This window comes from Peromyscus californicus, unplaced genomic scaffold (assembly GCF_007827085.1).
Source record: "Peromyscus californicus insignis strain IS unplaced genomic scaffold, ASM782708v3 Scaffold_9__1_contigs__length_137607984, whole genome shotgun sequence".
Classification (NCBI taxonomy): domain Eukaryota; kingdom Metazoa; phylum Chordata; class Mammalia; order Rodentia; family Cricetidae; genus Peromyscus; species Peromyscus californicus.
The window spans coordinates 74,326,226-74,387,173 of record NW_026294617.1 but is presented as its reverse complement, the minus strand read 5'-3'; the positions used below and the strand labels follow the sequence as shown (position 1 = coordinate 74,387,173).

Genomic DNA, 60,948 nt, shown 5'->3' with positions numbered 1-60,948 from the left:
GTCTGATTAAAGCAAGCTGTTTTTAGAAGTGGGAAAGGGACTGGCCTGGTGACTGCCTCCCCCTAAGTCGTCGTTTCAGAGAGCAGCCCCTCACTGGCTTGAGGTCCCTTTCATGGGGAAGGGTTAAGGTTGATAGAAAACAGCTGTTGAGATAATTTGACTGTTAGCACCTGGACAGAAGAATAGGGGGACTCAGGGCTCCAGGCTGCCTGTGGCGTGGATATATGTAGTAGATAACAACTGTCGGGATAATTGGCAGTTAGGAGGTGTCTGGGAACACACATTTTTGTAAGGCAAAAGGGCAATCATATATCACAGGTTCAGGAGTTTAGCAAGGCAAAGGGGTAGGTGTATATCATGGGGTCACAGATTCGATGTAGGTTGAAAAATGTGGTTTGCAGGACACATTAGGCTTAGGAAACAGAAACTTATCCTTGTAAGATATGGAGACTTAATAACAATGTATAACCATGTGGCTTCTTAACAACAATGTGGCTTCTGTTTTGGTTTCACAATGACCTATTTAGAAGCGGTGGGACCTGGGAGAATAGAGCCTACGAATGAGGCAGACTAAAGTTTCATGCAATAGTCAACCTTATTTAGAGCATCAGACAATTTATATTCTGAGGGTTAAGCAAGGTCATGTGAGTTCAAGCTGTATACCGTCACAAGGGCATGCTGTGCATGGCTGAGTAACAGTGGTAAATGGCAATGTGTAACCCGAAGCAAGCCCACTCCTATTTACTACACGTGGGTGGGGCACAAAAGCACATTCCAAGAACAACCTGTGCTTTGGAGGACTGAGGTCACAGGACTCTTGTCCTGTTTTCTTGGAATTTTCTCACAAGCACTCAGAATCCTCACAGTTTCATTCACGGACTATGTTCTGACACAGGTTGTTGTTGTTGTTTTTCAGTTTTTTGAGACAGGGTTTCTCTGTGTAGTTTTGTTGCCTATCCTGGATCTCGCTCTGTAGACCAGGCTGGCCTTGAACTCACAGAGATCTGCCTGGCTCTGCCTCCCTAGTGCTGGGATCAAAGGCATGCATCACCACTGCCTGGTTGTTGTTTGTTTTTTTAAGAAAGATTAATTTTAATTAATTAGGCATGCATCACCACTGCCTGGTTGTTGTTTGTTTTTTTAAGAAAGATTAATTTTAATTAATTATATATAATTATATATATGGTGGAATGTATTAAAATGGCTTACAGGCTGTGGCCCAGTTAATCCAACAATGGCTACCTATGAAGGGAAGGTCCAAGAATCCAGTAGTTGGTCACTTCACAAGGCTGGATGCCATAGCTGGTCTTCAATATTCAGTGGAATATTGAAGAAGTAAGCTCTAATGCCAGGAAAGGAGTAGACTTGCCAGTGAGATTGAGGGCAAGCAGGCAAAGAGCAAGAGCTTCCTTCTTTCATGTCTGTAGAGAACTGCGTGCAGCCGGACCTCCTAGATGGCGCTGGCTTCCGCCTTCCACCCTCCCGACGGTGAGTGCTCTCTGAAAAACAACTCCTTATTTGGCTAAGGCTGGGATCTGGCTTGCTCCCGGCGTACCTGGACCTATCCGTGGTACCCACGTGGCAGACTGGGGTAGGCTACCCAGAGGCTATTTAAGTTGTGGGTTGGCTCTCCCCGGGGTCAGAAGATTGTTTCAAGGTACCTGAATAAACTACTTGGAGAAGAGCCTGGTGTTGCGTCTTCCTTGCTGGTCGAGGCGGACGCGACACATGTGCTTATATAAGAGTCCACCAGAAGGTGTGGTCCAGATTAAAGATGGATCTTCCCAATCTGGATTAAAGGTTTATCTTCCCATCTCAAAGATCTAGATTAGAAGTAGGTCTTTCCACTTCAAATGTTTAGTTGAGAAAAAATCCCTCACAGGTGTGCCCAGTCATTTGGGTTTTAGATGTAGTCAAGTTGACAACCAAGAATAGCTGTCACGGGGGTATATGTGAATGCAGTTGTCCATAGAGGTCAGAAGAAGTTATCAGATCCTTGGGAGTTGGAGTTAACAAGCAGCTGTGGCCACCCAATGTGGGTGCTGGGAACCCACCTCAGGTCCTCTGGAAGAACAGCAGGGCCCTTACCCTCTCAGCCATCTCTCCAGCCCCAGGGTTTGTTTCTTCTTCATCTTTCTTGTCTACTGAGACAAAGCAGTGGAGCCATCACAGACTCCTCACGACACGCCATCTTAGGCAGATATGGATCCATAATGATGTGGAGTATCTTTCCTGCTGAGCCTCTAGGGTAACCTGATTTTATTGGCTTTGACACAATCAAACCCTGTCTCCAACACATCATCCCTGCTGTATGTAGAAATAAAGCATTTACGTGTATTCAAGAAAGAGAAAAGACCTCTCAGTGAGGAGAGCATGTAGTTGCAATTTATGCATTGGATAGAGAACTTGTATCCTCCAAATCACAAAGAATGGTTACAGCTCAACAACTAAAAGACAAGCCGATGTATAAGAGACAAAACATTCTGCAGATATACAGCAAGTATACAACTGGCCAACAAGTCCATGTTTGGAAAGATAGTCAACATCATTAGCCACTTGACATCGAAAATGAACACCAGACACTATTTGGTAACTAGTAGGATTACTGATTTTTTAAAAATCAAGGTATATGATACAAGGCTAGAGACGAGGCTTGGATGATAGAGTACCTACCTACCTAGAAGGTAGGAGACATGGTTCAGTTTTCCACAGAGCTGCCAGTGGGGTGCTATCCACTTGCTATGCTAGCACTTGGGAGATGGAGGCAGGAAGATCAGAAGTTCAAAGCTATCCTCTGCGCTATGGTGAGTTTAGGTCTCCTGGATGAGAAGACCCTATATAGAAGGAGGAGAGGAGGAGGGGGAGGAGGAGGAGAAGGAAGAAGAAGAACAAGAAGTAGTCCTGAGAAGAAGGAGGAGCAGGAAGGAGAAAAAGAACAAGGACAAGAAAGAACAAGAAGGAGAAGGAGAAGAAGAAGAAGAAGAAGGAGGAGGAGGAGGAGGAGGAGAAGAAGAACAAGAAGTAGTCCTGAGAAGAAGGAGGAGCAGGAAGGAGAAAAAGAACAAGGACAAGAAAGAACAAGAAGGAGAAGGAGAAGAAGAAGGAGAAGAAGAAGAAGAAGAAGAAGAAGAAGAAGAAGAAGAAGAAGAAGAAGCAGCAGAAGAAGAAGTAGTGGTGGTGTAAGATAGAACTGGACCCCGTACCTTGCTGTGGAGATATATATATATCTATCTCACTGTGGAATGCAAGGGTGTAGGAAGAGGAATGCCAGAGATAAAGTCTCACCTCCACAGTGTCCTAGTTAGGAAAAGCTGTTCTGCACCAAGAACTAGAATTGTCCCTAAGGTCTCATAGCTCAGCCCTGTGAGAGGCTTTACAGTCGGCCCTTTCTAGCGATTGACCTAATAATAGCTCCAACAAACCCAAATAATGGTAACACATAATAATTCAGGACAGGTACAGAAAGCTTTATCAAAATATGGTAATGGGGGCTGAAGAGGTGAGTCAGAGGACCCAGGTTAGAGTACAGCCCCAGGGGATCCGATGCCCCCTTGTGGCCTCACTGGACACCAGCTATGTACAGGGTACACAGACATACATGCAGGTAAAACACATAAATTTTTTTTTTAAATTGAATATGTAATATCAATGGCCTCCCAGATCCTGGTAATAAAATATGAGCCACAAGTACAGTCTGAAGACTAACCATTAAAGACTTGTAAGAAAGGATCCCATTGGATCAGCCAGATGGAGAGGCCTTTCCTTACCTGGCCCTCTTGAGCAACCTCTTTCAATCAAACTGCAAAACATTCTTTGTGGATTAAAGCTGTCCCTTCTCAGTCTCCATAGCCTCGAGCACATCCTGAAGAGAAGGCTGTCATCATACCTGTGTAATGACACCTTAACTTTTCTTGTTTTGACCCTTGCTCTGTGTGTGGGCAGGGCCGGGTGGAGGAGAGTGGGTGTGTGGGGAGGGCCGGGTGGAGGAGAGTGGGTGTGTGGGGAGGGCCGGGTGGAGGAGAGTGGGTGTGTGGGCAGGGCCGGGTGGAGGAGAGTGGGTGTGTGGGGAGGGCTGGGTGGAGGGAGAGAGTGGGTGTGTGGGGAGGACTGGGTGGAGGAGAGTGGGTGTGTGGGGAGGGCTGGGTGGAGGGGGAGAGTGGGTGTGTGGGGAGGGCCGGGTGGAGGGGGAGTGGCTGTGTGGGGAGGGCCGGGTGGAGGAGAGTGGGTGTGTGGGGAGGGCTGGGTGGAGGAGAGTGGGTGTGTGGGGAGGGCTGGGTGGAGGGAGAGAGTGGGTATGTGGGGAGGGCCGGGTGGAGGGGGAGAGTGGGTGTGTGGGGAGGGCCGGGTGGAGGGAGAGAGTGGGTGTGTGGGGAGGGCCGGGTGGAGGAGAGTGGGTGTGTGGGCAGGGCCGGGTGGAGGAGAGTGGGTGTGTGGGGAGGGCCGGGTGGAGGAGAGTGGGTGTGTGGGGAGGGCTGGGTGGAGGAGAGTGAGTGTGTGGGGAGGGCTGGGTGGAGGGGGAGAGTGGGTGTGTGGGGAGGGCCGGGTGGAGGAGAGTGGGTGTGTGGGGAGGGCCGGGTGGAGGAGAGTGGGTGTGTGGGGAGGGCCGGGTGGAGGAGAGTGGGTGTGTGGGGAGGGCCGGGTGGAGGAGAGTGGGTGTGTGGGGAGGGCCGGGTGGAGGAGAGTGGGTGTGTGGGGAGGGCCGGGTGGAGGAGAGTGGGTGTGTGGGGAGGGCCGGGTGGAGGAGAGTGGGTGTGTGGGGAGGGCTGGGTGGAGGGGGAGTGGCTGTGTGTATGAATTTCTGCCTCTTTTTTGCTTTTGTCCATCTTCTGGGCAGTTTTATGAATGATATGGGGAAATGGATGGGATCGGGATGCACGATGTGAAATCCACGAAGAATCAATAAAAGCTTTTAAAAAAAGGATGGTATGCATTTTCACACAAACGGAACTCAGTTAGGTTACTACTCATGGTCACCTCCATAGGCCCAGCCAATAAAACATCACATAAGCCTGAGAAACAGTGGCTGGTTTTGTTCACGTCTCTTCCCCTTCCTGTCCAATCCAGTGGGAGGAGAATGAGCACAGTCAGAGAATGTTTTCATCAGTCCGTTTCACACAGATAGGGTTTGTTACGGAATTGTCCCCAGGACCTGCGTCACGTGTGTTTTTGACTGCTTCTGAAGTGAGCACAGTTTGGGCACTAAAAAACTTCAAGGGAGACTTTTCAGAGCCGCGAGTTTGAGCTGGAATTGGCATTTCCCTTCTAATGAGCTGAAAGCCAGGCAGAAGTAGAAGGAATTCTGTAGGTCGTGCCCGGAACTCCTTGAGTGGCTAATCCGACCCAGATTTATCACAGCCTGGCATGTAGGAGGACCTGTGTTTCCTCCTCAACCCTAGAAAATTGAAAAGTCACGAGGAAAGCATGGTTTCCATTACCTTTTCTCGATGTGCTGACTGAGAGCATCCTTAAGGGTGCATTGGTGGTTCAGTGGTAGAATTCTCGCCTCCCACGCGGGAGACCCGGGTTCGATTCCCGGCCAATGCAGCTTGTCATTAATATTATTTTTCTCTTCTGCCTCTTTTTTTGTCTCCTCTTCTGTGGGTGGCTTTTTTATGCAAACAGAGAACGGACCAGCACCCAAGTCTATCCTTTCAGACTGTTTTTGGCTAGAAACGTTAACAGAGAACTTTACTAGCAGTGGCTCAAGCAGGTAAGTACTCTCATTTATCAATGAGTTCCGGCACAAATTTGTGAATATCGAATACGGCTACCACAGCTGTTGGATGATTTCCAAGCTCCTCCTGTTTCCATTCAGACACCCTTAGCCTGAAGTTTTTATTCTCATGGCAGAACATGGCTTCACACCGGTGTTCTAGGCAGGAAAAAGAGGAGAGGGCGGGCGGGCAGAAGGTATTCAAACGTTTTTGTTCAGGGAAGAGCGCCGTCTCCAGAGGCTTCACCTATCTGCTTTGGACTGTAACTGAGTTAGTTACCTGGTAACCCCTGGCTGGAAGATACAGGGAAGGCAGTGGCTATCAGGCGTGTGGGGGTTAAAACCGGCACAGGCCTTTAATTCCAGCATTCCGGAGTCAGAGGCAGGAGGATCTCTGAGAGTTGGATATCAGCCTAATTTACATAGCGCGCTCCAGGCCAGCCAGAGCTAAATAGTGAGACCCTGTCTCAAAAAAAAAAAAAAAAAAAAAAAAAAAAAAAAAAAAAAAAAAAAACCAAACAAACAAAAAGTTTTTCATCTCTAGGGACCCTGTCTCTAAAAGAGAAAAACAAAGCAACAAAAAACAATACAACAACAAAAACCAATTCCACCACCACCACCTAAAAACCTAAAAACAACAAAAGCCGAAGCAGCGGAAGAGGTTTGGAAGGCCTTTCATCTCTATGGATCCTGTCCTGGTACTCCTCAGCAACCGAACCGCACTTAATGACGGCTCAAGCAGAAGTCTGGGCTTAAAATGTCCCTCAACCGCAACCACCCTTTTTGACAACAATATTGCATGAGAACGGCAACTAAATAAAACCCTAAACGTAGAACTAGAGAAACATTACGTTAGAAGACCCAGGACCCAAAGCCCTAGGGACTTTAAACCTGCAGTTCTCACCGGGGTTAGATCCCATAGAACTCAGGGCAAGTGTCTCCCGACAGCCCGGCTTGGACTCCAACCACACGAGGACTCTTCTGACCTCCGCGGTGCCAGCGTCGCAATTAAGACACGTATTTAGGCCGGGCGGTGATGGCGCACGCCTTTAATCCCAGCACTCGGGAGGCAGAGCCAGGAGGATCTCTGTGAGTTCGAGGCCAGCCTGGGCTACCAAGTGAGTTCCAGGAAAGGCGCAAAGCTACACAGAGAAACCCTGTCTCGAAAAACGGAAAAAAAACAAAAACAAGATACGTATTTAATGTACAAAGTAGGCAAAATATTCACACACACAAGCTTCCAAAACAAAAACCCCGTTGTCATACTACATTCCCATTTCAATCGTTATAGACCCCAAAAGGAAGAAAAAACACCTCAACATTCTTCAAACACGTTTTTATTACCTTCTTTTTACACATACCCGACGAAGCGCGTTAGATGAAACCCGGAGTAAGACAAAAACTACAGAAATTAGGCAGAAAAATTATATCCATGCAAAAAAGGCAACCAAAGTAAGGAACACCACCTCCACTGGTACTAATAAATTACTTAGTCTGTTTTTATTTACAACAAATACCAGGGAGAGCGCGGACGCAGTCTCCACTACCACAAATTCCGCAGTCGAGTTTCCCGCATTTGGGGAAATCGCAGGGGTCAACACACCCCGAGTGCAATGGCTGAGCCTCGCCCTGGGAAAACCACCTGCTTGATCATGGTGTCTCCCCTGCCAGGTAAGTATGCTCGCCTCCCCACCACACACCGCTCAGACACCCCGGACCTGCGCTCTCAACACACGGTCACTTCGCCACGAGCGCTTGCTAGCTTTCTCAGACGCACACTTATGTTCTGAGTACATCTGCCACCCACGGCCGGTCATTGCTTCCCACGCCATGAGAAATCTCTACCGTTTATGAAGAAATGTGGAGCCGGCAGCCCCTGCGCGCCCCTCATCTGCATAGACCACGCCCCTTCGCGACAGGTCCCGCCTTTGGTCGCGTCTCCTTCCTCCCTGTGTGGGTGTACCATCATGGCATTTTCGCTGTCTGATTGGCTCATTGGCTGTAGCAAAGGTTTACAGCATCACCTTTACTTTCCCACAGCCTGCGCTCAAGGACTATTCTTCCCTTCCTGGCGCTTACGCTGTTCTTATCATGAATTTTGCTTCCTCCAAGTTTGTAGACTTCATAATTTACTGTTATTATTTTTGTCTAAACAGTCATTTGTTGGGGAATATCATCTTAAGGCGTGTTACTTTTGTTTATGCTGCATTTGTTTAACTCTGTGAAGCTGTGTCACTTTGCCTGTCTAAAACACCTGATGGTCTAATAAAAAGCTGAACAGCCAATAGCAAAGCAGGAGAAAGGATAGGCGGGGCTGGAAGGCAGAGAGAATATATAGAATAAAGAGACTATATATAAAATGAGAAATCTGGGGGAGAGAGATCAAGTAGCCAGAGAGGAGGAGGGCTCCAGGGGCCAGCCACCCAGCTAAACAGCCAGACATGGAGTAAGAAGGAAAGAAAAGATATACAGGAATAGAGAAAGATAAAAGCCCCGAGGCCAAAGATAAACGGGATAATTTTAAGTTAAGAAAAGCTGGCTAGAAACAAGCCAAGCGAAGGCTGGGCATTTCTAATTAAGAATAAGCCTCTGTGTGTGATTTATTTGGGAGATGGGTGGCGGGCCCCCAAAAGAGTAAAAACAACCAACAGCAATTTTTGTTTTGTCTTATTTTTTAGGACAAGGTTTCTCTGTATAGCCCTGGCTGTCCTGGAACTCTGTAGACCAGGCCAGGCTGGCCTCGAACTCAGAGATCCTCCTGCTTCTGCCTCCTGAGTGCTGGGACTAAAGGCGTGTGCCACCACTGCCTGGCATCAATCAATCTTTTTCCCCCAAACAAAAAATCTCCTCATTTGTTTCTGATGTTCGTCATAACTTTTGTAAAACCAAAGGCAACAGAACCATCGATGTTCCAATGTAATATTCAAATTCACAACACAGCCTTTTTTTAATCACACTCGTCAGTATAACAAACGTTCTATAATACTTCCTGACTGAAGTAAGCAGGAGGTACAAGAGGAGAGCGTGGTCAACACCTAGACATACTCTTACATTTGCGAGCTGCCCAAGAAGCCTTCCAAGACCAGCAGTTCCCTTGTGTTTTCACCTAAGTGGATCTGGAAAAGACGGCCCTGTAGGCACACAGCTGCTTGTCAAGCAGCTCATCTAATAGAATGGAAACAAGGTAGTTAACAAGGCTGGATGGGCTCCTTGGGCTTTATTCTTCACAGGAATTTCAAGTCTCCTGCATTGCATCCATCCAGGTCCCTGCCATCTTTAAAATGACCCAACCAGCTAAATGCATCCTGCACAGTCCAATTCAAGAAAGAGAAATGGAGCCAAGTTTTGCTAAACCCTCTATGAAAAAGCATATAAACCACCTAGCAGTGAGTGTCGATGCCTTTAATCCCAGCACTTGGGAGAAAGAGAGGCAGGTGGATCTCTGTAAATTCAAGGCCAGTCTGGTCTACAAAGTGAGTTACGGCCAGGATTGTTACACAGAGAAACCCTGTCTCAAAACAAACAAACAAACAGCATATAAACCCAGATCCCCAGGGGCCAGACAATGCTCCCTCTCTGGACACCCTGTCCCGTGTGATGCAGGGGACTCTGGTTTAGTGTAGTGTGTAATATCTTTGCTGCAATAAATAGTGTGTGCTGTGGACCACACACTTCTCATCCTGTAATTCTTGATAGAGAAACAGACTTGTGGAAGGGGAGCTAAAGATAGCGACACCAGGTCTCCGAGACCCACATACTTTCCACTCTCGATCCCCTCTGCTCCAGCCGCCTCTGCCCATCTCCGTCCCTCACGGTCCAGGCTGTTCTCAGGCTTCCCTACCACCTTACAGATGTCAGCTTTCTGAGGTCACTCTTGATGGTACCCTAGCCTGTGGGTAGGAGGCACATATCAGTCCAGATCTGGCCATGACAGGTTGTTTTGTGGGGTGCTCAAGTGGGGCACAGTCATTCCCTCCCACCCAAAACACGTGGTGACTCATTTCCCTGCTCCCCGCCTGCATTCACCCATCCAGTACTTTCAAGTGTTTGGCACTACTCTGCTTAAATCCAAAAAGAAAATCCTGTCTGAGGATAAAGATCTGTTCAGAACACAAACACCCTAAGATAGCACTTTTTCCATGAACATAATCTCTGGACTTTCAGAATGTGCCTAGACATATCTCCGTCTACTCTCATCTCCCCAGAGCGGGTGGTAAGGCTGCACACCTCTGAGATGCCACTGATACCCAGAGAAGGGAGTGAGAGGCTTGCAGTGCTCCACAGGAAGCATCAGACCTCAGTGAACAGGCGAGCCTTAGAAAAACTCACTGAGGCTTTCTGCACCTACATTCTAGAACAGGCTGGTAGGAGAGCTCTCTTCACACGTTGTTCCAAATACTAAGTGACACTTTTGGTTGAAACATGGAGTCTGAGGACTTCAGTGGAATACACGTTTTGTTAGCACTCGTCATTATTACTGATGGGGGTGCTGCCGCTCCTGTTCTGACAGTTGGCATCAACTTTTCAAATAAATATGTTCTCTTTTGTAGTATGAGTGAAGCAGTATTTATCTAGATATTTCCTAATCCACAGACATTGAATTTGGTCCCTTATTGTCATCAATATTACTGTTGGAAGCCAGGCATGGTGGTACACATCTAATACCAGCATTTGATAGGCTGAAATCGAAGGATTTGGATTTGATTCCCAGCATCCACATGGTAGCTCACTGCCATCTATAACTCCGGTTCCAGAGCTTCTCTTCTGAACTCTGTGGGTACCAAGCACACACGTAGTGCACATACATACACACATGAAGGAAAACACTCATACACATAAAATAAAACAAATAAGTCTAGAAAAAAGATTTTTGTCAGAGATTTTTGCCGGGCAGTTAGGCAAGTAGACATAATGACAACCATATTGGAAAGAAGCAAAATTTTAATTTGCAGATTTGTTAACCATAGAGGAAACAAAATAAAGGTAAATCAAACTTGTCAAGCTAACAGATGATCTCGGGATGGTTACCAGGTTGCAGATCAATACACAAAGATCACCTCTGTTTCCAAGCACTAACAACAAACTCCACTGGGGACCATTCTCTTTTAGTGCTGTGGTTTGGAAACCACAGCTGTGCAAGTGTCGGGCCATAGAATCCTCTTTTGTCCGGGGTTTCCTTGAGGGTTCAGGTAGGTCCTTATGTGTCTGGGGATGTGCTATTCCCCAGGGCTCAGGCCATTGTCTGGGCTGAGCCCTGGGCCTGAAATCATTTTCCCTAGCCCTGTTTCACCTCTGTTGTTGAAAACCCAGGCAGCTATATGTAAAGCATGGAAACCATGGGCAAGACATCTTAAGCATCCCACAGTCATGAATGTATACATAGGGAAGATGCTGATGAACGAACAGATGTTTTATTTTGCCTTACCAACAAAACTATTTTAATTTCTTCATTAGAGATTTAGGTCCCATGAACTAAAAAGAATTTGAGCTCATTTTCGATGAGCACTCATGTTTAAATTTATTTGTTTCGAAGCCCTCTCACTTTTGGCCCTGGGTGGCCTAGAACTCACTGTGTGGACTAGGTTGGCTTTGAATTCACAGAGATCTGCCAGCTTTTGCCTCCTGAGTGATGGGATTAAAGGTGTACAATAAGCCAATACAAATAGAAGTCACTTGGGAGGCAGAAGCAGGTAGATCTCCATGAGTTTGAGTCCAGCCAGAAGTACTTGCAGGTCAGTCAGGGCTAAATAGTGAGACCCTGGGGGGGGGGGGGGGAGATCGAGATCATGTATAGGTCAGTAGTCACTAATCTGGTCTTGCTGTGGGAAAGTAATTCATAGTAACCTAATCTGGGTGTAAATAACGTTTGTCAAAATCAAAGCAGTGGTATATTTGACTCTAACCAAAATGTGGTTCAGTCCTTTTCTGTGAGCATAAAAACCGGGGGAGTAGAACACAGAACAGCTGCTGAAAGATTAAGTTTCGTCCTGTTTAACTGGGAGAATCCCTGGGCGATGCTGGAAACAGGCTGTTGTGAGCTGCTCAAATGCAGGGATCCCGGAGTCTGGGCGGGAGAGCACTGCCGGGTGTTTTCAGCTCCCCAGGCCCACTGGTTGCGGCGGCCCGCGCAGCTGGAGCACGAAATCTGGCGAGGGACGCCGAGGTTAAACAGCACTCAGGACACCCAGTTTCAGTTCATCAGGGAAGCAGCTCTCTTTACTCGTACCGACATGGGCTTATATACCCCAACAGCAGGAGTCAAGGAATGGTTACTCTGTATCCGTAGGCAAGTCGGACACTGTTTTCCAAACAGGAAAAACCCCAGGGGAACTGATCCCCAGCACCCTCCGGAACCCAACTGCACATTTTTCACACAAACAACTTAACTGGGACAGGACAGAAAAGGGCATTTAAAATTAAGGCAGCAAACTTACTGCTGCCGACCACTGAGCTTGACGCAAAAGATCGCCGGGTAGAACGGCGATAGTGCCGTGACTCGGATTCGAACCGAGGTTGCTGCGGCCACAACGCAGAGTACTAACCACTATACGATCACGGCGAGCCACGAACCGGACGGTCAGCATACCTCTGGCGCTGACGCTGTTGACTGAGCCTCAGTCCCGATCCGCCCAGTCGTGCCCTGCTCTCTGTCAGTTCCCGCCGGAGCCCCAGGGGGGCGCAGCCCAGCGCATGGGGCGGACCGGTCTCTGCTGCTTTTCGGAACCGCCTGTCCCGCAGAAGTGATTTCCCCCTGGTGCGTTGGGAGCGGCGCCGAGTGCACGCGTCTGCGCCTCGGTCGGGTGGAGAGGGCCGCTGCTAACTGTGAAATCAATGTAGAGTTCAGGTTGACCCGATATTCCGGCGCAGAGCCGTAATCCCAGCGCTTGGAAGGTAAAAGGCAATAGGATCAGGAGTTGAAGGTCATCCTCGGGTACAAAGTGAGTGCCAGGAAGGAGTCTGGGATACTGTCAAGAAAGAGAAAGAGGAGCGAGGAGGAGGAGGAAGAGGAGGCGGAAGCAGCAGCCCCTGAATCAAAAGGCCGCCACAAGGACCGGGGTGAGTGTGAGGGCGGCTGATGCCCTTAGGATGGCAAACTATTTATAATCATCACCAGAGCCTGTGCTAGGAAGTGTTCCGTCAGCGACACAAGCTGTAGTCATCGGAGAGGAGGGAGCCTCGATTAGGAAAAAGCTTCCGTAAGTTTGGGCTGTAGGCGGACCTGTAGGGCATTTTCTTAATTAGTGATTGATGGGGGAGAGCACGGCCCAGTGTGGTCCCAGGTTCTATAAGAAAGCAGGCTGAGCAAGTCAGTACGCAGCACCCGTCCGTCCGCGGCCTCTGCATCAGCTCCTGCCTCCAGGTTCCTGCCCTGTGTGAGCTCCTGTCCTGACCTCCGTCAAGAATGGACAATATGGAAGTGTAAGCCCAATAATCCCTTCCCTTCTCAAGTTGCTTTGGTCACGGTGTTTCATCAGAGCAATAGAAACCGTGACTAAAACAGCCCCACTGGAAAAGCAGGGCCTGTCCTGTCCGGGAAAACCCAAACGGCCTCCACCTGAAGCTTCTCTAAGAGTCTGGACCACATGGGTGTTGGGTTCTGAGGGACAAGAGGGCCTTCCCTAGGAGGATCCAGCCTTCCCCTGGTCTTCCAGGCACTGACCCTGACAAGGGAGAGGAGCCACTGTAGCCCAGCCCAGAGGTCTTGGTGTGTGGGAATTGCTCTCCAAGGATGGGGCACATAAAAACGGGAAGGACTCCGAAGTGGGAAGATGCTAAGTCGGGAGTTTAGGGAAAAAACAGTCACTGTTGTCCCGACTTTTGAGTGTTTCAGAGGTTTTGTTTTTCTTCTCTGAGAAAGAACAGATGGAACTAATGTCCCCCACTTCCCCCTTCACAGCCCCTTTATCTCGAACTCATCAAAGACATCTCTGGATGAGCCCACGAGACTGTGCTTATTGGAAGGCTTCTGGGGTCTTCTGAGTCCAAGGCAGGGCTCTTGTGCCTCAGAGCCGGAGAGAGGCTGCTAAAAGGAGGTTCCCTGACCGGGAATCGAACCCGGGCTGCGGCGGTGAAAGCGCCGAATCCTAGCCACTAGACCACCAGGGACATAGACAACGCTCCCCATTGACCGCTTTAAGGAAACTCCCAGGAGGAAACCTTACTCGCTTTCCAAGGCTGGCGAGCCAAGCTTTGAGCCCGCTCCCCGGGTCCAGGCCATCACCATCTCTCCCCTTTACAGCCTGGGGAACCGCCTGCCTCTGAAACCAGCAGACGGGAGAGCGCATGGGGAACCCACTCCACTGCAACCTTCGCACCAAGTGCGCCAGCACGGCGCATCCCTCTCTTCCCCTGAGCTCCGGGTTCCCGGTGGGTCAACTGTGGGTTTGACTCAGCGCGCGGCGGGCCAGCGAGTCCTCCTGGTCCCTGTCATGGGGACCGGCTCCCGGGACGCTCCCGCGGGGAGGGGCTCCTGTTCCTCCCCTCCCTCCTCCACCACCGCAGCGGACAGCATCCGAAGACCTCCAGGGACAGGCCGGGGTCGTTTCTCCCACTGTGCTGGTTTCTCTGCGGCTCCAGTCAGCCCGCCCCGCAGCTGTGCTCCAGCTGTGCTCCAGCTGTGCTCAGGGTGAGATCAAGGCGAATGGACTTCAGGAGAAAGACTTGATTTTCAGATCCTGTTCAGCCTGGAGGGATTTCGGCGGAGGGGAAGGGCTCGGGCTGCAGCGTCCAGGTCTCCATCTCTAAGCCACGTGGATTCCCCGGATTGTGGGAAGCTGAGGGTGGAAAACGCCTGTGTGTTTGTGACCGCAGGTCCTGTTGCCCTCCTCCACCTTCGCCTCTGCATACTCCTCTCCCTCCCTGACTCGTTTCCCCGTCTCTTCCTTTCAGACGTGTGTGTGTGTGTGTGTGTGTGTGTGTGTGTGTGTGTGTGTGTGTGTTAAAGACAAGGTCTTGAGACCGCACCTCCGTCGCTTTTCGTTCCATTTCCTTTCCTTTTGCCTCCTCTGTCTTCCTTCCATGTCTCTTTAATAGAATTGTTTCAAGAGAAGGTGAAGAGACGGTGCCTCACGCCTTTAACTCCTGCAGAGAAGCCCCAGAGGCGGCTGTCTGGTCCTCACTTAGCCTGGTCAGCACGGTGAGTTCTAGGCCAGCCAGGGTTACACGCTGACAAAAACACTGCTCCGCGATTCAACACAAACTCGAGCTGTCAGCCAGGAGTAACATGTCGGCAGCAGTAAGTTTGCTGCCTTAATCTTAAATGCCCTTTTTTGTCCTGTCCCAGTTATGCTGTGTTTGCATAAGTTGTTTGTGTGAAAATGTGCGGTTGGGTTCTTGAAAGTGCTGGGGATCAGTTCCCCTGGGGTGTTTCCTGTTTGGTAAACAGTGTCCGGCTTGCCTCCGGATACAGAGTAACCCTTCCTTGACCCCTGCGGTTAGAGGGGCATATAAGCCCATGTTTGTGTGAATAAAGAGAGCTGCTTCCCTGATAAACGGAGACTGGGTGTCCTGAGTGCTGTTTAATCTCGGCGTCCCTCGCCAGATTTCGTGCTCCAGTTGCGCGCGTCGCGGCAAGTAACTATTTCGGAAGAGACTGTAAATAAGGATCCAGTGATGACTAGTTAGTCTCCCAAAGTGGATGAGCCTCGAGCTCCCCTCGGCTCCTCCTAGGCGCTGGGATCCGACACCACCCCGGCGTCACCGAGCTGCCAGGAGCCCCAAGCCGACGGGGCCTCCACCCGGGTCCCCAACAGGACTGGGCAAGGAAACCGCGTGCGCTTTGGGGTCTAGTCCTTCGCAGATGCAGAGCACTCGAGCGCGAGGGCCGAGTCTGGGGTGGGGTGGGCCGGGGGGCCTTGGCGCGGCCTGGGCAGCGATCGAGGAAAAGGCTGAGGGTCGGGTGCTGGCTCTCAGAGAGGAGGGGCGGGTGGGTGGGAGGGGAGGAAGAGGAGGAGGAAGAGGGGGAGAACGCGACGCGAGGATAGAACTCGGCTGGAGCTGGTGGAGCCCGAACCCCAGACGTGAGGAGATCTGTGGCTGGCGAGCCTTCGCCAATGGGTTTCTGTGGGTGCCGAAGGCTAGCGAGAGGAGGGCAGAAGGGCCAGCAGGGGAGCGACGGAGCCCCTTACCTGTCTGAATTTTCAAACTCACAGGAACTGCATGCGGTTCATGCTTGCCCAGGTGCCCGGATCCGCAAGCTCTGGCGGAGCTCTTAGTAATGTGCGTGTTGACGCTGCAGCTGCTGTTGGAATCCGAGACGTGGGAATGGGCTTCCACCGAGCGACTGCGCTTTTCTGTCACTTTCCAACCCCCAGTCCACTTACCGGCCACCACAGCGCAAGCCTTGGCCTAGGACTACTGAGGCAGAAGAACGAAAAAGTAAACTGCCTCGTGCACACCCTGGGCCCCGGAAACAGGAGGATTTGGTTTTGGCGCAAGGGAGGAAGGGCTGCCTCTCTGTCTCGCTGCCAAGTGCTTTAATGCCATGGTGTGGCCAGATCCGGTTTTTGGGTTTTGTTTTCGTTTTGTTATCTCAGATATTTCTAGAGGTATTCAATTTCTACGCCAAGTTAAAAATGAGACCGGAGTTCTCACTCAGTAGGGTATTTTAAATACTCTTGATCAAGACACTAAAATAAAACGTCAAGACGTTTCCCAACTGTTTTTCCCTCACAGTGAGCGAGTGAGTGAAGTATAATTCATACAGATTGAAAGGCACAGAATTCTAATTTAGCCTGGTGAATTTTGACAAAGCGACCCATCATCTCCTAGTTCAGATCCTTGATTTTCAACAGCCCAGAAAGTCCCAATCCTTTCTGGTCACCCCGACCCCAAGCCCCATTATACAATCACCATTCTGATATCTCTGCCCAGAATGAACTTTTCTCACTCTTAAAATCCACATACGTGAGCATCATAGCTTTTTGTCAGGGGGGTTGCGTTTTCAAGGCAACACCCTTCTTATTATGCCCATGTATTTGCTGCAGGGGTGACTGGTTGCGGGGGTGAGCACTTTTCCAATATGTGAGTGTTCCAGGAGTCCTGCCCCAGCCTGTGTTCAGGTCCTGAGACGGAGAAGGGGCGACCTCGGGAAGAAATGAATTTTCCGACCACCACATGAGTTTCACCCGAGCGACCGGCCCGAATAGCTCTCACCGTCTTTATTTACACTTCAAAAACAAGCACGTTTTTCCATACTAACCAACAAGATTTTCCCATCCTCCAACATTAACCTTTGGTAAAAACGAATATGTCAAATATGTTTTCCCCCCAACTTTTACATTAAAACATCTTTAAACCCCAAACAACACTCACCATTTTGCTAGCTTGACCAGTTATCAAGCCAGGAACAGCCTGTCTTTACAAAACTAAAAGATGACAAACGTGGACACACATTTTTAAGAACAACAGTATCGTTCAAAACTTAAAGCATTTTTACAGAAATAGGGGTGATCTGCCTCGGATCCTATCACCACTAAATAAGGACAGCTCCGGGGGTCTGGAGTGACAGCTGGCTTCCCCACGGAGAAACCCGAGAAGCATCAGCTCCCAGTGAATTTTAGGGGAAAATGTTCGAGAAAAAAAATGGGGTTTCCAGGAATGATCACATCTGTCCCATGTGTGATTGACAAAATGACGCTAAAAGCCGCCAAGAGAATCATCAATATTGAGAGAGAAGAGTGTGCAGGCCGCAGGGTCCCAGCAGTATTGTGTGCTGTTCTCAAGTCCCCTGGTCCTTGCCGATGAGACTGTCCCTTTAGGCCTTTCCTCATCTGGAGACCAGCTGACAATATGGACAAGCACTCATACACTGGTCTGAAACTAGGCTGCATGGCTCCCGACATGAATGTACCGATATCAACAGACAGCTAGCTCTGTCTTGTGGCCACCGAGAACATGGCAGGTCTGTCCTGGTTAGTATTTTTGTCAGCTTGACACAAGCTAGAGTTACCTGAGAAGAGGAACCTCAGTCAGGAAAATGCCTCAGAGGGATGTGGTGGGTGCCAACTCGCCTTTCATTCCAGCACTCGGAAGGCAGAGGAAGGTGAATCTCTGTAAGTTGTGAGTTCCAGGACAGCTGGGGTTACCTAGTGAGACCCTGTCTCAGATAGGTAGATAGATCTATTCATGAGAAGGGGCAGTAGATAGATAGATAGACAGATAGACAGAGATATAAATAAATATAAAAACAAAAGGTAGAATGAAAGTAAGCCAGCTGAGCAAGTCCTGTTTTTCCATAGTCCTGCTTTGGCTTCCTTCAGTGAGATCCAGCCTTGAAAAAAATATTGCCACGCCCACGACGGTGTCGCCCGAGTGACAAATGCCTTGGATGAGGTGGTTACGTGGGAAAGGGGGGCTCGAGGCCCTCGGGTCTATGCCCCCGGCGACCCCTTATCAATCTGCCCGAATCATGGTGCCAGGCTACACGGAACCACGCAAAATCTGCTTGCAGAGGCTGGCTGGCATTCTGCCTTTTTTCTCTTTGCAGCTGTGACTATTGCTGTTTCCTTGTGTATTGATTTCAGGGAGTTAGCTCTCAATGTTCCTGATGTGCCCCATAAAGAGAATAATGATTCATCAAAAGTGGCCTCAATACCCCCACTTATAATTCAAGCTTTTAGGCAAACAGTTAAAGAGGGTCCTAGAAGTTTGGGGGAATTTATGAATGATTTAGAGCAAAAAGAACTCATGACTCAGAGGAACAAAGATTCTAGCGAGGAGAGAATGAAAGTAAAAGTCCAGGAACTCATAAGCAATCCACACGCGCAGCCAACAGCAGCTGCAAGGAAGCAGTTACAGGAACTAGCCAGTCCTACAGGAATTATCAAGGGACAAATAGAGTTTCTCATCAAGGGTCGGTGGTGGCAACCCCCTAACTTTAATCCTAGATATAATAATTATTTAGAGCCATTGCCCTTTACGGGAGCTTATGATAAACATGGGAACCAATGGGTGAATCATAATAGTACGAAAACAGAATGGCATAAGTTACAGTTCATGGAAAGAATAGCTAGGTCCCAACCCCCCTGGTGCCTTCTCACCTGCAAGCAAAGGTTAAATATTTTCACACAAATGAAACCATTATTAGAACGATGGTGGGAAGGGTTTAATTTTGATACAAAACAAAGGTCTAATAATTACGTAGAAGGAAAAACTTCAGCTAGTGCCGTAATGTTCTCTGGATGAGAAATCACAATAGAGGAAATAACACCTGTACTCATGAGATCTATTAATCATTCTGAGAAAATTGTGTGACCACATTGTTGATTCTATGTCTATTGCCCCACTGGCCGATTGCCTTGTTTTCTTCAAACGATTGTATAAAAAACACTGCTTGATCTGAGTAAAATTGCAGCAGTTCACAGCATACTCTGGTGTCTGTGTCTGTCTGTCATTCGCCGAATCCCACTTATCCTGAGTACCTTCAACCTGTTCTCCCTCGGCCTGGTGTTCCTACTGAGACCCAGTCCGCGGCAAAATATGACACATGAATATATGCATAGGCTTGAGTCTGGAAGACTTAAGGAGGCCTGGGTCAGAGCTTTCCCGTCTCAAGGAACACTTTATTCTCCCAGGGAGCAAGCTTACAGTGTCTTCCGATCTCTCTCAGGGAGGCAGACACCTGATTGAACAGATCCTCTCTACACTACGCATGGGAATTTCTGAAGCTGGATCTCTCAGATCCCCTTAAAGCGTCCAACAGGGACCAGTTAGACACTACTGCCCTGGGTTTGCCTCAAAAGCTGCTGGTTTAGTCCGAAGACCTGCTTCAGTGGAGGGAGGGGGGAGTTCAGGTCCCAAAGAGGATGTGTGGAGTCAGAGAGGGGGAGGGGCAGGAGGAGGAGACAGACATCATCTGAGGGTGATTCAGGATGGCTGCCAGCAGCATTTAATGGAAACAAGACTACACCCTTTATGCTCTATAGCTGCGCACAGGATTAAACCGGTGACGAGGGGCGTGAGGGTTGGGGGTCTGGTTTGAAATCTGGGATTGAGGAAGCTAGCCTTGACCTTGACAACAGGCACCAGTTATATTTTAAGGAAAGGGCCACAAGTTCCTCTGGCCAGATAAGGAGAAGGACTGCTTTAGCAAACAGGAACTTTCCTGGTCTTAGTATACGGGCCTGTTCCCCTCATAACGCTCCCCAAAGGGAAGATCCTGATGTCGTGCTCTTTTCCCATTATACCGTATCATTCTGATTTCTCTGTTTATTAACTGAACTCTTGCCGTTAAGGGCCTCAGGTTCTGGGTCTCAATTGTAAGCAGTTCATCCTTGGGATCAGGTGTATCTAGTAAAAATCTCTAACTTAACTGTTCTTGGTGTAATTGGGGGAAGGGTCACAATGGTTCCATGGTGGCAGGGATTTTTTTTCCAAAGAATTATTTTGTTTAGAGAGGCTACCATTGTACACATTTTTTATCCTTTGCCAAAGTCCACACAAAATTTCCCAAAGGGAAAGGCATTAATATTGAGAATCACTGAAAATGAAAGTTAAAAAGGTGCTGGAGAAGTGTGGTCTGCAATGTCGAAATGCTGGAACTTTGTCAAGCAGCAATGGTCGCCATGTGGTCCATGTCATTTTAGGAAACTGAAACCAGATGGAACTAGACCTGATCATCTGTTTTCTAGAAGCACGCGGTGGCAACACTGAGGATTAAATCATTCCTCAGCAGAAGATAGAGTCTGTCCCCCCGCCCCATGTGCCAGCTGTCCAAGTCCTGCTCTGAAACTTCTCAGGGTCACAAGATGTTAATAAAAATGTGTATGTCATAGGATGCAGCTGCATGGCTGGTAGAAGTCTAATAACTCAGTTGATAAACATCCCAAGCATTAACTTGCATCTTCTATATGTACCGAAGGTGGTCACGATTCTTTGTAGGAGTACATCTTTATGAGAAGAAGAGGAGCAAAATCTTTAAGAGATAACGGAGTTTATTAGAACAGATAATAGATGCCACTCAGGCAACACACTTTCAGGCAAGCTCCGGTGTGCTCCTGTGTCTTAGATTTTGAGTGGAGAAGACTACATCAGTGGTTTGTTAAAATTTTAGATTGGAGCTGAGCTCACGCCTCTTATCCCAGCACTCAGAAACCAGGAAGGTGGATCTCTATGAATTCGAGATCAGCCTGGTCTACTTAGGAATTCCAGATTAGCCAGGGCTACATAGTGAAATCCTGTCTCAAAAACCAAAATGGACAAACAAAAAGAATTTAGATTGGTAGAGACAGGAAAGCAAGCTGTCTTTGACAACAAAGGGACCAATCCCATATGAAGAATAGACATAAGGCAGTTCTTGGCAGGATGATTCTGGGAATGCTTTAGGACTGGGTCCTCCCTCTCCATGAAACTACAGCTGCTAGCATGAAAGTGATAGGGTTTGTCAAGGTGCCTCAGAGTCAGTGTACTGGCCAGGTGTGCGTTCTGGAATCCCGGGTCAGGGTTTCAGATGGCCGGATCTCCAGTTGGAATCAGTCTGAGCTATGTTACAAGACCCCGTTGCAATAATAATAATGAATCAAATCAAGTTTATTTACAAGCAGACAAGACAGTCTTGTGTCCTCTCGGCCTGATATTTCCTGGTACCTGGTCTGCCTTATCTTTTGTTATTTCAACTTTTCCAAGTACGTTCCATAACTTCATTTGTACTAGGAATCCATATTACTTCCCAGAGTTGAACCAAAGTTAGCAACTTTTGCTCCTTCACAAGCACAGAAAAACCTAAATGGCATGTTCAAAAGCAAGGAATTGGTCTTTTAAATAAGTAAGCACACTGGGAGACCAGGAAGCCTTGGGAACTCTTCTTCAGTTCCTGGGACAGACATTGCTCAAGCTTCCCAACTTCTGAGGGTGACCGATAACATGTATTACATTTGTTAGGTGTCAAAGACACGCATCAATCAGTGTGACTTAGTGTCTGTGAAAGATAATACAGATATGAAATGTGCCAGGTGAGCTGCCATGTAATTAAGAAATGCATATGGGAATCATGTATTAGATGATTACTAGAAACATTTATATAGAAATTGCTGGTAAGTTGATGGAATCACTATACTTTCTAGAATAATAAGATAAACTTTTTTTTTTTCGAGACAGGGTTTCTCTGTGTAGCTTCGGTGCTTTTTCCTGGAACTTGCTCTGTAGCCCAGGCTGGCCTCAAACTTATGGAGATCCGCCTGCCTCTGCCTCCCGAGTGCTGGGATTAAAGGCGTGCGCCACCACTGCCTGACGAAACATAATCTTGGTTTAAGTGATTTTGATTTTTTTTTTTATTTTACTGGTGAAAATTTATTATCTGTTAGTAGCACACAGACCAAGTATTAATCACTCAGAATTACGTCTCTACAGAAGTGGGAATAATACAGGCCATTCTGTGGGGGCCATATGCATTTAATGATGGTGTTCCAGGTTTTTTATCTTCTTCTTGTGCCGGTCAATCTGTTTCTGCAGACGCTCAGTCTCCTCCAGGTGGTGCTTAATCTCGTCTTCATGGTGTTTCCTGAGGGCTGACAGTTGTTCTTTAGTCTTCTCTCGGAGGTACCGGTCCTCTTCGGCCTTCTCTCTCCTTCCGAAGGCCCCACCGGCTTCCCGAATGGAGCCAGCGCCGGAGTCCATGCTCTCCGATGAGTCCGAGGCGTAGCCTCTGGTTTGCAGGACCCTCATAGCCCAGACGCCTGCTCGACCCCGAATCGCCAACGCCGAGCTCGCCATCGCCTCTCCTGCAGCTCAGCTCGCTTCCGATTTTGATTTTAAATGCAAAGTATATTTAACTTACTTGATTCATAATTTTAATATTATATAAATTTAAATCTTCATTGAAAGTATGAATTGAAGTCCCCCCCAAAAAAAAAGTTGTGCCTGTGTTAAAGGTCCTATGACTGACTGATGAGAATGTCCCAGATTGTACAGACCCAAAACATTGCAGGTCCAAACCAAGTTACTCTGGGCTATCTCTTTAGCCTCTCCCTTAAAAATCATTTATTGCCCGGCACTGTGTATGATCTGATATCCTTGTGACTGGCAGGTAAAATCGTTTTGGGAATGTATAAGCAGATTCCCGTCTTTCGCCGATCCTGGTGCTGAGCATATCATCAGACAGAATCTGGGGCCTAGAGCAGACACTTTCTGCTTCGCTGTAACCCACCTACCTGAAGTTCGGGAGGAACCCTGATTTATGACTTTCTTCATTCGGTCATTATAAATCCTTCATGAAACTGTTACTACACTGGGACACGGGGCCTGAAGTGACTGAAATCTGTGACCCTGCCCCATGCCACAATCAGATTAAACTTCTTACTGCCTAAGAGCTGTGTTTTGGCATCAACAAAACTACAATATTCACCGATTTGTTTTGTTTCTTCAGGGGAGCGGGATGTTGAGGGTTCAACCCAGGACCTCACACATACCAAACGTGTTCCACCACTGACAGACACACCCAGCTTACCTTTCACAGGTAAAATTGATACCGTAAATTTAGCAAGTTCAGCATAATTAGGAATTTGAATTGGAAATAAGGCCAGGGCTTCTGTAAGCTAAGATACAATGTCACCAACAAGTTCTACAAAATTAGGAAATCTAGAAATCACAACAGGATAGAGCTTAGGCCAGCATCATGACAATGGTATGATGCAGCCAAGGAGTCACTTAATCGAAAGTAGAACACAGATTCACACCATCAAGTATTAAAATTTTTAAAGTGTTTAGAGAAGCTAAAAATATATCTTTACTATCAACTTGCTTTATTGTTTTCTTTTTTTGTTTTTTTAGTTTTGGTGCCTGTCCTGCCTGGATCTTGCTCTGTAGACCAGGCTGACCTCGAACTCAGCCTGCTGAGTGCTGGGATTAAAGGTGTGTGCCACCACCGACCGGCTATTGTTTCCTTAGTGTGAGTGCTAAGAGGCATCTCAGATGCATCTTGCCTGGAGTTACAGCAGTTGTGAGCTGCCTATACAGATGCTGAGAGCTGACCTTGGGACCTCTGCAAGAGCAGCTCCTGCTCTTAACTGCCCAGCCCTCTCTCCAGCTCGCCTTTCTTTTCTTACAGATGACACTGAGATCCCCAAAGTTAGAGACTGGGCGAGGCCGGTCACACAAAGGGGAAAGGCTCACCAGTGACAGCCTTGGGCTCCACTCGGATCCTGGAAACAGAAGCAGGTTAAGTGTACATCCAGGAGAGGAGCTTGAAAAGACCTGCCACACATCTGCCTGCCTGGACATAAACAGGAGGTGAGACCAGTTCAAGGCCAGGCCAGGACAAGTCAAAAGGGCAGCCGCTAACCAGACAATTCTAGAAACCTTAGTCCTCTTCTTTTATCATTTTCCACTTTCTGTTACTCTGCCAACAATGGAAGATGGCTCTTGGGTTTGGTTTGGTTTGGTTTGTTTTTGAGACAGGGACTCTCTACATAGCCCTGGGTGTCCTGAAACTCACTCTGTAAACCAGTCTGGCCTCAAACTCCCATATGTCTGCCTGTGTCTGACTCCCAAGTGCTGGGATCAAAGGTGTGCACCACCATGCTGGCTCTGTCCACTCCTCTTAGCCCTGTCAGACCTCCACAGCACACACAGAGACAGGAGGGAGCAGAGGGCAAACGTTGATTCCCTGAGGTCTCCCTTTACTTGGGATGTGGTAGAGCTCACGATGATCCAAGACCCCACTGGAGGGCAAGGTCTGATGGCACACATCGGTCTTGGCACTTGGAAGGTGGAGAAGGAGTTGAGGGCCATCCTCAGCTACATAGTGTGCTCCAGGGCAGCCCAGGATACACAAGACACATTCAGAGCAACCAGGGAGAGTAGGGAGGGCTAATGCTATCAGGATGGCAAAGTGAGAACATTCAGGGCTACAAGCCTGAGTTGGACAAGCTTGGCCTGGACTGTCCAGGAAAACCCAAACGGCCTCTACCTGAAGCTTCTCTAAGAGTCTGGACCACGTGGGTGTTGGGTTCTGAGGGACAAGAGGGGCTTCCCTAGGAGGATCCAGCCTTCCCCTGGTCTTCCAGGCACTGACCCTGGCAAGGGAGAGGAGCCACTGTAGCCCAGCCCAGAGGTCTTGGTGTGTGGGAATTGCTCTCCAAGGATGGGGCACATAAAATCGGGAAGGACTCCGAAGTGGGAAGATGCTAAGTCGGGAGTTTAGGGAAGAAACAGTCACTGTTGTCCCGACTTTTGAGTGTTTCAGAGGTTTTGTTTTCCTTCTCTGTTTGGAACTAATGCCCCCACTTCCCTCCCTCAACCCCTTTATCTTAGCAAAGACCTCTCTGAGAGTGCCCACTAGACTGTGCTTATTGGAAGGCTTCTGGGGTCTTCTGAGTCCAAGGCAGCGCTCTAGTGCCTCAGAGCCCACTAAAAGGAAGTTCCCTGACCGGGAATCGAACCCGGGCTGCGGCGGTGAAAGCGCCGAATCCTAGCCACTAGACCACCAGGGACATAGACAACGCTCCCCATTGACCTCTTTAAGGAAACTCCCAGGAGGAAACCTTACTCGCTTTCCAAGGCTGGCGAGCCAAGCTTTGAGCCCGCTCCCCGGGTCCCGGCCATCACCATCTCTCCCCTTTACAGCCTGGGGAACCTCTGAGCTCCTGGTGGGTCAACTGTGGGTTTGACTCAGCGCGCGGCGGGCCAGCGAGTCCTCCTGGTCCCTGTCATGGGGACCGGCTCCCGGGACGCTCCCGCGGGGAGGGGCTGCTGTTCCTCCCCTCCCTCCTCCACCTCCGCAGCGGACAGCATCCGAAGACCTCCAGGGACAGGCCGGGGTCGTTTCTCCCACTGTGCTGGTTTCTCTGCGGCTCCAGTCAGCCCTCCCCGCAGCTGTGCTCCAGCTGTGCTCCAGCTGTGCTCAGGGTGAGATCAAGGCGAATGGACTTCAGGAGAAAGACTTGATTTTCAGACCCTGTTCAGCCGGGAGGGATTTAGGCGTAGGGTTCTGGATCTAACGCTGAGGGGAAGGGCTCGGGCTGCTGCGTCCGGGTTTCTACCTCACTCACAGCGGGAAGCCAGATGGATCCCAGCCCGGAGCAGGTGGCTGGAAGTGAGGAAGGCCTCTGCAACTCATCTCAGTGATCCTGGACCTTCACCTTCCCTTTCCTCTCTCATCCTGTCTCGTCTTTCTCTGTCTCTTTCAGAAAATGGTTCTGTTCTGTTTTCGACACAGGTGTCTCTCTGTAGCCCTGACCGGTCTGGAACGCGCCTTGTAGACCAGGTTAGTCCTCCAGCTCACCGCGCTGGAGCGCCTTCCTCCGCCTCCGGAGTGTGATTAAAGGCGTGCCCCACCACGGCCCAGAAAGTCTTTGGAGCGACTGTAACTGGTGGGATATCGAAAATGTCCTGCCCAGAGAGCTTGGCAATGTGGAAAACTGCTCAGGGGTGAGGAGAACCAGCCGACGGGGTCCCCGGTGGATCTGTCACCAGGGGAGTCTTGTGCTCTACCCAGTGCGCTCTGGCTGCCCGCAAAGCTCCTGCCACTGCGTGTCGAGATCTTCCAAGGCAGAAAGTGATCGCCAGGGGAAGCATGCGCCAGAGGCCTGACGATCTTTCCAGACCAGGAGGCTGTGGCCCCGATGGACCCTGGGTGGGCGCCCGAGGGACCGCCCTTCCTCCTCCTGCCAATACCGTCTCTAGGGACTCCTGCCCTGGCCTGAGGTCCCGACTGTCGTGCGAATGTTTCCTGTTCCAGAATGAAGCGGACTCACGCTTTCTCCACGCTTCCCCGCTGACTCCTGGGCTCCCACCGCTGCAGAAGCCGCCGGGCCCCGACGTCCGAACCCAGGGTGCGGGCGGCCGCCTGTGACTGTGGACTCCGGGCGGCCGTTCGGGGTCCTCCGCGGAGGGGGACCAGGTGGGAAAAGCGGACGCCGGCGTCCTGGAGCTTTTCCACCGATGAGCACTTCCAGCAGCGAGAACCTCGGACCCGTCACATCGTGGCCTGAATAGCTCCAGTCCTCGGCCCACAGGGATTCCCACTGCTCTGGCCTATGAATAATACCCAGCTACACCTTGGTGATTTGGACAGTGTAATCCTACAAGCGCTTGGAGAAAGACCACCGACCCAAACAGCCAAGCTGAAGCAAGATTAAGGTGGGGTTCAAGAGCTCAGCCCTAGACATGGGGAAGGTAATTTTTTTATAGCTCAGGTTTCCAAATGGGGGATTTGGAAGGTAAATAAAGCGCAAGGGGGGCGGTGACAGAAGCAGACTATAAACATAACAAGTTGGTTATGAAAACCTTCTGGAACAGAGGCATGGTTACAGGCAGCCGTAACAAGGTGGTCGGAGCAAGGTGGTCATAACCACCTCTTGAAACAAAGCATGGGTGTCTTTTCCTGGAACAGGCAGTACAGAACCATTTAGAATTAAGGTGACAGATAGGCCTAGCTCAGTCCTTGAGAAACAGAGATTTAATCATAAACAGGAGTGAACCTAGTTTGTCTTTACTATAAAATGGCTTTTTAACCTGTGCTGGGGGCAGGCTGGTTTATCAACAGTCCGTGGGAAAGCAATGGCTTGGGGGCATTTGTCAGGTTTTAAAGGTCAGATTGAGAGACCAACAGGGTAAGTCCTGGAGCACAGAAGGGAGAAGGAGGGCGGGGAGACAAAAACCCTGAAACCAGTGCCTGGGAAAACTGAGAGACAGACCAAGTTTAACTAACAAAGCTGGTTCTCGGAAAAGGTAGGTGATCTCTCTCTGTCTCTGTCTTTGTCTCTCTGCCCCCAACACACAAACACACACACACACACACACTCCTAGTCATTCTTAGCTGCATAGACATTGCATTCCAGACTTAGCTATGAGACTGTGCCTCAAAACCAAACAAAAACAAGACTGAAGAGAAAAAGCAAGATAAACATGAGAATCGGAAATGAGTGTACAGTCGCTGCAGACTTGCCAGTACAAAAAAAAATGATTGAAAATATGTAAATATAACAGTTTCACGAACAAAAGAAGACAGCTGGAGGGTAAGGAAGAGGAGAAGGAGGAGGAGACAAAGAAGAAGATGAAGAAGACAATGAAGAAGAAAATTCCCAGGAATTTCCTGCCCCATTCACAACCCCCAGTAGCAGCATAATATTTGTGGTGAGCTGAACTGAGGTTCAGATGCCATGACTGTGATGGGTAGGGGTAACTGTCACTTGACACATCTATAATCACCTAGGAGATACGTGGGGGGATTATTGTGATTGTGTTGGGATGGCAAGACCAGCCTCCTGAGTGTGACAGCAGTCCCTACCTGGGGTCCTGGACTACATGAGTGAAGGGAGGGAGCTGGGGGGCTGCAGACGGTCATCCCTCTTTGCCTCCTGATTATGGATTTGATGTGACCAGTGGCTTCGAGTCCCCATCTCTGACTTCCCTACCATGATGGACTGACTGTCCCTTGAACTGAGAGCCAGACTCAACCTTTCTTCCCTTACTTTCTGTTAGCACATGTGATCACAGCGGTAGAAAAGAAACCCAAAGTCCTAACATCATAAGCCACTAGTGATAGGCTAGTTACAGCTACAGAGAAGTCAATACATAGCCATCAGAATGGAAATGAAATTGTGAAACCATCAAGGACTGGAAAGATCCAGAACAGCGGGATCATCCTATATATTACTGTTGGAAATGCAAGATATTACTGTTGTCCTGTGTTGTGTTCTGTGTTCTGTGGGCTGTTCAAAGAAGAAGAGTCACCCCAGAATGTAATTTTAGGTTCTCTGGGAGCAGGGAGGAACAGTTTTTGAGACCTGAACCTCGAACTTCTGTTTGGAAGCATATTTAGTTGCTGTACACAAAGGTTGTGTTTGAGGCACAACGAGTTCCTCATATGATCTATTCTGTATGTTCACTGAAGGAAATCATCACAGCCCACAACCTTAGTCCTGATTGTGTACTGTTTGCAGTACCCGATAATCCAAGATGCTCCAAATGTGCCTGGATAGGCTTGTGACCAAAGTCATGCAACAGATGGATAACCTCCTCAGAAAAACAACTCTATCAACCATAGAAAGAAATCTCTACTATGATTTCTTCAAGGTCTAGGTAACAAATATTAATACATTCATTCAACTGATACATTCAACTGTTACTCTAGATACAGTGATACTGTTGCATTGTAATATTTACCCTAGATACAATGACTGTACTAGATTCCTGCTACATAGTACAGTTTTTCTAGGGAATAGTCTATTGTTTGAAGGTAAACTGTATCTGTTTACCTTATAGATATCAGCTGTATCTGGCAGGGACCAGCACTGTTGCAGAGAAGTAAACACTATGTTCACACAAAACCTTGTACACTAAAGTTTATAGCTGCTTGTTTTATTTTGTTTGAGACAGGGTTTCTCTGTGAAGCAGCCCTGCCTCTCCTATAGACCTGTCCTGTAGGCTGGCTTCAAACTCACAGAGATCTGCCTGCCTCTGCCTCTGCCTCTGCTGGGACTAAGGGCGTGTGCCCCCACCGCCTGGCTTGTATTTTGCTGATCTTTACACTGGGCTACACACTTGAGAGCAGAGCTCTGATGGTTTGAACAAGATGTCCTGAGTAAGTCTTGGCACTGGAATACTTGGTCCCCATTAGTGGCTATTTGGGAAGGATTAGGCCGTGTGGCCCTGTTGGAGAAGATGCATCCCTGGGGCGGGCTTGAGGTTCCAAAGCCTCTTACCGTTCTGTGTGCTTTCTCTCCTGCCTGTGGTCTGAGATGTGAGTTCTCAGCTGTTCCTGACACCAGGCCTTCACTCTGCCATCATGAACCCTAACCCACCCTGACAAATTCAACGGTTTCTTTTATAAGTTGCCTTGACCAACAATGCTTTGTAACAGCAATAGAGAAGTTTCTAAGACAGCCCACCCCCCCAGCATCATACATGTATACACATGCTTTCTCATACACACACACACAGTGACGAACTGTGTCACAACACAGAGTTCAAAATCTGCACTAGGCTAGGTGGAGATCCAGGAGAACTGATGGAATCATCCCCTCCCAGTTCAAGTTCACAGTGAAAAGACCGATTCCCCAGCTCAAGGATAGTCAAGCAGGGAGAAGGGATTCTTCCTTAGTCTTTATTTTACTCAGGCTTCAAGAGTTTGCTGAGGTTCACCTACTGTGGGGAGCACGGTGTGGTTTGCCCAGTCTACTGACTTAGATGGGAACCGAATGCAGATATGCTTACCTACATTTCGGCGCATCTTCGAGTCTAGTTAAATAGATAAAATTAACTATCACTGGCCTGGGGGTGGTGGCTCATGTCTTTAATCCCAGCACTCTGGAGGCAGAGGCAGGTAGATCCCTGAGTTGGAGACCAATCTGGTCTACAGAGTGAGTTCATGTCTCAGAGAAACCCTGTCTCTAAACAACAACAAAAATTAACTATCACTGATACATACCTCAGTCACTATGACTATTCAATTTAACACAATTTCTTACCTATTAATTCACTTACTATGGTTATCTCGAGGTGCATCCATTTTCTAGCAAACAACATAATTTCATTCTTTATATGTGTAACTATTAGAGAAAGATGCAGACAGAAAATTCTAGAACAAGTCCATCTGTGGCAGAGGCTATAAAAAAAAGAGATACCTGGAAGAAGTCCTCCTAATGCCAATCTGCAGTGTCTGTCCTTGAGCAGAACATTTTCAGAGAAGCACCCGGAAGCAGCATGGGTGCTCACTGATATTACATGGAGGGCAGGCTTGAAGAGTTTAAACAGCTGTGATCTTCAGAGTGACCTGACCTAGAAAAGTTCCCATAAGATGTGGGACCGCTAAAACAAAGAGCCCAACCGGAGAGCCGCAGCTAGCAGCTGTGGTTTTGGAAGCCTGTGTGGGGGTGGGGGGTGGGGGTGGGGTGCTCTGGGAACTACCCTGCCTTGTGCCTCGGTCAGCCCAGGAGAACTGCTCTTGTCCACAAGGACCAAAGTGCAGGTTCCACTCAGAGTGTGGTTCCCCACAAAGGACAGGGAAGAACAGAAGAAAGCCCACCTCTGCAAAGGAACTATCCTAAATCTGGGGCTGACCCCTTCCCAGTCTGGAGAAGAGCATGAACACTTTTGATAGGCTTGCTGATGTGGGCAGCCAAGGACCAGCAAGGATCTGGGTGTTGTAGAGGATTCTGTGACATCATGTACAAACACTTGCAAAGATTTCCTTCCTTTGTCTCTCTTCAGACACAAGTTCCCAGACACTGATGTTTCCAAAGGGCAAGAAAAGCACAGTGGCAGGAGTGTCTCAGACAAGAGAGTTTTCAGTGACAGAGCCTGCCCACTTTCTGTCTAGAGCACTGTAGATTTTCCTGGGGGGCAGGTACTGGTCTCATTGTTTATAGCAAAGACCTTATGTGTCAGACCAAGACCCAAAGAGCAACGAGGAGAGGTGAGGAACAAAACCGGACAAGGACAGTCAAGATTTTCTTCCCTTTGGACAAGCAGTTTGGCAGCGAACTCTCCAAGAGCGAGACTGGCCAGTCTTCTTTGATCTGAGTGACCAGGTCATCCCAGAAAGTCCTCCTCCAGCTTTTGGAGGACTCTGAAGTGCCTTATTTCCATCCAGATTATGCTGTATAGTGTTTGTGTGCCTGTGCACTGTGGTCCTCCGCTGCAAACCCCCCCCCCCCCCCCCCAGCTAAGCGGGTGCACTGTGGTCCTCCGCGGCACCTTCCCCGAGCTAAGCCCAGGTGACAGCATTGCCCTGGGTCAGCACCAGAGACAGCTGGGGGAAAGTTTGGTATGCAGACAAGTAAACAAGAAAGGAACACGGTTACAGCTGAGAACACTGACCAGGACCAGGCACCACCCCTGTGGAAGACACATTTGCAGAAGGGGCTCAGAGTGGAGCACGCTATCAACACCATCGCGTGACAATGGCAGACCCATCTCTCCACTGTTGAAGTAAACATTTGCAGGAGTCAACAAGTGTGTGTTTGCTTTCACAGCAGTTCTAGCCACTTAAAAACAATTATCTGGAAGAAAGTGACATGGAAGAAAAGGGAGGGTGGGGATCCGGAGGAACCTAGCTGTATTTGAGGCCTTAAGGAATTCAGAGTAGGGCCAGGTGCAAGCCTTTAATGTCCTCACCCTCGGGAGTCAGAGGCAGGTGATCTTGGTGAGTTTGAGGCCAGCCTGGTCTACATCAAAAGTTCTAGGACAACACAGGGAAACCCTGTCTCAGAAGAGGAGGAGGAAGAGGAGGAGGAGAAGGAGGAGGAGGAGGAGGAGGAGGAGGATGACAAGACGACATAAATTCCGAGTAGGTGCGGACACAGGGCTCAGCAGTTAAGAGCCGTTCCTCCTCTTGGAGAATTCACCACTGGCTACCACAGCAGGCAGCTCACAACGGTCCGGCAACTCCAGTTCCAGCAGATTTGACACCCTCTTCTGACTTCCTGTGAGCATACACATACACATAAATAAAATCTTAGCCAGGTGTGGGGTCACATACCTTTAGTCCCAGCATCCCGGATAGGAGGCAGGTGGATCTCTAAGAGTTAGAGACCAGCCTATCTACATAGGGAGTTCCAGGACAGCCAGGGCTACCTAGTCAGACCCTGTCTCAAACAAAACAAAGTACCCTTCATAAAATTTCTCTTTCTTATATATAGTCATATAGATTTCTTTTGTAATATAAAAGAAATGCCGAGTTGGGCGTGGCTGGGCGTGATGGTGACACTTGCCTTTAGTGCCAGCACTCCAGAGGCAGCAGCCAGCAGATCTTTGGGAATCCCAGGCCAGCCAAAGCTACGCAGTGAGAAACTGTCTCAATAAACGAATCAAAAGAGAAAGAAACGCAGAGGACTTCCCTACTCCTGCTGCCCTACTAGGTGCTAGGGCCAACCCCAGCAGTTGCCCAGGAGACCAGGGCCAAGAAGCTGCAGCAAGAGGACTTCCCTTTAGGTCTAGAATCCTCAATTTTCACCTTTCAAGTGTCCAAACCCAAACAAGGAGTCAAAGGAAACCACCCTAAATTTGTATCTGGAGATCCGGGAGAATGATTGGTTCAGACTAGGTCACTGTCGGGCGCGATGTGTCTTGCCTCTGTTCTCATTTCCGCTGTGGTGGAGGCAGAAGCAAATATCAGCCTGGGTGAGACATTTCCAGGCCTTGTCTAAAAAAACTAAAGTAAATAAGTAAAATGATGGTGGCAGCAATATTAGCAGTGCACCCTCCTCCACAATCTAATCCCACCCTGGAGACAGGATATTCCTGCCAACTTTCTTCGCGTGGGTTACAAGAGTCTACTGTTGGCTCTGGAGGTGGCGGGGGGTGGCTTGGGATGGTTTCTGTTTCTTGAGACGTACACGATTAGCACTTTAGTAAGGTGAGGAAGTGTACTAATAAAAGGAACCCCAGCCGTCCCTGGGTGGGCTTGAACCACCAACCTTTCGGTTAACAGCCGAACGCGCTAACCGATTGCGCCACAGAGACGACACAGGGTACTGCAAGGGCGGCTGGATGGTGAGTGAGGCGTCACCGCGTCGGCGTCACCTTGGGCTGACCGCAGGGCTGGGTTCAGTCCGCTGTGCAGCCCTTGGGGTCGGCCCCGCGCCTGCTTCCCGAGCTCGCACAAACGTTGGGAACCCCAAGCGTCCTGCCCGTGCCCTCCGATGCTGGGATCGCGCCGCCACAAGGGGGGTCTGGGGGTCCCATGCTGGTGGGGTCACAGCCCGGGCGCCCAGCAAGACTGAGCGAAGGAGCACACTTAACGCTTTGGGGTCGGACCGTTCGCAGCCCCTGGGGCTGCTCATCCCATGTGTGTGCTGGAGCCGCGGCGCCGTCCGGGCTTTTGGGCCTGCGAGGGGAGACCAAAGACCTGGGTTTAGGTCCCGAGCCGGGGAGTTGGCACCAAGAAATGAATTGTCCAACCACCAGATGAGTTTCACACAAGCGGCCGGCCCGAGTAGCTCCATCTTTATTTATACATCAAAAACAAGCACGTTTGTCCACACTAACAAGTTTTTCCCATCCTCCAACGTTAACCTCCGCCAAAAACAAATAGGTCAAATACGTTTTCTCCCAACTTTAACATCAAAACATCTTTAAACCAAAACAACCCATCATTTTGTTAGCTTGGTCAAATGCCGAGCCGGGTGCGCCCTGTCTTTACAAAACTAAAAGGTGATAAACGTAGGCACACAATTTCAAAAATAGCAATATCGTTCAAAACATATTTACAGAAATAGGGGTGATCTGCTTCCGATCCTGTCAGCACTGAATCAGAACAGCTCCCAGGGTCTAGAGTGACAGCTGGCTTCCCCAGACAAGAAACTCGAGAAGCATCAGCTCCCAAAGAATTTTAGGGAAAATATGTTGAGACAAAAATGGGGTTTCCAGGAATGATCATATCTGTCCCGAGCGTGACTGACAAAATGACACTAAAACCGCCAAGAGAATCATCCATCATTATAAGAGAGAAGAGAGTATTCAGGCCTCGAGGTCCCAGCAGCATTCTCCGGTGTCCTCAAACTCCACTGGTCCTTGCCAAGTGAGACTGTCCCCGTGGGCTTTGCCTCATCTGGAGACCCATTGGACAAGCACTCATATACTGGCCTGAAACTAGGCCTCAGGGTTCCCGACAGGTGGGAGCTGCCCTTACCAGAGTTAAGAACTGTGGAGACCAGGGAGGGAGCAGATGTTTGTTCATTCAAAGCAATTTACACAGCTATTTCTTCAAGAGATGAACGTTTGCAGTGTTATTAAAAAATGTTCTTTGCAAAACATGAGCGAATCTACTACAATTTAATAATTTTTAAATTTATTTATTTTGAGACAATATCTAATCATGTAGCTCTGGCTGACCTGGAGCTCACTCTGTAGACCAGGCTGATCTGAAACTCACAGAGATCTGTCGGTTTTCTGCCTCCCAAGTGCCGGGATTAAAGGTATATGCCTCCACACCATTAAAGGTACATGCCTCTACACCAGGATTATAGTCAATTTTTTTTTTTTTTTTTTTTTTTTGGTTTTTCGAGACAGGGTTTCTCTGTGTAGCTTTGCGCCTTTCCTGGAACTCGCTTTGTAGACCAGGCTGGCCTCGAACTCACAGAGATCCTCCTGGCTCTGCCTCCCGAGTGCTGGGATTAAAGGCGTGCGCCACCACCGCCCGGCTAGGATTATAGTCAATTTTTTTAAAGTGGTTATTGCTAAGTGACTATTGAAAATAATTAAGAAAATAAGACTGCCTGTCTAATCTGGCATATGGTATTTTAACACAGGCAAGTATGGTCTAGTGATGAACCAGTCTGCCTCCATCTTGAACTGAAAAGCCGTTGAAGGGACACCAGCCTGCTCGAGCATGTGGCTCTGGCAGGCCTTGCTTGCCCTTCTTCCCATTCCCTCTGCCTTGCTGAAAACCTTTAGATTACATTCCTAAAGCTAGCCACCAAGATCTAGTCCCTTATTCAGCCACTTCCTCCGCCTGACGCTGACTACCAAGGTCCAGCTATCAATGTATTGAAGTCCAGCAATCAAAAGCTTCCTTTGGCTCACCTAACATGCCGAATTAAAATTAAACACCTCTCCGGGTGGTGGTGGCACACGCCTTTAATCCCAGCAGTCAGGAGGCAGATCTCTGTGAGTTCGAGGCCAGCCTGGGCTACAGAGTGAGTTCCAGGACAGGCTCCAAAGCTACACAGAGAAACCCTGTCTCAAAAAAACAATAAATAAATAAATAAATAAATAAATAAATAAATAAATAAATAAATAAATTAATTAATTAATTAAAATGAAACACCTCCTCCTAACATGGGGTTTCCCCTTTTACCTTTATAAGCTGCCATTTGACTATGGGCCATGTCTGTCTCCTCTCTATCCAGAGACAGTCCTTTGTCCCTGCAGGACAAATATCCCATCCTCCTCTCCCTTGCCCCTCTTCTCTCCTCTCTGTGGTGATATATTGTGTACCCTAATAAAATTTACCTGAAGATCAGAGAACAGAACAAGCCACTAGATTAAACATAGAGGCCAGGCAGTAGTGGCACACACCTTTAATCCCAGCACTTGAGATCTCATGCCTTTGCTTGGGAAGCACACCTGGCTTTAATCCCAGGAAGTGACGGCCGGGCAGAGAAAGGCATATAAGGTGTGCGGAGACAGGAATCTCTCCAAACTCTGGTCCCACAGCGGGCTGGGCAGGACACAGGAAATCTTTCGACTATACCTCTCCCTTGTTCCCTCCCCTTTTCAAAGGCAAATAAATCTCCTTTGTGCTGAGAAATTGATCTTGGGGGATCCTCAGCTGAAACTGATTTCTTACAGCCATCTTATACTAAAGACAAACTAGGCTTGTTCCTGTTTATGATCAAACCTCATTTTCTCAAGGATGGACTATGCCCACCTGTAACCTTAACTACAAATGGTTCTGTACTGCCTGTTCTAGGGAATGGCAAAAGCCTTTGTTTCAAAAGTTATAACCATCTGGCAACCCTACCTTTGTTTCAAAGGGTTGTTATGACTACCTTGTTATGTTCTGTTTCTGCAACCCTGCCTATTTTGCCCACCAAATCTCCCATTTGGAAACCCCCAGAACTATAAAAACCCTTTCTTCCTCATGTCCAATGCTGACCTCTCGAAGCCCACATTAGGGGGAGGCAGCCCATGTACACCATTAAAAAAGCTTACTTTAATTTTAATTTTTTTTTTGTTCTTTGAGACAGGGTTTCTCTGTGTAGCTTTGCGCCTTTCCTGGAACTCACTCTGTAGCCCAGGCTGCCCTCGAACTCACAGAGATCTGGCTGGCTCTACCTCCCGAGTGCTGGGATTAAAGGCATGTGCCACCACTGCCCAGCCAATTGTGTTTTAATTAATTTGGCCATGATAATTTAGGTCAGTGGTCTCTTTCCTCACATTTTGGGGATTAACACTTGCTTAAATGTTTTATGTAAACCTTTAAACATAATTGCTTGCATTTAACTTTGCTTTTTAAAAATACATTTGCTGTAAGAAACACAAAAACCAAAGGTACACAAATGTATATACCTGTGTATATATGATGAAAATATGAAGGTTCCCCCACATCCCAACCCCCCTCCATTGCTGACCCACTTTCATATATTATAGGAAGTAGTGGAAGGCCTCTGTGGCTGCTAGGTGACCAAGGAAGGCAGGAACTTCCAAATGCTGCTCTTGGTGTTCCTGGGACGTGGGGAAGGCAGACAAGACAGTAACACTAACACCATTTATTGGAGAAATGTCAAAAGCACAGGAAGGGGTGGCAATCTGAGACAGATGATGGAGGCTGGAAAGACTTCCCAGCTCTGAGTTGAGGGGACTTAATCTCATTTTTGCAGGTGCTGGTGAAATGCAGTAGGACAGTCAATAGGAAAAATTGGATGGTAGTCTCTATTCCACAGCCCAGGAAATGTTAGACAGGAAGCAGACTTAGTGTGTTGGTTCCATGGTGTAATGGTGAGCACTCTGGACTCTGAATCCAGCGATCCGAGTTCAAATCTCGGTGGGACCTTTATGTTTGCCTTCAGAGGAAAGTTTTCTTTCATTTAAATGAGGAGATCCTGATCCTGAGTCGGTGTAAGAGGAAAGGCAGAGAGAGGGGGAAGTTGACCACACACAACCGGGCGACCTGGCCTGGGGCTCTGTGCCTGGGGCTCTGGGTGACCCCAAGGTCCCCGAATCACCAGGTCCCTCAACCTTGCACAGGTGAGCTGTAACAGGAAACACGGCCACAGCTGCCCTTGGGTTCCTGGGTGCAAGTTTTGCTTTGGTTCAGGCTGGAGCAGAGGCCGCAGCTGCCTTTCTGCAGTACCCTCCAAGAGCTGAGTGGCTGCGGCACCATGGTCCCTGGAACGGAACTCCCAGGCATGAGGCGGCCTTCACCATAGATGCCTCCTAGCTTGGCCAAGGCTCAGGAAGGACCTCTGTTCAGAGGTCGCCTGGGGGCAGAATCCCCTGGCATGGCCTAGGGAGGGAGCCCACAAGCTCCAAGTTCCCTCTGCAGGCGGGTGTGACAGCCTTGTTTGGAGACCGAGAACCAAGGAAAGACAGTAGTTACCAGAGATCAGATAAATACCCAACAACACTACGGCTGTCCTCCTGGATAATGACATTCCTTAGGGGACTGCTGTTTTCACAACAAGCTTTGGACACATAAACCTGAAGAAAAGAATGTATAATAAATACAAACTCATTCCTTTGTGTGGATGTAAGCATTTGAAATTCATCTTCCCAGTCACTTAATGGTGATATTTTATTTGTGCTGAAATGTGATTTTATTTGTATGTTAATAAATAAAGTTGCCCGGGGGTCAGAGCTAATAGCAAGCCATAGCAGAAGCCGGGCAGTGGTGACACACACCTTTAATCCAGATCACATGGCAGGCAGAGTCTGTGTGTTCAAGGATACAGCCAGCATGGAGACACACGCCTTTGATCTCAATACCAACCATAGAGACCTGGAGGTCTCTATAGACAGGCAGTGACAAGGAGGTCATGTGGTTGGGTTTACAATCAGTGAGAAGGCAGAACAGAAAGTCAATAAAAAGACAGACACACAGGAAGTAGGTCTCTTTCTGAGGGGAAGGACGGCAGCGGCAGCGGGTGGTAAGAAGGCAGTTTTAGTCTCAGCTCTTAGCTAGTGCTCTGACCTCTTGGGCTTTTAACTCTGCATTTGGCTCTGTGTTTCTTATTAAATAAACCGTTCAGAATTACATCTACAGTCACTGATATCACTGATTTGGATTCTGGGTTTTGCATCTTAGGGATGATGAGTTTGGGACACACTAGCCCGAAACATGGCACTTTGGTCCATTAACTATGTTAAGCAGAAGCTGGAAGGGCACTCACTCCTCCTCCACATCTGCCCTCTTCCAAGCAGGCGCCAAGACCCTCATGGGAGGGGTGCTGTTGTGTAGCAGTTCCCAGGAGGTTCCCTTACTGGAGGGACTCTCATTAAGAGACAGGATTTAAAGGGGAAGCAAAACAACAGGTGTTCTAAGGGGAAGTGAAGACAGGATGTTAAAAGGAGATGAAGTGAAACATTGTATCCTGCAAGAAGTTCAAGGAATAAACAACTCAATAGCTTCAGGAAGTCACCGAAACTGACCAGATTCACTAGGGCCCGCCCTCACAAGCATGCACACACCCTGCAAGGACTGCTGCAGAGAGACTCTCTGACCTCCTGAGCTGCCTGGAAGCACACCTGTTCAGCTGCCTTCAGGCTGTGCAGTGCACTCCAGGTTCCCAGCTTTTGTGAGCTGGCAGCCACGCTACATGGGCTTCTGGGTTGTAGCTGTCTTTGGAGTTGTTTCTGCTTCTGGAAGTGACCCCAGTGAAATTCGCTGCTTCTCCTAAGGCTTTGGTGGTATCCATACTTGGTTTTATTCTCCCTTCCCTACCTGAGATGAGTAGGTTTGCTCCGTGGAGTGACTAGAGGTCCATGTGACCCTGTGTCACACCGCAGGGGCCTGAAGACAGGAAGACAGAGGAGGGAGCAGCTGGCTGTTTTCCTGAGTATGAGTGGTGTGTCACAGACCTCTGGCCCTGTCATACTTTCCCCCCACTGTCTCCTTGTCATCAGAACGCCCGTCTGAATCCTCTGGCTCCCCTGAGCTGGAGGCCCTTCTGCTGTGATAATGAACTTACACTGTCAGCAGCCGTTAATACTGCCATTTGTGGTAACAGCCCTAGCCAAGGGCCGAGTGAAGGGACCCGTACTGGCACAACACCCCAAGACCAAGTTCTCAGCACAAAGAAGATGTATTTGCCCCAGAAGGACAGAGGGCAGGGAATAAGAGACAAAGATAGGGGGCAGGAGGGACAGTCCAGGTTCAATTTCCAGTACCCGCAAGGCTCATCTCACAACTGTCCGGAACTCGAGTTCCAGAGGATCCTCACATAGGCATACATGCAGACAAAACACCAATGCACATAAAGAAATAAAGTAAAAAGAGACAAAGACAGGAGATAGAGGACAAGGAGGAAAGGGAAGGGACGAGGGAGAAGGGGAACAGTATACAGAGAGCAGACAGACCTGCTGGGGACTTGGGTTCTGGGGTTCTCCCAGCCCAAGAATGATTGCTGCACAGAGAGGACAAGCCTCACAGGGCCTGCCACATGGTTAAGTCCTGAAGGTGTCACCTAAATACAATCAGTGTATAATCTCTTGTCTCTGAAGTGTTGTACCTTAAGTAGGAACGTTCCCATTCAATGAGTCCACACAGTATGCAAGGTGCCAGCTGCAACAGAGGAGTTGTGTGCCTCCCCAAGAACGCCGCTAGGGAAGCCGAGTGCCTGGGCTAAGGCAAGGAGGTTTTATAGATCTTAGGCAATGGGTGATGACATGTCAGCCAGGAGCTAGGACTGTGCCTAAAATAAGGTCAAAAGCTAAGTTGCTGGGCGGGCACTTGGTGGGCTGGCCATGGTAGGTTTCATCCACTACCAGAAATTCGGAACTGGGCTTTGGGGGCCATTCCTTTGTTCAGGGTTTTCTCAGTGTGAGTGGGGTTGGGTAAGTAGGGCGACAGAGTTTCCCAGTTTGTACAGGGATGAGCCGGGGCACCAACAGGATAATAGTCTCTGTCTTGTCAGCATGCTTCTTTACATGTGAGAGGGACAGGGAAAGACAGACCCTTAGAAAACACCTGCACAGGTAGAGAGATATCAAGGACTAAGAGAATTAAGGAGACGCACAAAAGAAGAGGAAGCTCGAAGCGGATGGCAAATGTGAGGCAGGGAGAGAGTCACTGAGATAGATGCATGGAGAGATGAGTGTGGATCTTCGCAGAGAACAGGAATCTCCACAGGACGGCAGCAGTGATGTCGGAAAGAGGGCAGAGGCAGAAGTCAGTAAGGAAGAGGAAGGAGACGGTCAGAGGGGGCAGGTGTCAGTGGGGAGACGGGAAGCCGTGGCACCACCACACAGGCAGGGGAGGCCCAGAACAGTAAAGCCAGAGGACAGAGATTGGGAGAGGGACAGTAGGGACAGAGCAGGTGTACCTGGTTCTTGACAGCCTGCCCCCATTGTGTTCTCAACCATCAGGTGCTCGTGATCCTAAGTAGTGGGAGAGCGGGATCTGCAGTGGAAAGGAGCAGAGTCCTGTTATAGGCATGAATTGGGAGTCCAGAGAGCATCTGCTGGGATTCCTGGTCATTGTGGGCCAGAAAAGAAGAATTGTAGCAGAACCCCATGGATAGCAGTAAGCATTAAAGAGAATTTATTAAAAACACTTCCAAGTGGTTGGTAGAGCTGGGAAAGGGTCATGTGAGTCGTGACTTTATATGTGATTTATGTAGTATACCATCTTTATGTCTGTACATTCCACACTTTCTCATGATCTTTCTTCACATGCATCCCTGTGCTGGGGGCTTCCAGTCTTCCGGCCACTGGCTTCTTTGACGTCTTCATCCTGATTCCTCTCTCCACCTCCGTCCCTTGCCATAGTCCGTCCTGGAACCAATGATCACCAGCCTGGGCTCTGCAGAGGCAGGGTGGGCAGCAGAGCCAAAGAATGGGGAGCAGACACCAAGAGAAAGAATAAGAGACCCAGAGTCAGACCCAGGAAATGGGGGACAAGGACCCCCCAAGAGCTAGAGATACGTGTTTAGGAAGTTGACTCCTGTTTAGGAAGTTCGCTCGAGAATATTAGGAGTCCAAGGCCATCCTTGATAGGTACAAACAGCCTGTGTTCCTTGAAACCTTGTCTAAAGGAGAAATAAATAAGGGCTGGAGAGTTGGGTACATAATTAAGAGGGTTTGTTACTCTTACAGAGGACCATGGGTCTGCAGATGGGGGCTCACAACCTTCTGGAACAGGCCAGCATGTAGCACACGTACTTATATGCAAGCAAAACAGGAAAACCTTTAAAAAATGTGCATAGCTACAGGTAAACCTAGTTAAGTAAACTTAAACCAGGGTGAAACAAAATGTCCTTTTCTTTCTGTACCAAAATTACCAGGGGAGAGCGCGGACGCAGTCCCCACTACCACAAATTCCGCAGTCGAGTTTCCCGCATTTGGGGAAATCGCAGGGGTCAACACACCCCAAGTGCAATGGCTGAGCCTCGCCCTGGGAAAACCACCTGCTTGATCATGGTGTCTCCCCTGCCAGGTAAGTATGCTCGCCTCCCCACCACACACCGCTCAGACACCCCGGACCTGCGCTCTCAACACACGGTCGCTTCGCCGCCAGCGATCGCGGGCCTCCCCGGACCCGCGCCCGGTTCCTGCGCTCCGCTGTCACCCGCGGACCCGCGCTCCCTCCCACGCCGCGCCAAATCCCTCGCGTTTCCGCAGCGCATGCGGACCGGCAGCCCCTGCGCGCCCCTCATCTGCATAGACCACGCCCATATCCTTGACATGAAGGCGAAAGTTCCTGCTCTTCCACTTGTCCCCTGCCAACAAATGTTCCCGCCACCTGGGAGGTAGCGTTGTCACCCTGTCACGCCCCGTTTTGGTACCTAATCTGCATAGGCCACGCCCATCATTGCCCCAGGGGAGCTGCCATGCGCCTCCCCTTCACTCCATTGGCTTGTTGAACTTTCCTGCCTGTGGAGAGCTGGAGTGTGGAACACCCAGAGACAACTCATCTTCAATTATCTTAAACTCCTAAATAGCTACCTATCTGCAGCACACCATGTGATCCTGTAGAGAAGTGGTTCTCAACGTGTGGGTCCCGACCCCGTTATGGGTCACAGGGTTTGCTAAGACCATCGGAAAACACAGATATTTTATAACTCAACAGTAGCAAAATTAGAGTTATGAAGTAGTAACGAAAATAATGTCACGGTTGGGGCTCACTACAACATGAGGAACTGTATTAAGGAGTCGAAGCATTAGGAAGGTTGAGAACCACGGCTGTACCACTATTACGATCTCCTAAACAGAGTGTTGGCAAAACCCACAACACATTAAATGAGACCATTTTGAACTATGGCACACTAGGTAAGAAATTTCTCAGGAAGGGTGGGTGGTGTGCACCTTTAAACTCAGCATCCAGAGGCAGGCGGATTCCCGGATGAAATGGGGCCAGCCCGGTTTCCATAGGGAGTTACAAACTGGCCATTTGGTTTCTGTTTTAAAACAAAAAAAGCAAGCTATCCAAAAGTCTATTGTACTAACAAAAGTACAAACACAAATTGGGGGTGTAGGGGGGTGCCGGGCACCAATCAGGGAGTCTTACCTGCAGATCATGTTTCTATTATTTAAGCAAGTGAGATCAGGGAGAGGCAGGTTTCATTTTCAATACAGATGAAGTGGCAGGACTCCTCTGATGCCCGTTGTGCAGGGAAATATCGTCATTTGCCCACCACCACCCATGAGGTGCAGAGCATAAGCAGCTTATTCCTGAAAGTGAAAAGGTGTTGCCTACAAATGCATCAAATGGAGGAGAGGCTCCTACACTGGTCAGCAACATGTATTTATTTCATTGCAACCAGAAATGGAATCTTTGGAACTCACGTAGAGGACCTTAAAACTTTCCTATAAGATAGTGATATGCACTGTGATTACTACATTCACCAATGGACAGCCAACATGGGAGTCATATACTACACTCTTGTACAGTCTTTTGATTTGGCGCTAACCAGCAGTTAACTATAACTCTAGGTGGAAGAGGTACTGCACGCTTGTTCTTACAATCATTTTGTTTCTGTCTGTAATATAAGAGTGTGTGTAATTAAAACGTTAATAACACGAGAAAGCAGTAATCGGCGATTCACTTCAACCATCTTTATTCTTTGTTTAGTAAATCGGAAAATCGGGGGAGATTGAGAATGTGGTCCCCCACTCAGCAATGGCGCATCTTATGAGTCTTCCTGGTGTCCAGCTGTGGACTTGTCCCTTTCCCTTGGGTTGGCTGTTTCTGTTTGGTTTCTCCGTCGCTCCAGCTGCTCTGCAGCCGTGCATTGTGTGAGACTGAGCTAAGTGGGCTTCCGTAGGAACTGCTTGGTTCTGAGACCCTGGACACCTGTCAACCTGTAGAGAGGTAGATGAGGAATGCTGGGCAGAAACGCTCACCAGCGGCTCCCCCATGAATGCTGGGCAGAAACGCTCACCAGCGACTCCCCCATGAATGCGGGGCAGAAACGCTCACCAGCGGCTCCCCCATGAATGCGGGGCAGAAACGCTCACCAGCGGCTCCCCCGCGGCTGCATCTTGGTTTCCATCCCACTCCCCGCAGGGAAGCAAACACTGGCACTGGATCATTCTCAACAACTGCTGAAAGGAAGTCAGGCTTTGTAGAGACAGGAGAGGCAGAGGGGAAATCACTGGAACTATCAAGGTCTTCTTCTCCCTGAACAGGCAGCATGGCGGAAATCTAAGAGGTCTCTCTGGCCGGTCTTCCTTGGGCACTACAGAAAGCAACTGCGGTTGTTGGAAGGCTTTGAAGTGCGGTGAAGTCTCCGTTCAGAACACGAGGCACACTGTCTGCGGGCGGGTGACTGTGCACCCCTCTGCACTTTGAGTGATGTAGCGATTTCCTCCTGGTTGAGCATTCCATGCTGACTCCTTAAGACACAGGACGTTCTACAGAGAGTGAACTCCTCCTGGCTTCTAGCTTTCGCGAGTGTCACCCTCTCCCACATTCCTGTAACCCTGACAAACGCGTTGCTTCACCAAGCTGGACTTCGGTGGTATCCTTACTGAGGTCTGGTAAACTTCAAAGCAGGCTTTGCAGAGGCATGAGTTTGAACTGCTTTAGCATTTCCCTTCGAATGAGCTGAAACTTCAAGGTCATGGCAGGTAGAGGTTGAAGGAATTCAGTAGGCCAATTCCTCAAAACTCCTCGAGGGGCAAACCTGGCCCAGGTTGACGCGTGAGAGGACCTGGGCCTTTTCACTCAACACTGGGAAATACAAAAGATAATGTATTTACAAAATTGTAGAGACAGTGAGTTACATTTCTGTCAGTCAATGAAAACAGATGGACGGGTGGATTCTTTTACCTTTTTTTATTGTGTTGTCAGGGGGAACCTTAGGAAAGCATTGGTGGTTCAGTGGTAGAATTCTCGCCTCCCACGCGGGAGACCCGGGTTCGATTCCCGGCCAATGCACGGTGGTGCTCTTTTCCTTCTTCTTTGGTCTATCACCAGCGTGTTTTCTTGGTACCAGCAAAGCGTCTAGGACCAAATACTCGAATAAAGGTAAAGACACCTCTCTTTGCCGGGCTGTGTTTTATCACAGCTTAACATGTAGCAGGGAACCTGTGTTTCCTCTTCAACACTGGAAAACTCAGTTGTGAGGAAGCGTTGGTTTGCACTGCTGTTTTTCAGTAGAAATTCATTGAGATGCGTGGTTTCTCTTGCCTCTTACCTCTCTTTTCTCAGTGTGTTGTTGATGCGTTGGTAGGTCAATGACAGAATTCTCGCCTCCCACACGGGAGACCCGGGTTTGATTCCCGGCCAATGCAGCATGGCTTTCTTCCTACCTGCCACCTCCTGCAGGGTTTCTTTTTTGTTTGTTTCTTATTTGTTTTTTTGGTGCGAGCACAGAATCCCCAAGTCTATCTTTTTGTTGTTTTTTGTTTGTTTGCTTGCTCTTTTTTTTTTTTTTTTTTTTTTTTTTTTTTTTTTTTTTGGTGCGAGCACAGAATCCCCAAGTCTATCCTTTCAGACTGGTTTTGGCTGGAAATGTTAACAGCGAACTTGACTAGCATCGGCTCAAGCACGTTAGCACCTGTCTTCCAGGTATCAAGGTGTCCAGGTACACACTTACAAATATGGACTATCGAATACGGCTACCACAGCTGTTGGATGATTTCCAAGCTCCTCCTGTTTCCATTCAGACACCCTTATCCTGAGGTTTTTATTCTCGTGGCAGAACATGGCTTCACACCGGTGTTCTAGGCAGGAAAAAGAGGAGAGGGCGGGCGGGCAGAAGGTATTCAAACGTTTTTGTTCAGGGAAGAGCGCCGTCTCCAGAGGCTTCACCTATCTGCTTTAGACTGTAACTGAGTTAGTTCCTGGTAACGCCTGGCTGGAAGATACAGGGAAGGGAGTGGCTATCAGGCGTGTGGGGGTTAAAACCGGCACAGGCCTTTAATTCCAGATTCCGGAGTCAGAGGCAGGAGGATCTCTGAGAGTTGGATATCAGCCTAATTTACATAGCGCGCTCCAGGCCAGCCAGAGCTAAATAGTGAGACCCTGTCTCAAAAAACAGCCAAAAAGGTCTTTATCCCTAGGGATCCTGTCCTGAGGTTTCGGTATCACTGAACTGCAGCTTCTGGGTAAGAAGTTTTGAGTAAGGGTTCCAATGTGTCACCAGCACAAAAATCCTTTTGTGTGAGGACAACAGCTTTATTTAATGCTCTCTCCAAGATTAAGTTTCATCAAGAATTTTTCTAATAAGGAGCTAGAAAGAGAGAGACGGCTCAGACTAAGAGCTCCCCGAAGAATCCAGGTTTGACTCTGAGCAACCACGTAAGAACTCTCTTCCGATCTCCACTGTTCCCTGTGGGTCCGCGGGCGTCCTAAACAGAGGCAGGCGAGGCCATCAAACACAACTCTTACAAACTCTTAGCAATTATTTTTCTCCAGACTTGGTTTTAAAAGCTTCGGACCTCTGGGAAGCTGCCAAGACCTGAGGAGGATGGGACGCACGCAGCGGACTTGGGGGGCAGCCTCAGTGACTCCGGTGAGCCTTTAAACAAATCTTGGAGGTTTTCTGTACCCAAATTTCTGCATTTTGAAGCAGGCTAGAAATGCTTTCTTTACAGATTGTCCCCCAAAATTAAATGGCTCCTTGCATTTACTTTCTGTGACAAAATATCGGAGAAGAGCTTTCTCCTTTGTAGTCAATACCGGGGCCTTTTCTGGCCTTCCTGGGTACCAGTCACAGATGTGGTGCAAAGACATACATGCTGTTGAGACATTCATACATAAAAAATTAAAAAAAGAACCTGTCCACAACACCGGTCCCATCCATCACCTGTATCAGCCCTTCAAAAACTGCAGCTTCTTTTGTGTTATGGATAGAGCAGTATATATTTAAAAATTCGTGCACATGAACTAGGCTCTCTATATAGAATATATTACAATACAATTATAGTAAGTATATTACACATATAATGAATTCTGAAAAAGCCATTTCTAGATCAAAGTATTTGCTTATTTTTATGTCTGGTAACACCTGCTGAATTGTCCTGAGAAGAAGAGAAACAAGTCATATTCTTTAAAAAAAAATTATGTGTATGGAGGGAAGGGAAACTGTGTTGGGATGTAATACATGGGAGAAGAATAGGCAAATTAAAGAATTCATGTGTAGGTCAGCACACACGTGCATCATGTGCATGCTTGTTGCCTGTAAACCAGACCCTTTGGAGCAGACGGTTGTGAACTGAGTGCTGGGCCGCTCTCCAAGAGCAGCAAGCACGTTTAACCTCTGACACGTCTCCCAGGCCCCGTTTTCGTTCTGGTTTTGAGAAGAGAGCAATTGGAGTTGCTGTGATTTGATGAGGAGAGTAGGGCTTGAGAGGACTGCCTCCACTGACCTCTCCTGGACAGCCCACAAGCTCTCTTGTTGGATCTTGGTGTCCTAGGGGAGGATTCTTGTGTTTGTGGACCTTAAGTGTGTGTGGCCAAACCTCCGAGGGTTCAAGAGGGAGGTCGCGTATCACTTTGGCCTCCCTGACAGGTAAAAGCACCTAATCCCAGCCACTAGACCACCAGGGAAGGGCAGCCTACGATAGAGCTGAAAGCAAAGACTAGAACCTGAAGACTAGGAGATGCCAAGTGTGGTTAGATTCACCCCCAGCACCCAAAGCCTCTGGTCCACTTGCTGGCACCTCTCACTCTCCGGGGTCCCTTGAATCTCTGGGCTTTGAGGTCAGGCCACAAGGAAACTCACCTGGGCTCCATTCCAGTCTAGCCTTGTGCAGAAATTCTTTGAAGCCTTGGGTTCCTGGTGTGGAAAGTGGCCACTCAGCAATCGGCAGGTGGCTCGCATCATCTTTCAGATTCCTGATGTGGTCATTGGCTCAAGGGAGAAACCGGCACGCTGGTTCCATTTCCTCTCTGACCCTCGCAATCATTCCAGCGGATCGTCGTCTTAAGACGGGCCCCTGGCTCTCCAGGTGGAGACTTAGCATGACCTCTTCCTGACGAGATGCTCCGCTCTGCAGTTATGCTTAGGGAGGCAAGAAAGCAGGTTTCAGCAGAAGATCCTTTCTGGTTTTTAGACACTAGACCCTGCCAACTTATAGAGACTTAGGGAGAGGAAAGTTGCAGATTCCTGATCTAATGCTAAGGGGAAGTTTGCTGGCTGCGGAGCCCCAGCCTGCAGCCCCAGTCTAACCCAGTCACAGCGGGGATGCAGGTTAATCCTTGCGTTGCAATGGGTGGGAACTCCCAGGCGTTCCTTTTCCACCTGGAGGCTACCAAGGCTCTGTCACTTTCTCCTCCTCTCCACACACACCTCCCTTCCTCCTTCTCCTTTCCCCACCCCCGTCTTCCTCTGCCTCTTCTTTTAGATAATTATTTTAAAGTGAACATTACTGATAGGAAAGCAAGCGTGTGCCTCTCAGGGCTCTTTCAAGTGTTAGGGAAAACGCCGAGGGGGCAGGAGAAAAAGCCCACACCATCCCTTGAGGATTCATCCACGAAACCGAATCTCCACCTTGTGCAACTCTGGCTGCCATTAAAGCGGACGTGCCCCTGTGGTTCCAGATTCTCCTGCAGGGCCAACATGCTTGACAGTGGAGGAGTGTGCCAGAGAGTCACAGTGACTCCAGACCTGGGGGCAGTGTCTCCGGGAAGGAAGGGGAGGAGGATAATCCGCAGGGAGCTCAGCCTCAGCAGCCTGATAGACAGGCATTTACACCGCAAGCCTTTTGTGGGTTTTCACTTGTGCTGACCCCTCCCTGCCCTGCCCTCTGTTGCCCACCTCTCCTTTAGAATGCCCGGGTACTCATGCCCACAACTCAACAGTGGCAGCTGTGTTTGGTAGCTACTGAATAAAGTCTGTTTCACAGCCTCAGCTAATGTCTGGTTTTAGCTTTGTCAAAAGCAGTACCAGAAAGCTTTAGTGACACAGTGTTAATCCCATAGATTCAAGGACAAAGACCACTGACGAAAATTAAAGCAAGCTTTTTTTATTTGTGTACATGGATTGTGTCTCTCTAAAGGCAGGATTCAAGAGATCAGCATTGAACATTGGACATGGAGAAGATAAGGGTTTTTATAGTTCAGGTTTCCAAATAGGTGGGGTTACAGAAGCAAAACATAAACATAACAAGTTGGTCATAACAACCTCCTGAAGCAAAGACATGGTAGCAAGGTGATCATAACAACTTTTTTGAAACAAAGGCATGGTTGTTTCCTGGAAGAGGCCATACAGAACCATTTGACAGGTGGGGCCGAGCTCAATCCTTGAGTAACAGATTTAATCATAAACAGGAATGAACCTAGTCTGTCTTTACTGTAAGATGGCTCAAGTCGAGGATGGAGGCAGGCTGGTTCAGCAGCAGCTGTGAAGAGAGGAATAACTTGGTGTGAGCACAGCCACAGCAGGACATGAACACTACCATGAGGCAATGGTGCAGGCGTCTCCTACTGAAGTAAACATCTATAGAAGTTCCCAGAGAACCAGGAAAACAATCCAGTTTTTAAAAATTGGAAAGGCGTAAGCAACATAGTGCATAAACCAAGTAAGATATGCTCTTTTCCCAAATAATAAAGTGGTGTGCGGTGTGGTGGCCCACACTTGTACCCCAGCACTCCAGAGTCTGAGTCAAAAGAGTGAGTTCCAGGCCAGCATGGGATTCATAAAAATTTTTCTCAAACACAAAATGTTTTCTCAAACACAAAATGTTTTCTCAAACACAAAATGTTTGCACTATGTGCAGCCGAGTGATTATGCTGATGTTCTCTGTAGTGGTAACATCGTTGCTAGAGCAATTACTTAAAATTCAGGTACCCTGCTACTCTTAGAATGCCCCTGTCCACCCCATTTTGCAGGTGAAAAGCATGGGGCACATGCCTTAGGGGTGCAAGGCTTGATAAAGAGATAAGGATCTGTTGATCTAGAATGGGGCAGAGGGCACTGGTTTCAGGAATTTGCTGAGTCTCACAGGTTTAACAGTGGTATCCCACCAGCAGGTTTAGGTGGCCCGAACCTAAGGAGGGTATCATTTTTGTGTTTATCCATCTGCCACTGATAATGATGTTTATCTGTCCACCCTTGAGGAGGACAAGAACCTGTTAAGGACAGCAGGTGTCCCAAGGTAGGTGTGAACCCCCAACATTTCAGTTAACGATCCTCTACTGGGCTGCTCTTGCGCGGAGAGTGTGGACTCTTCGCACTGGCCAGCACCTCCCGGACGCTGGATCCCGCTGCCACCAGGGACTCCACGCTGGCCACGTTACAGAGGACTCGGAGAAGGAGCCCACGCGCGCTTTAGGGCCAGGTCCTTCGAAGCCCCCGAGCGGCGGCGAGGGACTGACTGGTCACACACCCCAGGTGTGGCTGGAGGCTCGGCAGCCTGCACAGAAAGGAAAACCGGTTTCAATAGGCGCAGAAAGGGAGGGGGAGGAGGACGGAGAAGCGAGCAGACAACCAAAGCAAGAGAAGTCCTCTTGTAGCAGTCTGAAAACCAAAAAGGAGCATTTTTTTTTTTAAAGGAACCTCTGAGAATTATTACTGAAGAAATTTAGGAACGAATGATGCCTAAAAAAACAAACAAAAAACGCACCACCAACAAAACCACCTGATTCTGGTTGCTCCTGTAGCCAGCTGATCTAGAACTGGGTTTGGGGGAGTCAGTTTCAGGAGTTTGTGAGATGACACGGTGGTTGTTTTTCTGGGTTGTGTGCCCAGGAACATGTTAGAATCCCAGTCAGGGCTGGGCATGGTGGTTCACGCCTTTAATCCCGGCATCTGAGAGGCAGAAGCAAGCAGATATCTGTGAGTTCCAGGATAGCCAGAGCCAAATTGTGAGCCTCTGTTTTAAAAGAAACAAAAAATCCCAGTTATAATTCTGTTACTCTCCTTTTCATCAACAACAACAGAAACATGTTTAAATTTACACTTATTTATTAGAGGCACACGGGTGCCTCTAGTTTCCTTTCCTCTCGTAATGCATAAAGTTCATTTCTCTTAAAATGTGACCTATCTCTTGCAGTATCTACTCACAAGCAAGCTAAGCCAATGACTTCTGAGGGGTGATGATTAACCCCAAAGCGTGTATAGCCCCAGTTTCTGCTCTAGTAGATCACACTTCCAGCCCCACCTTACCCCTCTGCGGATTTTTTGTTGCTGTTGTTATTGATTTATTTTTTTGTTTTGTTTTGTTTTTTCAAGACAGGGTTTCTCTGTGTAGCCCTGGCTGTCCTGGAATTTACACTGTTGACCAGACTGGCCTTGAACTCAGAGATCTTCCTACCCGAGTGCTGAGATTAAAGTCATGTGCCACCATACCTGGCTTTGTTGATATTTTTGGACCAATTTCCTAATATCGAACTCTAAGTAAAATCTGATATCTAACTAATTTTGAGGATTTCTAAAGGGTCCATAGACTATCTAAAAATGTGTTATATTTTCAACAGGCTCGTGGCACACATCTTTAATCCCAGCACTGGGGAGGCAGAGGCAGGAGGATCTCAATGTGTTTCAGGCCAGCTTAAGCTCTATACTGTCTCAAACAAACAAACAAGCAAAAAAGTACTCTTTTTTTAAAAATAAAAATAGTCACTAAATAATGCTTACATAGTATATTTAATTTACGTAGGAAGTGGTATCAGATAAGAAACGGTGTGTGGGTTTGTGATACATTTCCGTGGTAGATTAAACCTCGAGCCTACAAGAGGCCTTGGACTCATCTTCCGCACAGAAAACAAGTGGCATTTTACTGTCTTTGAGTAAATAACATGCATACAGACGCATGTTATTGACAAGGTTCTGTGAAACTGTTGTGACATCCCCAGAAACCCACTACGACTTGGTATAACACAATCATAGTTATCTTCAAATAGTGTGTGACATAGAAATCATCAAATTTCCTTGTTAGCTGGGTTGTCATGGTAACGGGTTCTCACCAGATCTTTAGCCATGGCCCTGCTAAATCCCTTTTCCACAGAGTTCATTGATTCAGTCAATGGCTTTCCCAAGCATCTGCCAACCTAAACTGTTTCTTCTTCTAAGAAGTTCATGGAATGGATGAGATCCTGGATAAGCTCACCAAAGCCCAGTGTAAACAGAGAACTGGTTGTGCCTGTCAGGAATCCCAGTGCACGGTCGGTCGGCTCAGGCGGGAAGACAGGCAGCTGGAAGCTAGATCGTGCTACAAAGCTTGATTTTATGTGTTTCCCTAGCTCCAAACCAAACAATTCAGACCAGAGATAAACAAAACCAGAGACTTTACCAATCATAAAGGACTAACTAGGTCGTTTCCACTCTGAACAATCAAACATAATTTTTTGTTTTGTTTCTCATGATCACTTTACAATATATATATACATATATAAAAATTATTATATATGATATATTATATATAATTTTATAACTTTCCTCCCCCTTCTAAGTGCAAAACTGCCTTCATTCTGCCAGGATTATAAATAAGTGAGGGATCAAAGAAATTTAAATTAAACCTTAGCGAACACAGGCTTATCTTTAACACTCCAAGGCTGCCTGGAGACCGTTCTTGCAATATGCACACATTACTATTCTGAGATACAATATTGATTTTTATCTATGTGTTTTATGAGGCTTTGGATACATATAGTCTATGGCTCTCCAGTGAGTGATTTGGGTACCTTTGGATGGTATCTACTTTAAAAAAACAAAAATTTTCAGTTATGATAAGGAAATTGGAATGGAATCAATCAATGGCCAGCTCTCAGAAATCAGTGTGTCTAAAGGTCCGAGTGAAACCTTCTGCCTTGGCTGGCACAGATGGATTTCAGGGAAATGTGACCTAGTTTGAGTGGTTTATAACCCTAAACATCTCTAATTCTTATTTTGTTCAATAAATACGCATGGTGCTTGTTTGTTGGTTTTTGCAGAAAAAAACTTAAGCCAAACGAAGCACACATATGTGTATGAAGAAATACACGAAGGTCCCTCCAGACCTTTCTATCGCAGCCTTACGTTCGTATGTTAGAGGTGGGTGGTGTGAAACATCCTAGGTACCAGTTGTCTAAGGAAAAAGAGAGGAGGTCCCAGATCACACCCTTTCACCTCTGAGCCTCCTTGGAGGAGGAGGAGGAATACAATGACGGGAAAGAAATAAACCCCTTCGCTCTGGAAATTTCATCTCAGGACAGAGAGTAGTTTAAAAGAAGGGAGAGCACGTTGCTTTTGACGGGGGCTCTTGTTTGGTTTTAAGACCATAGGAGACTTGACTTTAGTTTCTCATTTCCTAAGGCACAGATAAAATAAAATACACAAATAAGAAAATGGATAAAGAATCTCTCTGACACATCCAAGAGGATGATACAGAGAAGCGGCACTTGTAGGTTCCATGGTGTAATGGTTAGCACTCTGGACTCTGAATCCAGCGATCCGAGTTCAAATCTCGGTGGGACCTTCTCTCCCGCAGAGGGAGAACAACCCTTTTCATTTCATTCCTGTGCTCATGCAAGATTTGAGTCCAGCTGCCCCTTCCCGGCGTCCTGCCGGTCCCCAGAGACCTGAAAGTCCTAAGTTCTCTTCAGTGAGCTGGGGCTGGGAGGCCCCAGGGCTCTCTGCTCACTCTCGGAGGTTAGCTGGTCGGCGTTTTGGTGCAGGTTGCAGCCGCGCTGGGTTTTGGTTTACTGATGGTTTGGGTTGGGTTGTGTCGGGGTTTCCACAACAGCGGACTCAGCTTACGTCCCTCAGGATGCACTCGGAACGAGGTCCGAGCGTGGCCTGGGTTTTGCTCTCGTGGCTCCGGGACTGGGAGGGTGAGGTTGCTTGGCAGAGCGCTGGCAGAAACTCCCGGTGTCCTGGCGGGTCTGCAGAACGTCGGGTGGAAAACGGGAAACCCGATAACTGTGGTTCAACGGCTGCAGGAGCGGGCTGAAATTTCAAAGCAGGAATTAGAACCGAAGGAATGCAGGCAGCCTGGCTCCAGAAGACGGGCTCAGAAGCACCGGGAGAGGAACGCAAACTGTAATTAAAAAAAAATAAAATAAAATAAAAAAAAATCAAAAGAAATGGGAATCGTTTAAAAAGACTGAATGTAAAACCAAATGACAAGTTTAAAACTGTCCCAAATCCTCTCTGGTCCTTTTGCCTACTCAATATTATTTATCTCAACAGCTGCTCTGCCAACACTTTCATTTCAAACAACATTCTTTCTGGATCTGTGCTCTCAATAAGCGTTCCTCTCACTTGTCCCACATTCTTTCCGTGCCCACCCCACCCCCGGGCCGCCCGGTTAAACAAACAAACAATTACATTTGACAAATACATAAAGAACACCTATAACCACAACCTAAAATTTACTATGGCTACCTTGACATCTTTTTCGTCCAATCTGTCTTTAAACCACCGTTGATGGCTTCGGTCATCAGTTTGGCTGGATTATTAGGTACCTAGGGCTGCGGAAACGCGTGGTGTCTATCAGTGGGACCATTTCCAGAAAAGGTTGTGTCTTAGTTAGCCAAATAAAATTTAAGTATTCAATATCAGACAGAAACGAGTTTGACGTATTGGAAAACCAAGCATCCTTATTGGGGTGTTTTGGTTTGTTTGTTTATTGACTTATTTTACAGAGACAGATACTCTTCTAATATCACAAATCCCACAAGGGTTTTCTTTGCTATTTTATTTTTTAAATATGAAAATATGTTGTCCTAGCTGAGTAAATCAGACAACCGTCGTGGGTAGGGATGGATTTTGTTATAGGCGTCGTCTCTTCCAATCTACATCGTCAGACTTCCGTGATCATCTGTGTATTCTGCAAACACAGACAGATTCTTCAGATTTGACAGAAAATACCTGGGTGAAAACGTCCTCGGAATGTTTAATGGATCGCTTTTAGCGTGTAGAGTCAACTTTACACCGAAGTATATCTCTAGGTCAGGCTCCAGGAAGAGGCAACTCCTTCCGCAGTGACTCCTCGGGACCGGGCGGGAAGAGCCCCGGAGGAGGGCGGGTGGGCAGCGGCTCCTGGAGCAAGGCCACCGGCTCTCCTCCTGGAGACAGGCGCCAGCTGACGACTTTCTAGATTCAAGTGTCTGATGCTCCTTGGAACTGAGCGCCCACTGTCTAGGATACTCTGCAGTTCCTGGGGCTCGCCGGTCGCCACAGCCTCCTGGGGCGGCTATTCTGGCTCTATGGCTCTCTCTGTTCCACACCCCTGTCGTTCACGACCTGAAGAGGCTTCATATTCAAATTCGACCTCATCAACTTTTACGAGTAGACTGCTCAATGGGCGTTTGGAAGCTGTGGCTGAAGGTGATCCTTGAGACACCGGCAGGGCAGAGGGCCATGAAGCATGGTCTCCACTGTGTGAAGGCTGCAGCAGTCTTCAGGTCGCATCCTCTCCTGGAACAACACACTCTGGGGCGCTAGCCAACAGCGTTTTTCAACTAATCTGGTACTAAGCAACTATTTTTCCACGTTTTCTTCATCTTCCTGGATGTTAAAACTGTTGATATTTCTCTCACAGGTTCCAAAGTTTTGTTAATTTTCAGAAAAGTTGCCGCATCCCCCCTGTGCTTCCTGTGTGTGGTTTCTGTTTCTCTCCTCAAGTGCACTAGCTTCTGTCACCTCCGTCATGTAATTAAGTTGATTGAAATTGCTTCTGTAATAGTCATTCCTCCAGACTCAGCATTTACTCCCTCATTGTTCCTGTCTCCAAGATTTCCTATTTTAAACTTGATTACAGTTATATTTTCCTGTATATTCTCTTTCATTGTGTAGAAGTGTACCCAGAGCCTCGCGAATGTTAGCCAGGCTGTGATAACCTGAGTGGGTCAATGAGGGAATGGCAGACCCAGAGAAAGAAAGCTGAGTGTGTCAGGCCAGACATACTTAGGGTTTCAGCCGGTATCCTGGGAGACAGACAGAAAAGGGAGGGGATCCGTTAGGCTTTTTGAATTAGAACGCAGAAACGGGAAAGGCTTAATGGAGAACAACAGTACCTGGAGTAGCTTAAAGCAGGTGCCATAGGGAAGAGGTCCATTTCTCCTTTCCTGAAAGATGGATAGCATCTTGATTATCTAAACTTTGAACACTTCCCAGGACCGAGTTTACAAAACATGCTTCCCTGACCAGGAACCAAACCTGAACCACAGTGAAGAAAGTACCAAATCCTAACCAGTAGACCAGGGACAGAATCCTAACCAGTAGACCAGGGACAGACTCCTAACCACTAGACAGGGACAGAATCCTAACCACTGGACAGGGACAGAATCCTAGTCACTGGACAGGGACAGAATCCTAGTCACTAGACGGGACAGACTTTTTTTTTAACAGACACTTTTTTTTTTTTTTTTCTTTTTCGAGACAGGGTTTCTCTGTGTAGCTTTGCGCCTTTCCTGGAACTCACTTGGTAGTCCAGGCTGGCCTCGAACTCACAGAGATCCGCCTGGCTCTGCCTCCCTAGTGCTGGGATTAAAGGCGTGCGCCGCCAGACACTTTTTAACAGACACTGTTCAGGGACTATTCTAGGCGATGGAATCTTCCTTTACCACTCACCTTCCTGACATAACTTGATCTGTGATTGGAACTTGTTGGTATTCTAACCCATTACAGTTACTGGCATATTGTCATCACAAAGTTGTTTAAGTCTGTACAGTTTTATTTAAGTGCACTGTGGATTCCTACTTGCAGTAGAAGTTCACAAAGACAAAAACACTCAAGTCATGACTCTACATCTTGAAAATGGGGTTGTCACTTTCCAGAATTAATCAGTTAATTTTAGTTTCTCTGTATTTCAAGTGACGGTTTAGATCCCAGCACTTGGAGCCTGATGGGTCTCTGAGTTTGAGCCTAGCCTGGTCTACAAAGTAGTTACAGCACAGAGAAACCCTGCCTCGGAAAACCAAAAGAAAAGAAAAGAAAAAAGGGTTTATGAAAGAGCATCAGTGAGCAGTAGGGCAGTGTAAGAGGCCTAAAACCCGGTAACTGAGGATCTTACATGGACTGAAGGAAAAGAAAAAAAAATTTAAGGAACAGTGATCGAAAATTTTCCAATTGTAAGGAGAATTATTAACTCACTGACCTAAGGATTTGAACAACCCCACTCACCAGACACCCGAGGAAAATCACACCTACACACATAGAATTAAATGGCTAAAACCTGTTGGTAAAGAAAAGAAAAATCTCAAAATGAGTCAGAGGGATAAGTGATGGTAACACACAAAACACGAAGATCAGTGGCCCGCCTTTAAAGGACTGGGAGAGGGACATCAAGGGGAAGCCCTGCAAACGCCAGAAGAGCCAGCCCTCCTGCACCACACACCATGAGAACTGAGTCCTCCAGCTGGAAGTGGTTGCTAGTAGGTGTGAATCTGTGCACACTAAGAATGAGGAACAGTGTAAAGGGTGTCCACATCAGACACCACGCAAATAAATGGGAAGCAGAACATCTGTAGTCTTGTCATTTCCACACCCTTAAAAAACATCTGACTCACTGGCGGCAGTGGCGCACGCCTTTAATCCCAGCACTCGGGAGGCAGAGGCAGGAGGATCTCTGTTAGTTCAAGGCCAGCCTCAAACCTTGTCTCAAAAACCAACAAAACAAAACAAAACCCGAAACAAACAAACAAAAAAAACCCATCTGACTTTAAATAAAAGTAATAGAGGTGGATTGTAACATCTTTTCTTTTTTTAGTTTTTTTTTTTTTTTTTTTTTTTTTAGGGTTTCTCTGTGTAGCTTTGTGCTTTTCCTGGAACTCGTTTTGGAGACCAGGCTGGCCTCGAATTCACAGAGATCGTGGTATCTTTAAAGAAAAGAAAAAGCAAAGCATAATGCAATAGCCCTTGAAGGTAGACTATGATAAGTTAAAAATGACTAAATTCAATTGAGTCGTTAACGACTCGGTAAAAACAGGGACAGAATGACAGCTAATGAGCCAACAAAAGAGGCAACTGTTTTAATTTAACCACTAGCATTGGACACTTGCTCTCCAGGACTCTGCCCTACGGAAGCACTTGCTCAAGCGACCGCGGAGGTGTGCACAAGATCGGCTGCTGTCCTTAATTATAACAATGAAACACGGAACCAAATGTCAGAAGTCTACGGAAGAGGGACAGACAGTAGTTGCAAAAAAACGGAAGGAAATCTTACCAAATTATAGTCTTGGTTCCCCCGGCCCACACAACTTAGTTTGAGAACCTGAAAAGAATTTCGCTTTGGCTTGTTCTGTTTGGAAAACAGGACAGTGTTGAGAAAGCAGAACAGTGTTAATGGAGAGAAGTACTGAGAACTCTCAGCCTCATGGAGGTCCCCAGATGGGCTCGAACCATCAACCTTTTGTTCAGCAGACCAACGCACCGACCGATTGCGCCACAGAGACAGAAGACCAGAAGCGTCCTACTCATCTCTATAAGAAGAAACAAATCACGGCCTCCGGCTTGGCTCCGTGTTCCCTCTCAGCGCATGTCCCAGTGCTCTCGCTAGGCGGCTGGAGGTAAAGCGTGCTGTATGACCGCGTGCGTGCATTGGGAAACAGCAACAAAACCCAACACCAAAAGATACACGAGTTAGTCCCAGTGGGCCTAGGAGAGGGCCCGGTACTACCAGGTCTCAGATCAGAACCCACGTGGGCTCACACTTAAACATCACGAGGCTCCCTAAACACGAATTCCCTTATTTTTTTGGTGGCCTTTGTTTTTTTAATTTACATTTTTTAAAAAAATCAGCTTTACTATGGTGCAGCGACAGAGCCTCGTCTTCCTCTGGGGTCTTCCTTTTCTTCGTCCCATCCGAACACGTTTCTCTGGACCTGGCCGGTGCCTCTGATACTTGCCCCACTTCGTTTCACGACTCCCCCTTAGTCCTCTCGCCTTTTTCCAGCTCTCACCACCCCACTGGCGGCCGCCGAGCCGGGCTGGCGGGCGAGGAGCGGGAGCTCCATGTCAGGGTGCTGCTGGTCAGGAGAAACCTTGCATTTTCGGTGTGTGTCTCCTTTATGCAGAAGTTAGCAACAAGTCCTGCCCCAGCGCCCTCGTTCCGGCTCCTGGGTGGAGAGCAGCGTGAAGAGAGCGCTCTGGAGAGACCGCGCGTGCTTTGCTATTCCGTGTCAAAAGCAAGAGCATAGGGAAGGGGGTTGAGGGGACAGAGGAAAAAAAAAAAACCTTATTAAATAGTATCGGTCTTGACGTCGGGAGGTCGGGAGACTATAAGGAAATGAGGAGAGACGTGGGAGAGAGCTGAAATGCCCAGCCTAGGTTTTGTTTGTTGTTTTCTTTTGGTTGGCTTGCAACTCCTCACCGACGCGCTGGAATTAAGGGAAGGAACTGCTACGCCCAGGCTAGCACGCGGCTTTTCTTCTTCTGGTTCCAGCAGCCAGAGCCCACAGGGTGGAGACCCCCTCACTGGGCGAGTGCCTCCGTGTGGTGCACGGGCCACGGGCCGGTCTGCAGACCTCGTCCTTTGAAGAGACACTTGGGACTAAACTCATTCGCACAGCACGACGTTCGTTCAAAACAGAACTGGGGCGATCACGGTGCGCCCAGATTTTTCCAGGCAGGGCTTTGCACCCTACGGCCCCTGAGCTGGAGAGGCCTGACCCGACAGAAACCCGCAGAGCAGCGCCACTCCCCACACCCCAAGTCAGCTGCACAGAGCGCACAATACCTGACCCAAGTGGGCCGGGCGTGCGGTGGGGGGAGCACAGTCAGAGTGGGTCTCAAAAGCGGATTGTTGCAGTCCGCCAAGACCATAAACGATGCAGCCGGAATCCCCGCATGTGGAGGAGCCGCACGGATCAGGACCCCCGGAGGGCAGTGGTGTGAGTCTCACCGAGGAGAACCACCTTGTCGGCTGTGGCATTCTCCCCGCCAGGTAAGCGGGAAAGCTGTTGGGGACACTTTCAAAGCCTCTTTCTGTCGTCCTGTTCCCTGAAGCTCACGACCCTCCCTCCAACCCGAAGGTCACCGTGACTCCGAGTTGCTCCGTGCAGGAGACTGCCGTGACATTCACTTGTCGAGGCGCTGTCCCGTCAAGCAGATCACCGTGGAGGTGAAGCTGGGCACGCAAAGCTCCCCACCATTTCACCTGCATACCCCCCCCACTTGCGGCCTGCGCACGAACATCGGCTCCCTTCGCCGTCCAGGCCCATTCTCACGCCTCTCACCAGTACTGAAATCCACTAAGGACCCGAACTTCCCATAGTGCCACGCCAGCGGGTTTTCTAGAGAACAGCGGATTTTCAGCCCAGGTTGTCATAACAAAATATCAAAACCTACATTTTTAAACAACTGGAACGTTTTCTTTTCTAGCAGCTGTGGTTCCTAGTCCCAATAAGGGGTTTTCTTCATTTAAGGACACTGACCTAGTCCTGAGGGTGGAACTGTCATGACCTCGTCTAACCCTGATTTCCTATCAAAAGCTTCAAAGGCTTTGGGGAGTCCAGCCTTTCACAGATGCATTTGGAGCCACAAACCATCCAGTACTTACAACCAGCACGAGAGAGAGCCCAGCGGGGGTTTTCCCTAGTGTGCAGATCATAAACAATCACCATATGAAGGGGCTGTGATTCCGGTTAAAAAAAAAAAGAACCGTCTGTTTCCGCCCGGTTTCGAACCGGGGACCTTTCGCGTGTGAGGCGAACGTGATAACCACTACACTACGGAAACCACACGTGGGGACAGCCCTGAGAGACGTCGTGGAAGTTGCGCACCTGCCATCTCCATCGGTTTCTGACATGAAATCCAAAGGCATTTTAAACGTGACAAGCAAGCCCCGGGGCACACCTGGGATCCCTCGGACAAGCGGACACGGGGTCTTGCAAGCCTGCCCACGCTGAACGCGCAGGCCCTGGGGCCGCACACTGCGGGCCGGAATGCTGCCCCTCACCAGGGTTCGAGTTCATGGACTGGAACTAGGTGGTCTCCTCCGAGGGGAACCGGGCATCTGGGTGTGCCCCAGCCTCTGGGCACCTCGCTACGTCCCGCTCCTGGGAAGCCGGTGGCCGCAGGGAGGCTCCCCCGCGCCCCAGGGCGCCAGCGACCGGTCGTTCTTGACCCCGGAACTAAGCTCGATGCGTCCACCCCGAAGCTGTGGGACGTTTCCTCCGGCCCTGCTCTCTCCCCTGACTCAGTGGCCCTGACCCCACACTCCTTCCTCTCAAGCCCCACCGTTAGCGCCTCCACCTAGCGACCCGGAGTGGGCCACTCGGGTTCCGGCTGCGGTCATTCAGTCTGTGCAACTCAAAATCCAGTACT

The 60,948-nt window shown here is 48.5% G+C and overlaps 1 protein-coding gene and 11 non-coding genes across 12 annotated transcripts; 4 read left to right on the top strand and 8 right to left on the bottom strand.

Annotated features, from left to right (window-relative positions):
* The first annotated feature begins 5,473 nt into the window (after positions 1-5,473).
* Trnag-ccc (transfer RNA glycine (anticodon CCC)) lies at positions 5,474-5,544 on the top strand. Its single transcript has one exon. It is a non-coding gene; the product is annotated as a tRNA-Gly (tRNA).
* Positions 5,545-7,229: 1,685 nt separating this feature from the next.
* On the bottom strand, positions 7,230-7,392 carry LOC128106833 (U1 spliceosomal RNA). The gene has a single exon (XR_008216878.1). It is a non-coding gene; the product is annotated as a U1 spliceosomal RNA (small nuclear RNA).
* Positions 7,393-12,200: 4,808 nt separating this feature from the next.
* On the bottom strand, positions 12,201-12,272 carry Trnah-gug (transfer RNA histidin (anticodon GUG)). The gene has a single exon. It is a non-coding gene; the product is annotated as a tRNA-His (tRNA).
* Positions 12,273-13,747: 1,475 nt separating this feature from the next.
* On the bottom strand, positions 13,748-13,819 carry Trnae-uuc (transfer RNA glutamic acid (anticodon UUC)). The gene has a single exon. It is a non-coding gene; the product is annotated as a tRNA-Glu (tRNA).
* Positions 13,820-22,003: 8,184 nt separating this feature from the next.
* LOC128106074 (ATPase inhibitor, mitochondrial-like) lies at positions 22,004-22,441 on the bottom strand. Its single transcript, XM_052731388.1, has one exon. The coding sequence runs from the start codon at positions 22,421-22,423 to the stop codon at positions 22,103-22,105; it is 321 nt and encodes a 106-aa protein (XP_052587348.1). The 5' UTR covers positions 22,424-22,441; the 3' UTR covers positions 22,004-22,102.
* Positions 22,442-25,068: 2,627 nt separating this feature from the next.
* Positions 25,069-25,140, bottom strand: Trnae-uuc (transfer RNA glutamic acid (anticodon UUC)). The gene has a single exon. It is a non-coding gene; the product is annotated as a tRNA-Glu (tRNA).
* A 7,901-nt stretch (positions 25,141-33,041) lies between these two features.
* On the bottom strand, positions 33,042-33,115 carry Trnan-guu (transfer RNA asparagine (anticodon GUU)). The gene has a single exon. It is a non-coding gene; the product is annotated as a tRNA-Asn (tRNA).
* A 3,961-nt stretch (positions 33,116-37,076) lies between these two features.
* On the top strand, positions 37,077-37,148 carry Trnaq-cug (transfer RNA glutamine (anticodon CUG)). The gene has a single exon. It is a non-coding gene; the product is annotated as a tRNA-Gln (tRNA).
* Positions 37,149-41,593: 4,445 nt separating this feature from the next.
* LOC128106774 (U1 spliceosomal RNA) lies at positions 41,594-41,755 on the bottom strand. Its single transcript, XR_008216830.1, has one exon. It is a non-coding gene; the product is annotated as a U1 spliceosomal RNA (small nuclear RNA).
* A 2,864-nt stretch (positions 41,756-44,619) lies between these two features.
* Positions 44,620-44,690, top strand: Trnag-ccc (transfer RNA glycine (anticodon CCC)). The gene has a single exon. It is a non-coding gene; the product is annotated as a tRNA-Gly (tRNA).
* Positions 44,691-53,083: 8,393 nt separating this feature from the next.
* Positions 53,084-53,155, top strand: Trnaq-cug (transfer RNA glutamine (anticodon CUG)). The gene has a single exon. It is a non-coding gene; the product is annotated as a tRNA-Gln (tRNA).
* Positions 53,156-60,287: 7,132 nt separating this feature from the next.
* Trnav-cac (transfer RNA valine (anticodon CAC)) lies at positions 60,288-60,360 on the bottom strand. The gene has a single exon. It is a non-coding gene; the product is annotated as a tRNA-Val (tRNA).
* Positions 60,361-60,948: the final 588 nt, after the last annotated feature.

Coding starts and splice junctions, on each gene's coding strand:
- LOC128106074 (XM_052731388.1), bottom strand. CDS start 22,423: ATGGCGAGCTCGGCGTTGGCGATTCGGGGTCGAGCAGGCGTCTGGGCT.